Raw genomic sequence first — 60,948 nt, 5'->3', positions numbered from 1 at the left:
AAAGGACAGAGGGAGAAGGCGGGGAAGGAGGCAAAAAAGAGACGACGGGGAGGAGGGGGCAAAGCAGGCGGGGAGGAGGTGGAGAAGGCAAGGAGGAGGAGGTTGAGAAGGCAGAGGGAGGAGGGACAGCGGAGAGAGATGGAGGGGCAACAGGAAGGGGCGGGGGGACAACAAGAGGCGCAATGTGAGAAGGCGAGAGAGGTGGATGGAGGGACGAAATGAGTAGCGGGGAAGCTAGGATGAGCAACGATGGAGGAGGCAATGATGGCAAAGGAGGCGCAGGGGAGGGGAGGTAGCGATGGCGGGGGAGGAGATGATAGGGGAGAAGGCGAAGGAGAGGGATGAGATGGTGGGGAGGAGGCGAAGAAGAGCTGCGGGAAGGAAGAGGTGGCCGAGGGAGCAGCCAGGCGGACAGCAGGGGCACAACTCACGCATGAGCTTCTCCAAGAGCTTGCTAGCAAAAAACCAAAAGAGGAAAGTAGATTATGGCCTTTGCAAAAGCAAGATGTGGTTGAGACTTTATGGGATTACACGGTCATCTCAACAAAAAAATTAATGTTGGAAATTGAACATGCTTTTTTTCGCAGTTAGATAGTTGAAGCAATGGCACTATTATGTCATATAACAACACAAACAACTCCTCTCGCGCACAAACATTTCTAGTCCATTAGAAATTGACTTACCGGTCCAGAAGAACAACTGAAAAATGATGGCGGACATCTATCAGCAATGTGATCCACTAGAAAAAGAAAGAGAATGGTAGCTATTGATGGCTCTCTAGCATAGATGACAGTGCTAAAATTATCACGGCTGTCAGGTCCAAGTTATTTGTTTCCTCCACGAGTCCCTGGTGGGATGCAAGAGTGTGATGACCTTGTTATTGTAAGACAACACAGGCAACCCATTTTGGGAGAGACAAGAAACTCATCCTCTAGGTTAAGAATATACTGTGGCAGTAGAAAACGAGCTTTGAGATCGGTAACAAACGTTGCTGCCCAAACGAAATTTGTCTTATAAATTAGAGGGTTAGCATGCTTACTAGCCCAATGTTGTCACCCAAACCTCAATTCTTGGCTTTTGATTCCATACCCTCATAACAAGATCCAGAGGGAATATAGGACTACAATTAATCCCATATCTGTGCTTAGAAAGAATTTTTTGCAAAAATAAACCTTGTTCTCTTTTATTACGAGTTCAAAAATGAACAAATCTGAATCCATCCTTTTACCAGATTGCTAATCATTTGAAGATGGTATTGAGGGCGGCACATGCCTTGATGGCAAATTTGCTGTCCAACAAATGGACCCACCAAATTTCAGGGGAATGATTCATTCAGGCAAACTGTTGGCCTATAGTTTGTGGCCAAGGAATACAATGGGATGGAAAAAACGGTTCTCTTCACAGTAGAATATAAAAAGGCCACCTTGTAGCCTCAATTTGAGTGACAAAATCTCTTGGAAAACACATTCTCACCTCCGCGGTTAAGCCACCTTGCATTTTAGAAAAGCTAACTGACTTTCATCAGCAATGGCAATAAAACTGGTTGTATATCAGGTCCTCCAGGGCATGTCTGCATGCAGATTGCATGAATCGGCCTGATGCCCATTTTAGAAGCATAAATTTCACCTTGCATCGAGCAACTTTCTATCTGTTGTTTTTATCAGATTTAGGACACCTAAAGAAATCACCTATAGTGCATCGCTTAGTAATGCGTGGTCGTTTTAAGCCCAAACTTTTATACAGCTCTTCTTGAATATCCTCAGGCAATTCAGAGAGCACAGCCTCATCAATCTCCCCCTGTTTATAATTCCACCCTGCATCGTTTATAGTGTCTGATTTTGCTTGTTGTGATCCAGTTAATGCCTTGCGTAGCCATATCTCTTCTAGTTTCAGAAAACCAGATGGTTGATGGCTTGTTGCTGCACCATATAGCAGAGAATCCTTCATTCTTTGGGGAGAAAGTTCATTTCCACTCTGTGCTCCATCTTTGCTGCAACAGGGAGTGCAAAATTCTCCCATTGTCTCTTTTACTTCAAGTTCGCCCTGAGGTTTTTTGGTGATGGCTTCCTTAGAAACATGTGCATTGGCTACATGCTCAACTGGGGAGCAAATAATGGGTGATAGGTGACCTTGCATGCTATTTTCAGTTTCAACCACCCCCAAAGGATCAGTGTACAAAATGCCAGATGTGTCCTCTGGGATCCGGAGGTTACATTCCACCGTCTTAATATGCCAAAAATTACCAAAAGTTGGAGTACATGTGAGTTCATTGCTATCAAAAACATCAATTTTCTTTTCACCATTATTCTCACAGCTGCTATCACAGGGGGCTCGTTCACTGTCTCTGCCGTTGCTGTCGTCAACATCTTCACAAGACAAAAATACAAATTACCTTCCATGAAATGTCGCAGATTATAAGCTTCACACTCCACTCCCATTTATAATGCAGACAATGGAAGAAGGTCTTACCTTGCGAGGAACTATTCTCTATGCACCTGTCTGTAACATCATTCTCAATCAGTTTTCCTTCCCTTTCCATGGATTTCCTTTCTGGGGACAGTGTCTCCCGGTCCCAGAGTTCAAGCATGGCTGGCATTTGCTTTTGAAAATTCTCTTTCTTTTCAGACAGGGTTGATGTGTCGCCGCAAATTGATACATCCATTTTTTTGCCAAAGATATGACCTTTTTTACATGGAACTACAATGGTTTCATCATCTGAAGTCGGAGCTATATGTCCGGAGAAAGGCTCATCCAAAGCTGAATTTTCAGGAAGACATGTCAAAGGAGAGCTTGGGCTGACTGTTTCTTTTATGAGGACGCCAATAGGCGATGCTGGTGATGAGAAAAAACTATTTATTGGATTCACACCCTGCCAGGAAACAAAGACAAACAATGAAAAAAGAAAGAGTGCTGGACAGGCAGCAGTCACCATCCAAGCATAGGTCGATTTATGGCTGAGGGTCGTGATGTTATAAAACCAGTTCCGTGCAATTTTCTTTTGAAAGGGAAAAAATGAGAACAGGTAAGTACAGGACGAGAGGTGTCAGCATCATAAATTGAGTCACTCTGAAGAAAAATACTGCTGCTATCAAATTGTCCCTCGTGTGTGCTGCAAAAATGTTTGAAGTCACAACTTTTACCCCTTAAACAACATTCACTTCTTTCCATACAGAATACTAAATTATTTGTGCAGCATACCAGATTATTCTGTAGTTTATTTTGTTTGCCTCTACCAGATCAAGAGCTCTGCATTAGAAGCACCGATGCAGGCCATGGGTTAAACTATGGACGACCTATAGCGCATCAATGTTATATCAGCAACAGCCTTTGTCCAAAAGACAAAAAAGGCTCAATGCAAGTATTAAAAGACTCATTAGGCCCACTTGAAGGACTACAGGTGCCACAGTGGTCATATCCACGACAGATAGTGAAAGCATTTTTCCTACATCATCAGTCCGAACATTCAACCAAGACACTGTTACTATATTGAATGAGCCATTCCCTTAACTGGTGGCATCACAATGCCTACTCCCATGAAGAAATTTTTGCTCATCGGCTCAACTTACGCAGAACATTTTACATAAAAAAGTGTTATCTTTTCACTGCTTCCAGATGCAAAATCTCAAGCCTACTCCGTACAGTGGTGATGGACAATTTATACAAAAAAGAGAATTTCATCTGGGTTCTGACAACTAAGCACACTAGCCCAGATGGAAGATGACTTCAGCTGATGAGATCTGGACTGAATACCGGCTGTTTGCCATCCTTTGAATATTCACCAACACATTTTACACCACATTCAAAAGCTTAAGAGGCTCAACGTTCAATTTCTTCACAATCTGTACTGAGTCTTACTTTTGAATTGTCAAGAGTCGAAGCAAAATTGCAGACAATCAAACTAGCCTTCTACATTATAAGGATGGTGCACTTTTGGCCTATAGCTGTTTTTATGGGTAAGCTGACAATAGACACGTTTCCTGTCCTTTCATGCTAGGGACACGCTTCACTAAGCAGAAACACAATCCCCCCCCCTCCCCTCCCATCCAAAACATAACATGAAGAAAAAGAACAGTAAAATTGCAAAATTGCAGACAATCAAACTAGCCTTCTACATTATAAGGATGGTGCACTTTTGGCCTCTAGCTGTTTTTATGGGTAAGCTGACAATAGACACGTTTCCTGTCCTTTCATGCTAGGGACACGCTTCACTAAGCAGAAACACAATCCCCCCCCCCCCCCTCCCATCCAAAACATAACATGAAGAAAAAGAACAGTAAGAGTCTACATCATGCCTGCATAGTACGCAATAAAAGATGTTCTAAGTAGTGCTGCACTGTGAATTCATGAGGAAGCAATGAGGGTAAAGCTCTATTCCAAGTGTGGTTACATATATAGGCAACTGCCTCCATGTAGGTAGATCCACAATCATCTCCATGCCAAGAGAGATGTTCAGCCAATCTTGTTGAGGAAGCAGAAACTGAAGAAGAAGAAGAACCAAAGAATGTCAAAGCTCTCACTGCTTACAACACCCAAGTCAATTCTGACAAGGGTGAGGATCCATATGTTTTCTAAGTTATGTGTGTGTGAGGTCAATAATGGTTCTCTGCTATGGATAGTGTCAGAAATGACCCAACAGAGGGTACACACAGCGGAAGACTCATAGTGATGCCTAGGAGCTCACATAGTGTGGTGTCGGTGTGGAATCACAAACTTCTTTACTTAATGTGCATAAAATAGGTGTGCAGACTCATCAATAGACAATGAACCGGCCAGATAGAGAAACCACCAAAATATATATTCCCATCCAAAACTATGGACACAATACAAGAGAGATAGATCCAGAGTCCCACCAATGGTGTGGTCCTCTGATCTTACCACAAGGTCCTTCTCCTATCTGCTGGCTATCTCTAGACTCGAGCCCGCGTGCTCCACCTCGAGCTTATGTGGACTCTCTGTCCTTTGACCTCAGCTCCTTGCTGCCCTAGAAGACAGCCAAAGTCTCAGCCTCACACTTGAGCTAAGTCTGCAGCAACACTGGTACTCCTTCAGCTTCTGGATGTAGGCCCCAAGGGTTGTGCTCTGCTGCTCCTTTCTGCTCTGCTGGAAGCTGCACTGCTGGATGTTAAATGAGGCCTGTGGCCTCTGCTTTTATAGGCCCCCAAGGGCCCCTTGAAGTAACCGACCAGCCAGCCCTAAATGGGCCGACTGGCTGGTCTGTTTGGGCCAACCAGTCTGCCCCAAAACCAGCCCTTTAAGGGCTCCAAAACTAGGGCCCTTTGACCCACACTTCTAGGGCTTTTGGCCCTCCAATCTAGGCAAGGGCCAGCCTATATAAGGCATGCCACTGCCCACTGTCAGCCCCGTTTGCTGCTCCACCAGGCCTGCTGGTTCTGCCCTCTGCCAGGTTCTCTCCAGCCACGTGTGCAGCGCCGTACACTGCTGATGTCATCATGCCCTGCCAGGTCAGATCTAGGGCTTGCTGTCCCCGCCATCTGCACTGTAATTCGCGCCATCTGTTGCAGCCGCCTTCTCTTGTGAGGTGCTGCCCATGTGGCAACCCCCTCTCTCTCTCTTCTCTGGGCATCTTCTGCCCTAGGTCTCCCTCCCCTACGCTCTCCTCATTTGGGGGCTTACAGATGGGGAGGTGACCATTCCCCCTCTCACCGACACATCTCGTCCCAATGCCAACACGTCGATGACAATGCTCCAGTAACTCCTTGGTCGTAGTCCTCTGGAACCTTTCGGTGTCGAAATCTTTTCCTGGCTTTTCATCCAGTGGCTCCTGCTCCACCAAGTCTAGTTCTGCTTCCGCATACCATCCTGGTACACAGGTCCATCTTTGGTAGTACCTCCTCGCACCACCTCCTTCAGTCACGTTCCCGCCTTTGAACTCGAGCAACCCAGCCATCAGGATCTTCCAGTTGTCCCCCTCATAATGAGTGAACAACCTGGAGTCTTCCATGCACCATGCTCTGAGGGTCTGTTTCAACCTGTCCTTCCTTTGGCAAGGTCTGCAACCAATGAATATTTCCAGATAACCTGGACCATGAACTCTCGCTGAGTTCTACAGCAAGTACTCTTCTGGCTTTAGTACTCTTTGTCCATCACCTTCTAGCAATCTGCATTCGAGATTTGAAGAAGCACCAATACTTCCCCTTCTGCCTTCGAAGAAGGCCAATTCCTTCCAATCTCGTATCACCTAAGACAAATGAAGAGCAGATTCTCTCCACAGCATGCTATAAAGGCTCAAATGCAAAATATTAAATACATACCAGACTGTTGTACTGCTTGTGTGTTTGCTCGGAAAGCAAACCCTGTACCTCAATGAGGCACCCACTAAGAGCATGTGTAATCCTGTACGGTCCCCTTCTGAATTCCAGCATCCATCTGACCACGAGACCCCAAGGCCCTCCATGGAATCCACCCTCGTGTCAGTGTCGACAGCCACACACCTGGAAGGTACCAAGCGCTCCATGCTGTCCTTCACCTTCACAAAGGCATCTGACTCCTCGTCGACCCACATCTCTATGTCAGACATCCTCACTGTGATTTCTGGATCAACATATCTGACCTCGTAACACTCACTGATGTCACCAAGAACAACTCTTTGATTACTACATTTGCTTTGGCCTCTCCCTTTGAATCTGAGTCAGAGTCCTTTTTGTTTTTCTGATCCGCCTTTTTCTTTCTGCAGTCCTTTGCAAAATGTCCTAGCGCCTTTTGCTTCTTCCTTTTAGAAGTCCCCTCGTCGTCAGAGTCGTCTTTCTTGGACTTGCCACTGTTAGGCTTGCCCTTTCCTTTGCCAGCGGAATCCTTCGCCAGCATCACCTTGTCGTCTTTGTCCTCATTGTAGCTTCTCCCGAGCTTCCTCCTGTAGCAGTAATGGACCCAACTCCTTAAACGTCAGAGGTTTGGTCCTCTGTCCTGCTGTCACAGTCGTAACAAAGCTCTTGAAACTCCAAGGTAGTCTCCTCAGTACCATCAAGGCCAAATTGCATGAGTCTGTCTTCTGACCAACTGCTGCCAGTTGATGTCTCACCACCTTGACCTTCGTCAAATGGCTATGTACCGTATCTCCTTCTTCCATATCAAGATTGTAGAGTTGATGCTGAAGAAGCAAAATCCGGGAGGTGTTGTCCGTCTCGTACAGATCCTTCACGGTGGCCACGTCTCTACTGACATCTCGACCAGCTGGACATGTGGAAGAACGGAGTCCGCCGTAGTCCCTATGATTATTGCCAGGGCATGGGTATCTCTGTCTTCCCAAGCTTCGAGCTCCTCTCTGTCTACTACCATGAATATCTTTCCTTGCCTATCCACTATGTCCTCCGGCTTCGCCTCCACTCCCGTGGTCAGCTTCCACAACTTCCGAGCTACTAAATGACCCCGGATCTTCACTTTCTAGATCGGGTAATTAGTCTCGTCCAGTTTCCCAGACTCTCCAAAGTTAGGGATAGTGAAAGAGAGAAAACTGGGGGAGGAGGAAGGGAAAGCAGGGGCTGAAGAGGCTGTAGAGGTCGACATCTCTGCTGTTTATATCACACAGCAAAGTCAACCAAACTCAATTTCAGTAAACCAGAACTCTGAACGCACCTGACTGAACCTGAGTCACCCTCCTTCTCGCAAGGGCACAATCCTCCAGTCGTGGAAGTCGATTCCCAAGAGCTTTTGAATCAGGGTCGTCCTTCAGCAAGGTCCCTGCCTTCAGGCTCCCACACCTGAGCCTCCTACTGGGGCTCTGATACCATGTTAGAAATGACCCAACAGAGGGTACACACAGCGGAAGACTTATAGTAATGCCCAGGAGCTCACACAGTGTGGTGTGGGTGTGGAATCACAAACTTCTTTACTTAATGTGCATAAAATAGGTGTGCAAACTCATCAATAGACAATGAACCGGCCAGATAGAGAAACCACCAAAATATATATTTCCGTCCAAAACTATGGACACAATACAAGAGAGATAGATCCAGAGTCCCACCAATGGTGTGGTCCTCTGATCTTACCACAAGGTCCTTCTCCTATCTGCTGACTATCTCTAGACTCGAGCCCGCGTGCTCCACCTAGAGCTTATGTGGACTCTCCGTCCTTTGACCTCAGCTCCTTGCTGCCCTAGAAGACAGCCAAAGTCGCAGCCTTACACTTGAGCTAAGTCTGCAGCAACACTGGTACTCCTTCAGCTTCTGGATGTAGGCCCCAAGGGTTGTGCTCTGCTGCTCCTTTCTGCTCTACTGGAAGCTGCACTGCTGGATGTTAAATGAGGCCTGTGGCCTCTGCTTTTATAGGCCCCCAAGGGCCCCTTGAAGTAACCGACCAGCCAGCCCTAAATGGGCCGACTGGCTGGTCTGTTTGGGCCGACCAGTCTGCCCCCAAACCAGCCCTTTAAGGGCTCCAAAACTAGGGCCCTTTTGCCCTCCAATCTAGGCAAGGGCCCAGCCTATATAAGGCATGCCACTGCCCACTGTCAGCCCCGTTTGCTGCTCCACCAGGCCTGCTGGTTCTGCCCTCTGCCAGATTCTCTCCAGCCACGTGTGCAGCGCCGTACACAACTGATGTCATTGTGCCCTGCCAGGTCAGATCTAGGGCTTGCTGTCCCCGCCATCTACACTGTAATTCGCGCCATCTATTGCAGCCTTCTTCTCTTGTGAGGTGCTGCCCATGTGGCAACCCCCTCTCTCTCTCTTCTCTGGGCATCTTCTGCCCTAGGTCTCCCTCCCCCACGCTCTCCTCATTTGGGGGCTTACAGATGGGGAGGTGACCATTCCAACACCCCCTCTCACCGACACATCTCGTCCCAATGCCAACACGTCGATGACGATGCTCCAGTAACTCCCTGGTCGTAGTCCTCTGGAACCTTTTGGTGTCGAAATCTTTTCCTGGCTTTTCATCCACCAATGGCCTCCCCATGCTCTCCTCATTTGGGGGCTTACAGATGGGAAGGTGGCCATTCCAACAAATAGTCCATCCTTAAATGATTGTTAGTCTTTTGAGATTTTTCCTTGTTGGACTCATTGGGCTTTACATACATAGTCATTGTCTATCTCCCAGTTGTAAACCAAGAATCCTAAGAGTGAGTCACAGGTTGGGACCATGTGTGTTGCCACATGATGGTGGGCAAGCCATGGAGCATCCCATGTACTATTGTTGAGAGATGAGGTCATCAATTTGTCGGGGGGAATGAAGGGACAAATTGATGTGTGTGTGTGTGCCTATGGGCTTGGAGTCCTATGCAAGAAGTGTGTGAGTGTAGGTGTGCTAGAAGGTTCTAGTGACTCATCAATTAGGTGTATCAGGTTAGTGTGATGAGTGAGTGATCATAGGAGGTGATTGATTGATCTTTTAGAAGCCATGAAGCTTGTCCTTCTCTAGTTGTAGGTTTAGTTTCTTTTCTATTGGCTACCTTCCATATTCCCTTTTTCATGAGAATAAACTTCAGTTTTGTTTGCCAAGTGTGGAACCCCTCTCCTTCAAACTTATCTATTTTCAGTTTGGAAGCCACTTTGGGAAGGTCTTACCAAATTAATAGCAGTGTCTAATCCCTTTACAAAAGATCAATGTTTCTGAACAAAAAATTCACCTTCACCATATAGATGCAAATTGCAAGATAAGAATTCTGAAAATCCTAATTGTTTGGCATATTCATAACCAATTGGCTTCTCCCACAACCATTTAACTGGAGTCTTCTTCACTTTGTACTTTGTCTTTGTAGTCTTCATGTCATTTGAAGACCTTTGAGAACTTGAAGTTGGCATGTTGTCAAGAGATTAACACCAACTGAACTTGGAAGAACATTCTCTGAACTTAAAGGGCACACTTTGAACTGAAACTTGGAAGAACAATCTCTGAGCTGAATGTTTACTCCTCAAGCATTTAGTGTAGCATAAAAAACACACTAGAAATACTTGCAGAGTACATGGAAACTTTGGAGGCTTGATACCTCACTCCAAGCATCCCCAAGATAGGGGCTTTTGCTGTGCAATCATAGATCTATATGCAAGGAAGACTCATAACAAACCATAGCTGAAATGGTGCATTATAACTCCCGGGGCAGCAGCTTCTTCTTCACTTGAGGAATCTCTGTCTTCTCAGAAGTCGACTGGTTTTTTGCTGAATACTCCCTCATCTCTGGAACAAATCACTTCAAATCTCTACAATAGGTAGCTCTAGTAGTGAAGAAGGCTTGGCTTAGAGGAATTGTGAGGTAAGTGACTGTAGTGAGCAGCATTGCAAAAGTGGCGTAGAATAGACAGAGAGGCGGTGCGCAAATATGGCGACGAGATTCATCAATCCCTCTGGTCAGATAGGTCACCCATATGAGAGGAAGGTCTGGCTGAAATGGTTTCTCAAACCATTGCGTGGATGGAGAGAACTAAGCTTCCCAAGTTCAAGGTAGAAGAAGGAAGCATTTGGGAAGAAGATGGAATCTTTTGAGAATCTACTTGGAATCTCATTCTAGGCACTTAGATTCTAACCTGGCTCTGATACCACGTGTGAATTCATGAGGAAGCAATGAGGCACACAATGTAAAGCTTTATTCCAAGAGTGGTTACATATATAGGCAACTGCCTCCATGTAGGTAGATCCCAGACCCACAATCATCTCCATGATTATATCAATCAATCACCTCCTATGATCACTCATCACACCAACCTGACACACCAAACTGATGAGTCACTAGAACCTTCTAGCACACGTTGCTACACTCACACACTTCTTGCATAGGACTCCAAGCCCATAGGCACACACACACACATCAATTTGCCCCTTCATGCACTACACCGAGTTCCAACAGTAATAGTTCAAACAGCCATGCAAAAGGCTCTTCAGAACACTGCACTAACGAGTACATCAAATCAGAGCTAAGCAACAGTTATGTTGGATTGATCAGTAGCCTTGCTTTCCAACGTTTAAATTCAAAACACACCTATCCAAACATCACATGGTTGTTAAGACACTCGTGTCTTATGATAAGACACTTAAGACACGTGTCTTACCTTAAGACACCTTTAGACACTCTTGTGTTTATTTATTTTTTTGGGTGGGTGGGGAGTAACAACACACATTGAGTTTGACTTGGCCATGCTATCATTGATGGTGACTTTGGATCTAGCAGTGGCAGTGACCTCATAGATTCAGATTAGGATGAATCTTCAAAGATTTGAGTCTTGAGAGTCGAAAGCTTCCTTTCAATTATATGTATCGAGGTGCAGTTTTCATTCATGTCACATGTGACAAGATTCAATTGTCAGTTTAAACCTTTAAGTACTCAAAACTTGCGAGCTCTTTAGTCGTGAGTCTTAACTTTAACTTTTAAGTCTTGAGTGACGAGTCTTGACTCTTAACTACATTGTACAAGTGCATTGTTTCTTCTTGCATTATTTAAGTGTAGCTTATTGTACTTCTAGAATCTAGCAGCTAGCTATGCTAGCAAGTTGTACATTTGTATACTTATACATATATTAATTAAATATTTATTATTATAACCACAATGGCGTGTCTTACGTGTCTTATCTTTAAGACACTTTAGACACTCGAGTCTGAAGCGTGTCTTAACGTGTCTTACAACCATGAAACATCAGTTCACAAAGTGCAATAAATTTAAGCACAAGCTATGTGAAGAAATTCCTTTTAAAAAGCTCTACATATCTTTAGACTTACAGGAGGTGTCGTCCAGATGTTGGAGGCTCCAATAAACAATGATGTTATTGCCCAACCACCTAAGGCAGAACCATATCGTTTTCCTGGTGAGATATGATATATTGTACAAAAATCATTTAATCCACGTTCAAAAAGTTTCAGTGCATCTTGAGCAATCTTTTCCTTTCCGTATCGTAATGTACAAGATTTGGATGGGAACTTTCTGCCTTGGCTTACTTTGTATCCCTACAAATACAATCCAAATAGTTGTCAATAAGCTTGTCAAGGTGATCTGCTCAAGCAAAAAGCTATTTTATTATCTGTCATCAAAAAGTCCAAAAGATTTTCTAAAATTACTGAATTGGTTCCAGCATGCAAAGTCAAAAGGTGGGCTGTTCGGTGATTTTGCTCCAAGTCTGCATCTAGTCGTCCCTGTAACTCTTCTGCTAACTCTTTGAGCCAGTGCGCAACCTGAAAAATATTGAGATACCTTTTTCGGCCAAGTTCATTTTTGTGCTTAATAAATATATATGCAAGAAACGTTTTCCATCTATCTGGATGAATCTGTTCCAAGTTATCATCATATATAATATAGCAACTAAATTCACACAAAGAATGTGAACCTGGGGCAAGACAACAAGCACACCAGATCAAGCATACTAGAGAACTGTACTTACAGCATCCAGGTTCCTTAAGGCTCGAGGACCTGGAAATGTTTTTCCACAGCTGTGACTCTTAGGCAGTGTGCGAGCCTTCACTTCATCGCCACTAAGGCCCCTTGCTATATTCCATATCCATGTGCTGCATCACTAGAAAATTAGATGGTGTGAGAAAGAATTTTAATTAAGACCCAGACATGTTTATCAAGCAAATCCTTCTCATCACACAGCTTTCTGTTACTAACTATGGACGCTACAACTTCTGATATTTTTCTACTCTGTTTATAGATTGAATAAGGGATTCTTCTATGCAGAGCAAGTGCTGTCTAATAAAGCACATTGTAACAACACAAATAAACAGAAATTATCCCCGAGACATCAGGGCTTCTTGACAGCAAAAATACTCATTTATTCTTCTGCAAAACAGGTCTGACATTGTCAGCCTTCTATAGCAGCTTACTCAGGTAAAGATTCGTACCCATGGTTTCACCTAGATGTAGACTTTGGTTTACAACCAGTATAATCACATATGTGTGTGTGTGTGTGTCCCACAAACGTAGCCTCCGTATTCCCACCAACTGATCAGCAATTTTCAACCAAAAATACTTACAAATTAAATTTGTATGTCATTGCGATGAAGTTTACCTTTTCTTTTGTGAGAAACCCCATGCTTGAATCGTTTGAAGTCAAGCATCTTGGCTTTCACTATAAAAGGGTTGCAAATGGGGGAAAAAATGAAACAAAGCTTACAAGTTGGAATATCAGAACACACTGATATTGATAATTGGTGGGAATCTTCTCAAGTAACATGTTATACAAACCATCCTCCCACCCTCTCGAAATTGCCTGCAGCCCAAGTAATGGAATACCGAATGCCAATGGAGAGAAGATTAGTAGGACTTCACCCCACAAGAAGCCCATAGGACATTAAGACCTGAAGCGATAGATGTGAAGCCTGGCTAGTGCATTTGATTGCATATTGAGCTACTGTAATTACAGATGAGCTCACAACTTCTTGATCAGTGGTAGGAGTTCAAATACCATCGTGTATTGGAAATAGTGCATTGATCATTGAAGCGAGTATGTAGGAAGCCGGAAGCTACAGTGAATAGGGGACTTGATTTTTAACACTTATGAAGAGGAGGCCCCACCCTTAATATGACAGGGAAGCTCAGAAAGGGTTCCATACTTCGGATCTCTACATCCATGACAACGACACGTTAGACTTTGGAAACCCAGAAAAGCTCATTTTTCCCCGCAGCATTATTCCAGGAGGGATAACATTGCAACTGCTTTAGAGGAAAGGGAACTGCACATTAAAGGAAGAAGAATACGATGAAAACCAGCATGCAGAAGAAAATGGCACAAAGTGAAACCAGGCAATCGACATGAGACGTGTGCAAGAAAGGGGACAAAAGAGACGAACAGAGATATTAAATTTGGCACTTCTCAATATGCTAAAATATTATGTCAGCAAACAGAGATCTGCATGGGAAATATATTTGCCTTCGTTGTAATTTCCTTACAATCACTGAACTATAAAAAAGAGCCTTAGGAGATTTATGAAGCAGGGTGTTGCCCATGCCGATATTTAAAAACACAGATAAAGTGTCTCCTGCAGACAAATTTAATCTGATTCAACAAAAGTGTACCAAACAAGTTCCTAAGGAGATCCTTCTAAAACGGGGTAAGTAGTGCAAGAGTGTGAACCGCCATCGGTAAGATTCTTGTAAAGGAAGAGGATTGGTACTAGTTTGATAAAGCACCCAACTCTTTAAAAAAAGAGGAAATGTCAGACGATAGTTTACATAAAACTCACTCCCAAATATCATGGTCCTTTTCACGGTTACAGTGAAACTGAAGTTGCCTGATTGTTGGCAGATTCAAATTTCACAATGCTTTTCATGTAACTTCACTTAAACGGTTCATGGGAGCTGTTCCTCCTTATCGAGTAGTGGAAGGGTTACTGCTTGTTAAGAGAATGGAAGAGATTTTGGTTCCAAAACAGATTTTGTTCCACCAAGATAAGACCAATTGGCACAGGAATACTCATTGCTAATATTTATTGAAGTTCCATGGATATACAGTTGATGATGCCAAGTGGATCTCTGAAGCCTTTTTCCTACATTATCTTGATGTGTTGGCTGCCTACCTTGACGCATTTACAGTTGACGACAGCTGACTCATAAACAATGTGGTATTGTGGCACTATTGAACAAGAACCCTCCTTCCATGATCATTTAATATCTAAGTCTTCCTTACTTTCATATATTTAGGTGTTGGTCAAGAAGGCCGACTTCTACCAAGTTTGTAACTGAAGGTGCATTTGAGAAATGGGGTTAACCCGGGACCCACAGTCCACTTGCTATGACCCAGTGACTCTAAATTGAGATGACCAACAGATACCAGTGGTTAATCACACCTCTATTTACAAGTCTCTCCGAGTGCCTGAACATAGGTGTCAAAAATAGCTCTGATAGCACACCTCAGTGTAAGTATGCTTGGAGATGTGAGCCAATACTTGAGAATTTTCCAACAAGAACACAACAGTAAGGTGACAAAAGAGAGTCGGGGCTGTAGGCTAATGCCGTAAGCAAGTGAGCTCCTCAATGATTTCTTCACCTATCGGAATTGTTTAACTGTGCACAACTACCAGAACACTTAGGTCATGCTTTTATAGCATGATTGAGGGGTTAGGGTCTAGCCAATCCCAATTCCCTATGTCATGAGGTCCCTATGCAAATGTTATGTATGTTCTAACAATGTGAGATGTGTACAATTCAATCCTAATTGGCTGGGACATTAACAGATGAAGTCCTTCAGAATCTATCAGTGCATTAAACAAACTTCTGCAGGTGATATCTAGCTGGATATTAAGCTTTGGATCAGCCCTGGTGCTCAAAAGAAGACATGGTCAATTTCCCAAAAACTGCTCTTTTGGCTTACCGCTTCCCTACAGTTGTGCAGGCTCCAGATCCTTACAAATTAAGTATCAACGGATTCAGAAAAATCTGTGAGCTTCTTCCATCCAATAGAGTAGTTAACAAGCAGAAAACTCAGCATAGAGAAGTTTTCAAGAAATCTCTTCAAAAAGTCCAATAGATTCCTCAATTTCAGCTAGTGCAATGCTAAGATGATCAAAAATCGGAAGTACAACAGCTCTAGATGCAAGACTGAACCAAAACTGGGTGAAAACTGAGGGGAACGAGTACAAAACTAATTAGAAATCCATATTAGCAGTCTTTCTGAAGAGGATAGGAAAGTATCGGGGGCGAAGAGGGGCAGAAGTGCCGGCACAGTTAAGAGGTGAACACCAGAGCTGAAGGGGATGGGACCAGCTGCTCCAGAAATGCCACGACCTTTCTCTTTATATCATCTGGGGTAATCTGAGGCCCCTCCCTGAAGTCACCTACTCCAGGGGCAAGAGATTGAAACACCACTCCCAAGAATCTAGCAGGGGTGAATGTGGCCCACCCTAGGCTGCCATAGTGGACAGCCAGTGCACACATGGGTGACAGAAACAGAGCCACATGGTGTGGGACTGCATGGAAAAGGTAGAAGGGCTGCCAAGTGTGACCTAGTCTTCCAGTGGTTGTTCCCTTCTACTATGTTTTCCGCAACAAACTTTCACTTGTATCTCCACTCAGGAGGTGAAAAGGCAATTCAAAGTCTGATTTTCCAGCCTCTTCATCAAGTTTCCAGGCCAGGATACTCTCAGTGTGATTGAAGGTGGCATTCCCTCTCTTTCCTCTGGGCTTATCTTCTCTTTCTTCAAACCCCAAGCCTCTGCAAGCAGCATTATGAAGCTACTTGTAGACTGAAGGAGAAATCAACACTCTCTCTCTCTCCTTTTCAGATCTCTATATGGAGTTTTTGAGTTGAGGTTCTCTTCTGTGAATAAAAGGCAGGCTCACCTTATTGAGCCAAGTGTCTTGTGTTTTCTTTGTTCGTTGCACAAATGTTTGCTTGTACATTGAGAAGGTGGTGTATTGCTAATACAAAAGCCTTAAGTTGTGTTTTCAAGTTCCTTTTGCATTGAGTGCAAATTCATAAAATCTGTTAAGTGGGTGTTCCCTTTACACCAATGAGAGGCCCTACCCAGAGGGATGACCTTGCATAGAGGAGACAAATTCTATACCAGCAGAAAGGGTGAGCTAGGGGAAATTGAAAGATCCATGATCCATCAAAGAGGGGAACAACTTGCGCAAAATTTCCCCTGAAGGACCCATTAACAGCACTAATTAGGTGATCAGCTTGAAAAGGGGAGCATGCAGTGAGCAAAAACGGAAGGGGTTGGGAGCTAGAGAATCATGTGTTTGTGTGTGTAGGTGTGCGCACGTGTGCGTGCCTGTGTACGCATGTGCACAACTTCATATGTAGATATGTTGTCGGAATTGACCTTAGCCCACAAGGGATCCTTATGCCTCAACAAACACCTTACCCCAGTCGGAGATGATGTCAAGGAGAGGAGTCACTTTAGCATAGAAATTGATTGTCTAAAGCACTCTTCTTCTAGTCAGACCTTCTAGAGAGGAGAACAAATTCTTGCTGGGAAAATTGTCGTGGTGGTCTCTGAGCATTCCTGTGAGTTATTTTGATCAAACCTGTAGCCTTTCCTTTTCATCTCTATTGTTTCACCTTTAAATTTTACTTTGTTCAGCGATGCTGTGTAGACTTTGTGAAGGACACCCCACACTCCCACGGTTGACTTGATAACACTATTTTACCTTTCCAGTCTTGGACCTTTGGACTTTTAGCAAAATTTGATACGTATTTCTTTCTTTTCCTTGTCTCTGTTGCTTCTTAAAAACAGATAGAATCCACTTGGTCATCTCTGTCTCTCTCTTCTTTTGGGTCCAACTAGTAGAACATATGGACATCTCAACATGTTCAAAAATTCAATGCAGACATATCACCAAGCCCAACAATTCTAAGCACATGCATTGCTTAATCAAGTTTAATGTAGAACCTTCTATTCTGCAAGTTCCAATTAGACAAACATTTCCAATTAGAAAAACATCTCCGGGATTTACACAAAAGCTTTTATTGAGCTTATCTTAAGGATACTAACTAAAGTGAAACAACCATGCAAAACTTCAATACCCTGTATTTGCGCCATAAAGATCCTGTAGCTTTGATTCTGAATATTGCAACAAATCTCCAACGTAGGAGGCCTGTAAGTCAGCTCGCAAGGAATCTCCAAGCTTCCCTCCTAATTGTTTCCTGAAGCAAAATCCTAGACCACCTTAGCCTTCCACTTCATGCATCGAATCATTCTTTGATTAACTTTCCACATTCAGAAAAGAATGCAAAATATTTTTCATTTCAATCATGATGCTTAACATCCTCTGATGGACATCAGAGTCCAGTTGTTATTTCATACAGGGTGCTTGTTCCTCATATCCAGAAGAATGCGACAATGTAGTAAATTACAAAAGTCTCACATTTTTTTAATGGGCAAAGCTGCCAGAATATCAGATACAGATGAAGAAGGCACAAGTGTTTGCTGTGCAGGTTTATGCATTCCACTAGCAAGCTTGGCAAGCACCTGCAAGTGCAAACATACAAGAAGAGCAAATTACTCAAGGTACAAGCACGCTCTACAGTTTTTTAAATTAATGATGAGGAGTTGGTAAAGCAGAAGCGAAAAAAGCATCAACTCCACTGAATAAGACATGAGGAATTTTCCTTTTTGTCGGTTTCCTGCTGCTTCACATGTGATACCCTCACCTTTCGGTCATAGTACTAAGTAACCCCCATCTTTCAGAATCCTACCTGCAGCCCCAGCTGCAGCTAAGTATCCTCCCTTTCTTGTGCTTTGTTCATTCAAGCTATTCCACTCAAGCCATGCTCTAAAGGCTGAGCACCTAATGGACCACTAGCTACTCCCACATTACAGATATTTCCATCACGTCACCAGTACCCAAGCTGACCATGCTTATTTGTTTTTGAGCTGTCCATCCCACACCATACGGCACCTCTCATACACACCACTTAGCACGAAATTCACTTTCACCATGAGCGAGCTCCCACATAACCACTCGTCTTTCTACCTTGCTTTGGTGATCTTGATGATAAACCCATGCTAGAAGATAAAGCTGCTGTCATTACCCATCCTCTTCACGATATTGCTCACCAAACCTTTCCCAACACCACTAGACCACCGCACACCACGCATTGGATTGGATGATGAGTGTAAGGCATTACACGGCCAACTCAAATTCAAGCCCAAGAACCACCTTCCGGCTGGAGGTGGAGACTGCATAAGAATATCACCGTCTGGTCCGTTGGAAGTAGAGGGATTTCATCCACCAGAATAAGGAGGAATTACAAAACATTCTATTTAGTAGTGACTCCAAGGACTTTCACTAGAGGCTCCATGACGAGGTGGATTGGGTTTGTGCGAGGGCCTTGCTGGTGGTTTACGGTCTGGAAATTCTGCAATTGGGGAAAGGAAGGATTCAGATTTCCAAGCTTTTACTCGGAATGCTGCTTGAGGTTACAAGGATAACTGTAGGCATTGGTATCTCCTCTGCCTGCGGCTGCGGGTCAGCAAGCTCCAACCCTCCGTTTGCACCCTGAATTAACTTCATATGCACCCATCCTAAACCTAGTGGATCACGTGGCTCTTGGGGTTCTAGGATGGGTGGGGTGGATCTAACCTCGAAAAGACCTCCCCAACACTTCTTTACCCACACAAATGTGTGGTTATGTGCTAAATACAAATTGAAATGAACCCAAGGAAGAGCATGTTTCTTAGTCTTATTATTGTTGGAGAGGAAGTGTGCCAACTCTCCCCCACGGGCCACACAAATGTGTGGTTATGTGCTAAATGCAAAGTATTGTGTACAGAATGCAAAGTCATATGTGCTGAATGCAAAGTATGTGCCAAATTCAAATTGCTGTGCTAAATTCAATTTTCTAAAAACAAAACAGCTACTTGCACAAATCCATTCTTTTGTATAGAAATGCACCAAAATATTGCACCCATCCTCCAATCATATATTTTGAGTAAGTTTTATAATTTATTGCATTAAATCCTGCATGATGTATACTCCCCTTTTTCATGTCCTCTTCTTGTTTTGGCCATCAAGGCTACTCCCCTCTACACAACTCATCTTAAAATTGTCACAAATAATGGTATATTTCATAAAACTTACTTGTTAGGAATTATTTCATGTCATGTCACACATATATACATATACCTTCATAAGACTAGAATATATCCAATCTTACAAATTATTATTATTATACAGCACGCGAAAGAATAGAGGAAAGAAGGGAGTTTGAAAGCGACTTTAAACAGAATTAAGAGTAATCGACTTCCCCAAGCGTAAACAGGGGAACATGCAATTAGAATTCTTCGATTTTGAAGGAAAAAGAACCTTGTTGTGTGCAATGCCTGCTGAGCATGTGAAACTAGTCTCTGCCAAGACTGCCATACGCAGCTCTGCTATCACGACAGCTCCACAAGCAAGCATGCGATCTTTTTGGTCTGCTTCACACCTATGGAACCATTGTCTGACTGCAGTGCTCCGATCATCATCACCCTATGATAGGAATCGAGGCATACATTAGAAACATCAAAGAGCTCTCCTATATACCCTCCACCACGTGCCTGGAGGAGGCAACAACGGGCAGGCGGGTTGGGGGGCAGCAATTCTTTTTTACGTAATAATTATTATCAATTTTCCAATAAAATATTTATATACCTAGATGAATCCAGGAACATTCCCAAACTCGACCTTTAAAATATTTGCATGTTTCTTCTTAGTTATTCCAAGACCATAAATGTGCCAAAGTTGTGTTTCTTCTTAGTTATTATACTTTGAAGGAATATTGAAGACTATTGTCAGCACCAATGATGTTGGATGAATCCTCTATAATGGCACTTAAACTCTTCTCCCATGAATTGAAAAGACATAATGGAGGGAACACCTAGTTCTGCATGTCATCTGAAACCAGCCATCAGAAATCGAAAGGGCAATAAACCTTAACTCACTTCATTCACAGCCACATTGCAACATTTCCAACCACTTCCATTAGTTAAACATTACTTAGAACAACTTTGAAAACATTGAAAGGGAGGCTAGAGTGCCCCTGCTCAAAAACCAAACACTGAGGACACCGATTGACCCCAAACACTTTGGCGCCCCCTATAGTATTTATTTAATTCCTCAGGCAATGGCAATTATGCAAGTACATCAAGGACTCACCCTTGCACTCTGCTACACTGCCCAAGCCAATACTTGGCATCAGAATGCATCCAATCCGAGGTCTCACAAGAACCCAACGGTCAAGGCAAAGCTAAGGCATTCCGCACTAACTGTGTTCCACTGAAAGTGACAATGCATCAACACCGGCCCCAGCAAATGCTCAAACAGCCTCAAGGCATAAGAACTGCAATACACTGTCCCTCTAGCACCTTTCCACGCACACCCTCTGTGGCTGGGTGTCTAGTCACAACTTGTATGGCCTAGAGAGAGCCTCAAAGCAAACAGAAGCAATAACAACCTAAAAAATGAAAAATGGAATCCAAAAAGAAGTCAGAATATCCATACCCGCTGTCCATGGAAGAGAGCAAGCTCTATCCATGCATCTATCCTTTGTCCAGGCCCCCAGGGTGTAGAAATGACTTCTAGCCAAGGGAAAAGAGAGAATATGAGAGAGATTCTAGGAGCTGAGAAGAGGAAAGAAGAGCGAGGCTCACGGCTGCAGAGGCCAGAAACCGGTGAGAAAAGGCTAGAACCTCAGTAACAGGAACTTCATATGTGTGCCAACAGCCTGTGCAGCTTCCATATGCTGCCTCGGGATGCGTGCCAGTTGCAAGAATCACCACGCAACAGGGAAAATGAGCATAGGACTGCATGCCAACAGTTCTGGGGCAGAGGAGCAGCTTGGGATGCGTGCCAACAGCAAAGTCAGGTCCAAACGCAGTAGAAAACAGCTGCGTACTGCATTTAATGCATCCGTACAGCCCCCAATCTCAGCCGTAGTCATAAATGCTTCTATACAGCCATGAATACATCCATACAATCATAAATGCTTCCATATGGCAGCAAAAAGATGCCTTGGGATGCGTGCCAAGGGGGGGGAGAGAGAGAGAGAGAGTTTATTAAAGTCTTCGGAAGACCGATGGGTCTATGAGACTGTGAAAAACCTGATACAATGAGCTGTGGTAGTGGAGCTACTAAACGAGCATCTACACCAATGCAGAATGCAAAAAATGCAAAATGGCAGTACTAATTCCTAAGTACAACATAGTCATATCTCGACTATGTATATCAATCTCAGCATCATCGTTGACATCGTCATAACCATCATCATCATCATCAGCAGCAGCAGCAGGACATCAAGATGAATGAGGCTGTGGAAGTGGACGCATGAGGTCAGCAATAGAGCGTTGTCGCCCTCCCAAGGGTGCAGTCCTGGTACGTCTACTGGTCGTAGCTCTGCGTCTAACCAAGGCCACTGTGACCCCCGTTGGTCAGGCTCCGACCCTAAACAAGGAGGGGATGTCCCCAAGTGTGATCTGTGAGTCAACCCTCTGTCTGAGCTGTTGGGTCACAAGCTCCGGGTCACAGTCATGTTGAGGTCTCCCCTCGTGGGGGTCTATGTGATCTGGCTAAAAGAACTCCGTGATAGAGCTCTGAGAGGTATCAGTTGAGGAAGAACTCTGCTCCTGTCTCCGTGCTCGGAGTATCCTATTGCGGTGTCTGAGCACCTCATGAATGAAACCAACCAAACATCGCTAGTCTGGGTAGGAGAGGAAACGGGCCAAAACCCCATAACTATCTCTGAAGAGGCAGTAGAAACGCCCTTGGATCTCATAGTAAACAGGACACCTGAAGATGAAATGCTCCTTTGTCTCAACCTCTTGCATGTCACACAGTGTGCATATGCGAGTGTGCATATGCGCCTCTCCTTGGATAACCACTCTGCTCTGCCGCTCTTGATACGAAGTCTGTGTGAAGAGACCCAAAACTGCCCAATAGAGATCCTCAGCGGGTGGGGTAGGTGAATCTGTGTGTATCTTGGTGGATCAATGAAACCCTCCGCTGTGATATGTAAGAAGTGATCTCTGTAGAAGCCCAGCTTCACTGGAAGATCACTCGAGCCCAACCAAGTCCGGAATGTGTGTAGCTGTAGTAGATCCTCACGGATAACCTGGTTGACCTCGTGTGATAGAAGGGGAGAGAAAGGAGCATCCATGCTGTACTGGAAAGGAGGTAGTCTGTCCATGTGGAGCCCTAGTCCTGCAAACCATCTCTCTGTGCGTGCATACCAGCACCTTTGGTCCCCCCTGCTGCAAGTGCCATAGAAGAGGACAGTGTTAGCCATGGTATCCTGCTACGCCCGGATGTGTAATCCCCATACTCCCTAACTCGGTACAGATATGTAATGACCTGAAATGTAGCATCTAGCTGTAATGGGGGTGACCCAAACTCCGCCCAAATGATCTGGTGAGGAACGGATGGCTTACCACGGATCATCCGTGATAACATGAGAACTTGTAGCCGCTCCACCCTGGCCCACTCTGTATCCGACAAGTGGCTCCCAGCACGGACTGCCATACATCCTTGCTGGGCGGACCAAGGAGTCAAAAAGCAACCCTTTGGTCCGTAAATCCTGAAAGTGAGAGCGGAAGCACTGCCTCTCTAGTCTAGACAATGAAGCATATCCTCTGCTCAGGCGTGCATGCATCGCGGGTCTCATAGTGAAGATGGGTCCAGAAAAGATGACCCCAAGATAATAAGTGTATGATGAAACTACCTCAACAGGGGACCCATCAAATGCGAAATGCTCATCGCGCATGACGGTCGAGATATATTGAAGATCATAACCTTGGTTTTACCCAAGTTGACCTTCAAATCATGCGACTCACAAAAAGACTGTAGTGTGTCAAGGTGTCTCTGGAGCCCCTCTGCTGAGGAAGACAAGAGAGCCACGTCATCTGCGTAAAGTAATATCCGAATCAATGTGCCCGCAAGAGAGCAACCTATCCCACCCTATGCCTGCATCACTGTCTCGAGCTCGTCGATGTAGAGGCCAAACAAGGTAGGTGATAATGGACACCCTTGTTTGACCCCGATAGTGCTCATGATCTCGTCTGTCCATCCAGATCTTGTCCGGACTCTGCCTGAAACTCACTCATAAAGTGCCATGACAGCCCAAATGATCTCCTGGTCGTAACCCAAATCCTGTAGGCGTTATATGAGGCGGGCTCTCAGAACGGTGTCAAATGCCTTGCGGAAATCCACAAAGCAACAATAAACCCTCTACTTCCATGCCCTCCCTCCTTGATGATACATTTGAGCGCGAGAATATGGTCCATAGTCCCATGATCCCACCTGAAACTGGCTTGTCCTGCTGCTCTGAGTCCTCGACACTCCGCAAATCTGTTGACCTTAGAATCGATGCATAAATCTCGGACATGACATGTCCAATCATAATGGTCCTGTAGTTCTCCGGGTTCATGGAATCCCCTACCTTGTGGATGGGTGACATGACATGTCCAATCATAATGGTTGTAGTTGTCCAGGTTCATGGGATTCCCTGCCTTGTGGATGGGTGAGATAGTGTTGATGGTCCAGGTGCGTGGAAACCCCAAGCAAACAGCTTCATTAAATAGCTTGGCTAAGATTGGGGCTAGGAGGTTAATCCCATATGCAATGAACTCAATGCATAGTCCCTCATGATCCTTCGCTCGGCCATTATGAAGTTTCATTACGGCATCCTTTACCCCCCCCCCAGTGAAGAGGGTGCAGGATGTGGGGTGTGGCATATGTGATAGGTTAGGGGCTGGCTGATTTGGGATATCATAGAGCGTGCATGCATAATCAGACCACACCTGAGTGTCAGTGAGTGGTGGGGGGGACCGTCCCTCTAGAAATCTCCGCCAGAAGTCCTTAGAGTTATTACTGAACAGAATGTTCAATAGCTCCTTCTCGTTCCGGTGCACGAAGTCAAGTTTCTTTCTGCGTACCAGACGACAGTACTCACGTAGCGTCTTTGGTTCGCTCGAAAGGCTGTTTTTTGTTTCAAATTTGAGCTGACGGCATAAAGCCTTACACTCATCATCATATTGGCTATTACAGGGTACGGTCCCAGGTGGTGGTGGGCGGGTGGAGCGGGTGGTGTGGAGGAAGGCGTGAAGAGCAGCCTCGTGTAGTGAGCGAGTGACTAGGGCAGCACGGTCCTCTAATAGGGGTATAAAGTCAATGTATGCGAGAAGTATGTATAGACGGCCAGAGTAAGTAGGTGAGTGATCGCAATCAAAGCGTATATCATGGTAGGTGGAGTAAGAACTCAACGGGGTAGAAAGAATAGAGTGACGAGCGCATGTCCTCGCGTTGAAGTCCCCAACTAGGAGGACTTCCCCATGGCTAGAGAAGTCAACAATGGACTGATAAAGAGCAGCAAATGGGGATGTCTCATCCTCCCCTTGAATATCTCTGGCAAAGCACGAGGTCTCAGGGGGAAAGAAGAAAACTGCAATAAACAGATCCCGGCTATCCATGTGTCGAATCCGGATCCAGAGAAACTTGGAGTGTGGATCTCTCTGCTCCACTGAGATGGCCCCCAAAAGTGTGGATCTGTAAAGGACTATGACTCCTCCTGACCCTCAGACCCAAACTGTATTCCTCGTCGCATCTCTGTAGGCAAACTCCCATGTATACCCGTTGACTACTGGTAGTGGGCGCTCTGGACTCTGATGTGTCTCTGTGTAAAAGACTATGTCGTGACCTGTATAGGATTCCGAGAAGTTCCCTGGTTCTGACCATAAGGTACCATTACAATTCCAGATGATACAGGATAGGGTCTCGGATGTCTGGGTCTCATAGACCTGTGAGAGAATGGAGAGTGAGAGCTGGAGAGCTGAAAGCTGAAAGCTGAGTTGCAATAGAAGAGTGTGAAGAGTACAACTCAATGAGTGAGAGATAAGGTTTTGTCCTAGTGACAAAACCTTAGTAGTCACTAACCATAGTTAGTGAACTAACTGCGGTTAGGGGAAAAAACCTCTTAAAGAGGGAAAAGTGCCCCTAACTAGCTTATTAAATTACATTGGTCACTGCTGAATTATATCTATAATTCTAACACCCCCCTGCAGTGCCAATGTCATGTACAAGGCTGATCAATCACCAAACGGATATAAGTTCAGGGCACTGCGAAATGCCTCAAACTTTTCACGTGGTAGTGCTTTGGTGAAAATATCTGCAACGTTGTCATGTGTGGACACAAAGATCATACTGATCTCTCCTGCATGCAACTTCTCTCTGACGTAGTGATAGTGAACCTCAATGTGCTTCGTGCGAGCATGAAACACTGGATTCTTTGCCACTGCAATGGCACTCTGACTATCAGTGAGAATTGGAGAAGGACCCTCCAAAGACAGATGAAGATCAGCAAATAGACGTCGCAGCCAGACACATTCAACTGTTGCTGTGAAAGCTGCCCTGTACTCAGGTTCACAGGATGAGGTAGCCACTGTAGATTGTTTCTTGCTCAGCCAGGAAATGCAAGATTTACCCAAAAAGAAACAATTGCCACTAGTGGACTGCCTAGTGTCATAATCACCAGCCCAATCTGAATCACTGTAGGCATGCATCTGCAAGTCACCCCCCTTGGGAAATAGCAAGCCAAAAGACTTCGTGCCCTACAAATAACGGAAGATGCGCTTAACTGCCTGCCAATGCATAGTTTTTGGGCTGTGCATGTACCTGCTCACCTGAGATACTGCAAACTGAATATCAGGTCTAGTGTTGCAGAGATATATGAGGCATCCAACAGCCTGACTGTAAAGTGTGGCATCAACTAATTCTCCTGCATCATGCATTGTGAGTTTCAGCCCCGGCTCCATGGGAGTGGCTATGGGCTTACAATCATGCATGTTAAATCTGTCCAAGAGTTTCTGCACATATTTGGACTGAGACATAACAGTGCCACGTCTCTCATGAGAGAACTGGATCCCCAAATAAAAGTGAAGCAGCCCCAAATCTGACATGTCAAAGTTGGTCTGTAAATCAGCTTTGAAATCTGTAATTTTGTCTTCATTGGACCCTGTGAGCAGTAAGTCATCGACATAAAGAAGGATGACTAAAATTTCCCCCCCATCCATCTTGATGTAGAGGGTGCTCTTAGTAGGACTATTGTGCAGCCCCTTGCTGGTCAAAAAGGCATGGATCTTGGCATACCATGCACGAGGGGCCTGTTTCAACCCATATAAAGCTTGGTTGAGCTTGCATACTTGAAGTGCATTTGCTGTAATTTCAAAGCCCGGAGGTTGTTTGACATACACCTCTTCCAGCCAGTCCCCATTTAAGAAGGCTGTTTTTATGTCCAACTGATGAACATTCCACTCAAAATGTGCAGCCATTGCAATAACTGATCGGATGGTGGTCATCCGGGATGTAGAAGCAAATGTCTCCTCATAATCTATGCCCTTTTTCTGAGCATAGCCTTTAGCAACCAGCCTTGCCTTATATCTGTCAATGGAGCCATCTGGCTTCCGTTTGACCTTGAAAACCCATCGTGTGCCAATGGCATGTTTACCCGATGGCAAGTCTACAACATCCCAAGTCTGATTTTTTGCAATGGACTGCAACTCATCGTGCATGGCATTCATCCAATGCACATTGTCCTTTGCCTCTTCGAATGTGGCAGGCTCCTCCTCATCAAGAAGAGTACCTGCATATGCTGATTCCACTGAATTAGCACCTTCAATGTGCCTTGCTGCACTGCGAGTCCTGCCAGGTAACGGAGCATCAATTTTAATCTCCCTCAGAGTCTCTAACAGCCAGTTTGGGACTGTTTTTGGTGCATGTATGTCTGCAATTTCTTGCTGTACCACCTGTTCCACTGCCTATGGAGGGGGCAAGACATCCTGTGGCGGAACTAAAGCATCTGGAGGTGGCTGTAATTCTGATTTGCATCAGAAAAATCAGCAGGGGAACCCAAGGCAATGGGTAGCAACCCCTCAAAGACATCCTCTGAAGAAGAAAGCATTTGAAATTCAGCCTGAGTGTGAGCTGAATTTTCAGCAAATATCACATCTCTACTGACTATGATCTTGCGTGTAGCAGGATTGTAGAGACGGTACTCCTTGCTTTCTGCACTGTACCCAACAAATATGCACTTAATGGCTTTATCTGACAATTTGTGCCTAAATTCAACTGGCACATGAGCATAAGCAAGGCATCCAAAGACTCGAAAGTGATCCGCTGAAGGCTTTCTTCCATTCTAGACCTCATAAGGAGTTTTTGTTTTTAAAGCCTTAGTGGGAGCCCGATTCAAAATGTAATTGGCACACATCAAGCCCTCAAGCCAGAATTTGTGAGGCATGTGTTTGCTTTTCAGCATACATCTGTCCATCTCCATGAGAGTTCTATTTTTCCTCTCAGCTTTGCCATTTTGCTGAGGGGTCAGCCTAACTGTGAGCTGATGCATAATACCCTTGCCTTTCAGAAAAGCATCAAATTCTGCAGACAAGTATTCCCCACCTCTATCTGTGCGCAATGTCTGTATCTTGAGTCCAGTTTCATTTTCAACCATGGCTGAAAAGTGTTTAAACACCGTGAACACTTCTGATTTGCGTTTCAGCCCAAAAACCCAAGTGAAATTGGAGTAATCATCAATAAATGTAACGAAGTAGAGATGACCACCCAACGATGGAGTCCTCATGGGACCACAGACATCACTGTGTATAAGCTGTAATTTGCGGACAGCTTTAACTGAACCATCCTTTTTGAAGGGGAATCTATGCATCTTGCCTAAAATGCACCCTTCACAGGCATGTGGAGGAGGTATCTCAAGAGGTGGCAATGCATCAACCATGGAATACCTCTGAAGTGTCATCAAGCTGTTGTAATGCATGTGGCCATATCGGGCATGCCATAATTCTGCATTCTGCATGGCCGCTGTAGGGGTAGAAACTGCAAGAGCATGGGCTGCTCTTTTCTCAAAAAGATCAAGCTGAAAAAGCCCACGCAGCAGAGTATCAGATAACCTTAAGGCATAGTCATCTTCCCTGTCTCGGACAGCACATTTGTCATCCTCAAAGATGACCTGAAATCCAGCTCTGTTAAGAGTGGACACTAAAAGAAGATTTTTGGTTATACCAGGCACATATAAGACATCTGAAAGTCTGAAAATTGAGCCATCAATGGCAGTGAGCTCAACATCTCCTGTGACACGTACTGAATATGATGAGTTGTTGGCACAAGTGACTTTCTTACCAACGGGAGGTGGATGCAAGGAAGTAAAAAGACACTTCCTAGAAGTGATGTGCTTGGATGCACCGCTGTCAAAATACCAAGTGTTCAGTGTTTCATTGACACTGAAAGCAGATGCATCCGTAGAAGAGTCATAACTGCAAGTCAAAAATGCATATGTATCATCACTGCAAGTGGCTGTACTATCCCGAGCATCTGGAGCAGCCAGCCTAGCATCTGAAATGCAAGATAAAAGGGCATAATCCTGTCCAACAAAGTTGGCTGCAGCATCCCCACTGTCAGATGCATGAGGAGCTGAATCTGAAACAGGCATACCGGAGCTGTTTTTCTTCTCTTTTGCAAGCCTTTTCCTGCATTCTGCAATGTGATGACCTGGCTTTTTGCAGTAGTGACAAAAACCCTTCTTCTTAGGCTTACTTGCATCATTTTTAGCCTTTTGTGAAGCCTGTCCTGACCAACTGGAAGGCTGATTTACTGATGTCGTTGCATGTCCCTTTGTTTTTTATTTAAATTTTGAGAGCATGGCTTGTTCACCTACACGTGAAGCCAAGTTTTTCCTGGTTTGCTCTTCCTGAAGCAAAAGTCCTATCAACTCATGAAAAGTGAGAGGATTTGCACCCCCCCTCAATGATAAGTTCAGCGAGGTATGAAAGCTGAGATAAGACTCAGGAAGAGAATTCAGAGTGGTTGTAATCATCTCTGAATCAGGAATAATTTCATCTATGTTTAACAATTGCTCTCTGAGATCCTGTAGCTTTGTGAGGGGACTGACATGGAGTCACCCTCTTCCATACGTGTATTACTTTAACTCTCTTTTCAAAAAAAGATACCCTTGCATCATTTCGGGCTGCATACATGCTTTCTAAAATATCCCATGCTACCTTGGAGGTCTTACACGACCGGATATGCGGAATGATAAATCTTTTCACTGAAAGAGAGATGCATGACAAAGCTAAGGCATCCCGTGAATCCCATCTCTTCTGCTCTGGAGTAGTGACTGTAGCTGCACCAACAACTTGTCCTGCAGCTGCACCCTGTGCACGACCTCTTCCACCTCCTTGCTGGGGAGGGGTAGCAGGTGCAATATCTGCTGGTCGGATCTCACCCCCATTCACATAATCCCATAAATTGCGAGAAATCAGAATATTGCGTACCATGAAACTCCAGAGGGAGTAGTTGGTACCATCCAACTTGTCTTCCTGTGAAAGACCACCGAACTGGAAGTCATTCTGATTTTGATGGGCCATATCTGAGAAAGAGATTTAAGCAGATACAAAACTGAATTCCCTTACTGGGAATGAAATGCACAACTCCCAAAAAACACAGCCAAGCACTGGCTGTAAATGCAACTCAGATTTCTGCACTTGCACTGTCAGAAATCTGTCCAAGCATCAAAAACTCTCCAGAATCTGCCAAAAGTGCTGCAAAACACTTCAAGAAAGGCAGTATGAACTGAAAACTCCAGAAATTTCTCTTCCAACACAAAAGCCCCAAAATAGGCCTGAAATTGCAACCGGAAAGGGGCAAATTGATCAAAAGCCCCAAATGTTGCAAGAATTGCGCTCTATCTGCAAAAGCCCCAAATTTCACTGCGAGATTGCAGTGTAATTACAAAATCCTCAAATTTCTTCAAGAAATTGTACTGCAGAACTGAAAGCCCCAAATTTTGAGCTTGAAATTGCAACCAGAAAGGGGCAGAAGTACAGAAAGCCCCAAATTTTGCAATTTCAGCAGAAAGCCCCAAATTTTAGACCAAATCTGCAATGTTTGCTCCAAGTGTAGCTCCGAAACTACAAAATGATTGCAATGTCTGCAACAAACAAAATGCCCCAAATGTACTCCCAAAAAACTGAGCCAAACAATGGCTGTCTGCAAAACGTGCCTGCCAAAGATCACCTGCGAGTTTGTCCTGTACGAAATCAGAGGACTACCTGATGTACGAAAGCAGGACTAGTACGGAAGTACTGTACGGAACTACGGATAACAGTACGGAGAACATACGTGCTGGTACGGACGATGACAGCGAGCTGTACGACTGGTGGTGGCGAGCTGTACGACTGGTGGTGGCGAGCTGTACGTATAGGTACGGAACTGTACGGCGAACCGTACAGTATGACGACGAACTGTACGGACGCTATGTACGACGACCACGGCACTTGTACGGACGCAATGTACGATGACCTGTGCGTTGCATATCTGTACGGCGTGTACAGTACGGCAGGTAAGGTATGGTTTTCGAGTCTGCAGGTACGGAAGGTACGGATGCAGCTGGAGCAGTACGGCAGGTACGGTACGACAGGGTACGGACGTGCAGAGACCAAGTATAAATTCCGTACAGTCGTACGGACTGTACGAGCGAGATGTAGCAGCAGGAGTGCAGGCTATAGGCTGGAGCTAAACGGGGAAGAAGTAGGGAGCTGGATCAAATGCTCTGATACCAAATGTGAGAGAATGGAGAGTGAGAGAGAGCAAGAAAGAGAGAGCTGGAGAGCTGAAAGCTGAAAGCTGAGTTGCAATAGAAGAGTGTGAAGAGTACAACTCAATGAGTGAGAGATAAGGTTTTGTCCTAGTGACAAAACCTTAGTAGTCACTAACCATAGTTAGTGAACTAACTACAGTTAGGGGGAAAAACCTCTTAAAGAGGGAAAAGTGCCCCTAACTAGCTTATTAAATTACATTGGTCACTGCTGAATTATATCTATAATTCTAACAAGACCCCGCCTCCTTATGCGGGAGGAGAGGTGGGTGCCCGTAAGGAGTCGTCCATCTCGTACTACTGCCCACTTTCCCTCCTTGTGGGCCTGATCCTGCTACTACAACAGAAAATGCCTCTCCTCAACCTGTAGTGGAGTGAGGTCCTCATCCATGGAGATCCTCGGCTAGTCTCGTAAGGCTGACCTATGACGTAAAGCCGAACTCGTGCTTGGGCGTCATGGAGCCGTATGATAAGGAGCTGCTCTCGGTTGGGGTCCCTCCCAACCCACCATGCTCTCTCAATCCTGTGCTCAGTCGCCCGTAGGGTAGTGGTCACGAAGGCCTGCGCATCTGCCATCGGTGTAGCCTCAGTGCGGGGAATCCCACGTACTCTGATGTTGAGAGCCTTGCTAGCTCTTTGCTACTAGTCCAGGAGGGTAGCCGAAACAGTTACCCTTGCAGGTTCCCATTTGGCTACGTCGACCCATCTGGACGTCTCCTCGATGGCACCTGGACGTCTCCTCGATTGCATGCTCACAATCTGTGCCTCCACAACTGGGGTGCTTCCTGGGACTGTACGTATAGCAGTGACCTCCTGTCGGAGCTGTGAGATCTCATGTTTGAGCCCCTGAATAAGATCAGCTTGGACTCGGATAGCCTGAGACTACTCTTGTATGAGACGTGCCTGCTCCTGGGTGAAGCGTGTCTGCTCCTGTGCGAAGCGTGACAGCTCCCTCTCTTGCTCTCGGATGCTTTGGACCTCCATCAGCAAGTACTCCCAAGTCTCTGATGGGTCAGCTCGTCCGTGCTCTAACGGAAACTGAAAGGACTATGGCCTGAAAGTGTGAGAATGAGACTGGCGGCTGGGTGATGACTGGGTGAGATGGATGCGGTATGGAGATGATAGTGGCCTAGAGGAGGTGATCCCAGCAGGGTGTGGGAGCGTGGGCTAATTGAGAGGCAAAGGGGAGAAAAAGGCCAAGTAGTGCAGAACAGTGCATGACCCCTCCAAAGTAGGTGTCATAATCGAAGAGAGAACTGTAGCGGGAGAAGAAGGGAGAGATGGTGTCAGTGGCAATCCCTCTATCCTAGGGGAGGGTGGAGCAATCGATGTCATGGGTAGGGGTATATCAGAGCCAGTAGCTTTAACTGTAGAGGCTGTGGGCGTAAGTGGAGCTGAAAGTGTAGCTAAAACTGGAACTAGAGCTGACGCTGAGGCTGAGGCTGGTGCTGAGGCTGACGATGAGGATGTAGCTGAGACCGAGACTGAGATTGAAGCTAAAACTGAAGCTGAAGTTGTGACTGAAGCTGAGGCAGAGGTGGGTCCCGCCTTTGCTTTGCTATCCACTCCGAGTCCACTGCGGTTGTAGCGTGTGTTCACATCTTCGAGTTTCAGTTGTGTTTGTTTCTTGGCTTTGTTGTCATCTTTCTTGGCGGCTTTATCCGTATCCTTGCCACCTTTCCCCATTTCGTTCGGCAGACCCATGTTTGGTGTAGGTCTTAGTCTTATTGCAGGAGCGGGAGTGGGAGCATGTACCTCCCCCCCCATGACACGAGGAACCCCCAGGGGACTGAAACAAGGCGGGGAGCCGGAGAGCTCAATGGAGGGAGTAGGAGGTGGGACTATAGGTCCGGGTGGAGGAGGAGTGATTGTGGAGGGGAATGGAGGAGGGGGGAGGAGCGGTGATATGATAGGCTAGGGCGGGGGAGGGGGGGGCTGAGGGGTGGCGAGACAAGAGGTGGGCTGAGGGTAGGCGGGGAGGGCTAAGGGGGTGGCGAGGTTAGCTAAGGGTAGTAGGGTGTAGTGGCGAGGCCATGCGAGGGAAGCTAGGAGAGAGGGTAGCGAGGCTAGGAGCAGAGGCGAGGGAGAGAAGGCAACGGGTGGAGAGCTACAAGCGGGGAGGCAGCGGGCAGAGGAGTTGCAGGCGGGGAGGGGTTGCAGGAGGGCGGAGCTGCAGGCGGGAGGGGAGCAACAAGAGCGGAGAGGCGGAGGAGGCAACAGGCAGAGGAATAGGCGGGGAGGGAGGGAGCTGCAGGCGGCAAGGCTAGGCGGGTAGGGAGGCTAGGTGAGGGAGGGAGCTGCAGGCGGGGAGGGAGTCAGCGGGCGGAGAGGGGAGCTATAGGGAGGAGAGAGAGAGAGAGAGAGAGAGAGAGAGAGAGAGAGAGAGAGAGAAGGAGAAATCGTGGAAAATCCAATACAAATGAAGGAATGAGCCAAACGTTGGGTGTAGGCAAGTTTGGAGAAAGAAAGAAAGAAAGAAAGTCTATTAACGTCCACTGGAGACCAAAAGGTCTATGGGACAGCAAGAAACCCTCTAGTACATCTGCTTTAGGCACATGGTATCTCCCAAGGAGTGCAAAAAGCCACCCCCATTATTTAGAATACCTCCATGATAGTCTGGAAGAGTAAATAGCCATACATCAGTTTAACACTGAGAGTCTTTTGGTTTTGATTTGAACTCTCTGATGAGTGCTATGCCTTCACGGTAAACTGCCCATTTTCCATCCTTTCTGGCAGCCCTGACTTTAGTCTTAAGTTGAGCTTGTGTAAGCTCCTCTGCTATCCATGCTTTGGTGCCCTTCAACTTGTAAGATTGTCGAAGAAGCTTAATCCACGTATCTTTTGACTTCAGTGTAAGGATAGCATTACCTTTATAGTGCAGAATAGAAGCTGGCCTGGAGGAGTCATCATCCTGCTCATCATCATCCACCCATTCAATGTTGGGCAAGCTTGCTTTGATCTTTGTCAAGATTTCACTATATGTGTCCTCCTCTTTGTACCAATCTTCTAGGAGTCCCCCTATTCTAATCTTCAACGCATTACCACATCTAGCTTCGTGTTCTTTAATCTCTGCTTGAATATTTGACTTACATGCTTTGGTGTCCACTTTCACAATCACTCCCTTCTTAGCAAATTGTACTTCAGTGCGAACAAGAACTTTGACTGTAGAGACTAGCTGCGGGGTAGGGGGGGAAATCCTTACAAGATTTTACAGCCTCATCAATTACTGCCTGCTTACCAGGCCCTTCCAGAATGTGAAGTTGAGCCTTTACTTCTGCCAATTCCAATCGTAGCTCTCTCACTGCCTGCTGCAGATAAAAGATCTGATCCTGTTGCCCAAGGATGGGTTGTTTTGAGCCTTCTTGTTGGTAATTCCGTGCATATGGAGAGGGTGTCATGGCTGCAACTGTATAGTACCGAGTCTTGATGGATGTTGAAGATGTTGAGGGAGTTGAGGAGGACTTGGAGGAGAGGGTAGGCCAGTAGTCCATAGTTGGCTGTCTGTTTGAACCCCCTAGCTTAACCTAACCCCCGGGTTGGGTTGGGGGTTTAGCCTAACTCGGGGTTAGGGTTAGTTAGCTGCTTCTAACGGGTACGGAGAGAGAGGTACGAATGGAGAGGTACTGACGGGCGGTACGGTACTCGTTGCTTGTTGACGGGCTATATGGACGGCGGAGAGGTCAAAACGACAAAACTGTACGGTATTGGCTGCCTACTGATGGGCTGTATGGACGGGGGTACGGACGTCGGAGGTACGGACGTCGTGCAGACATCGGAGGTACGGGTGGGGAAAGAGAGAGAGAGAGAGAGAGAGAGAGAGAGAGAGAGAGATGCTAACGGGAGAGGAGAGGCTGAGTGGGGAGAGGCTAGCGGGAGGGGGAGGCTAAGCGGGAGAGGCAAGCGGGAGGGGGAGGCTGAGGAGGAGAGGCTAGTGGGAGGGGGAGGCTGAGCGGGAGAGGCTAGCGGGAGGGGGAGGCTGAGCGGGAGAGGCTAGCGGGAGGGAGAGGCTGAGCGGGGAGAGGCTAGCGGGAGGGGGAGGCTGAGCGGCTGAGAGAAGCATGGGAATTTGCCACATGGCACGTTTGCCCCCCCCTTTCATTAAAGTCCTAGCCCACTACAACCAATGGCACAATTAAAACTCTAACCCTCCTTACAAATGACACATTGGTTTCCCTTGGGCCCAACATTTAGACCCCTCTTTTCTAGCATTAGCCTAGCACTTGGTTGCACCTAGGCATTGGATGCATTCCTAGGGACTTCTGAGAAGTATCTTCCCCTAGGCTAGTCCCCCAAGCCAAGGATAGTCACAGTTACAAAATTCATGTCCCTATGACATACATGAAGCGAAGGATGAAGAGTAGTGTCAAGGTGAAGGATGAACTACAGCTGGACGAAGTGAGACGGGAAGTACTCCGAGTCAAGTAGATCGAGTTCCCATAGGTCTCAAGGTCGCAAGAACCGACAAATCGGCACGCCAAAAGCTGGGTGGGCTGGAAGTTAAGGAGAACATCCTACCCAGCCATTTGGGCAAGATCTTTGCACAGGAGTGAAGAGACTCTACAAATCGAGTCTGATGGATGGGGATTTTTTTTTTGGGAGAAAAAAAGGTTTATATTATAAACAGTTCATATGATATATATTAATGGTTCACAACAAAACCGCATTTCTGCGTATCTCAAAACAACTAAGAAGAAAGCGCGAAGCTGCTTTAGTCTCTTTAGTCTGTCTCAAAGTCAGTCTCATAATAAATAGAACCCTTGAAGTGGCACTCTTGATTGAAATTCTGACGATGCTCCAGCTCGTGGTTCTTGATTCCAGCAAAGAACTGCGCAAGGTCGTTGTCATACATCTTCAAAGCCTACTAACCATTCAGCAAAGAGAAATTCTGCGTCAGTAATCTTATCATTAAATTGAAAATCATTCCTGGCAATCCACACAAACCATAATGCATATGCTCGCACTAATGCCCAGCGTGAGTGTTTGACTTTAGATGCATCTCCCAGCAAAATTGCCTTCCAGTTGACTGGCTCTCCTAGTTGCATTTGGACTCTCTTCCAGACTTTCCTAGTTGATGGGCTACAAAAAGGTGGAATATGTCTTCCCGTGCGTCCTGGCATCACCGGCATTTGGCGTCCCCTTTTCCAATCCTGAGGCCTCTTGCATTTGTCCAGACAGCTTTCATCATCACCAACCAAAGCAGCATCGACATCTTCTTTGGGATTGTCTTGGCCCAAATATAGTGAAATCTCTGCTTCCAGTACAGCGTAGAGTCAAAGGTGTTCCACCAGGAATTTAAAACCGGAATCAGCTCATCAATAGAGTCAAACGGAGTGGGAACAGGGAGTAGATGTGGGGCGAGGATCCAGCTAAATGCTAATGCATAATTCAGGACTGAGCCACCCTTCCATTGAGTGTCTCCTTCCCAAATAGCTATTTTGTTGGTGACAAAGATAGCGTCTTGGTTCGTCAGCCTGAATTCTCTTCGAATTTCAAGCAGGGTCTTCCATCTAATCTGATCCCTATGCCACAGCTGACCCCAAGATTGAATGCCCTTTTTGGACAAGACAGAGGCTTTGGTAAAGTCGGTGTTGCTGAGTAGGGCTTTTCTATGTATCACTGACGCCCAAATAGAGTCGAGCTTCATGAAAGAACCTTTGCCGGAGAACAGCAGTTGCGTTTTGATAGATTCAAGTGCTCTCCATAGCGACCACCATAGATCGCTGCCTTTAGTGGAGCACGGTTCCAAACAGAAGACTGCAGATAGAACTAGGTAGTTCTTCCATCGTTTTGCCTTGACAGGACAAACATGTTTGAAGTTACGAGCGAGAAGCTTGGCCCAATCCATTTCTGGGTTCAGAAGGACCTTGAGAATCCAGGTCACTACTAATTTCGCCGCCTCCTGCTTTATGTTGATCACTCCCAATCCCCCTTCACTCTTTGGACGAGTGCAGAAATCCCATCTTACCTTGGATATTCGCTTGTAGCCTCCCCACAGAAAAAACTTGCAGTTAGCGATGAGTTTATCAAGACCCGCCGCTTGACTAGGGTGCCAACAGGACAAGTACAAGATGGTTATGGGGTAGAGGCAATGATTGAGTTCCATCCTTCTTCCTGCCAAGTTGGATTGAAATCGTCTCCACTTTTCCAGTTTTGAGCTGAGCCTCATTCCCATCTCTCCTTCATTGACACATCAAAACCCATGGGTATGCCTAACAGTCTGAAAACAATACCTTTTTGGATCAACTGACAGCCCAGATGCTCCAACTCATCTTGAGTTTTCCCGCTGCCTGTGCAATACCCTGTTTTACTATGGTTGATGAGAGAACCAGAGGCTAAGCAATAGATGTTCAGGCATTCCATGACTTCGCTCACGTCACGAGTAGTGTTCCTAGGCATTAGGTTGGTGTCATCTACAAACTACTGCATCACCATCTGTTTACCATTGGGCAACTCAATTCCTTTTAAGGATCCCTCAGCAGTCTTTTCTGTCAGTAGCCAGCCCAACGAGTCAGCTGCAATAGCGTATAGTAGGGGGGCAATGGGACATCCTTGCCTAATTGATCTTCTTAGCTGAAAAGTTGAGGACATCTAGCCATTAATGCAGACCTTGGCCGTTGTGTTGGACAGCAGTAGCTTGATCGCGGCAACGAAATTTGGTCCCGGACCCATGTCTGTCAAGGATTGCAGAAGGAAGGTCTAGTCAAGCCTATCATATGCTTTATTAAAGTCTATTTTGATGAAGCAGAAGTCTTGCTTAGATTCCCTGGCGTGCTAACATCCTTCCCAGACATTGACAATAGCCTCCAGGAGGTGTCTTACTTTTATGTTCCTGTAGGATCCATCTGTCCATCTTGTTTTGAATCCTTATTGCTAAAGCCTTGGCAAAGATTTTGTAGCTGCAATTAAGCATCGTCAGAGGTCTCCACTTCTTTATAAGATCTTTTCTTCCGTCTTTTGGGATACGTTTAACTATCCTGCTGTTTAAGTGTTCAGGGAGAGAGGAAGTGGAAATACTTTCCTGCCAAACTTCAAGTAGTCTGGGGCCTATCCAATCCCAAAAGACCTTGTAGAATTCTATAGGTAGGCTATCCTCTCCAGGAGTTTTGCCGTCTTTCATGGACAGCATTGCTTCCTTGAGTTCTCCCAAGGTTAGAGGCGCTTCCAAGCTTTGATGGTCGAGACCAGTGACAACCTTCTGTCTTGAGCCCTAGCATCTAGCTCTTGCTTACGTAAATCTATCATCTGCCTGCGTTGTTTGTGACAAAATATTCTTAAAGTGATCAGCAATGTACTCTTTGTTCTCGGTGTCCGATTGAGCCCAAACGTTTTCTCTGATTTCTAGGAGTGGGATCTCCTCTGCCATTCTCTTCTTGCATATAATCTTGAAAGTCTCCTTGGTTGGCCTATCCAGTTGGCTAGTCCACCACCTCTTGATGTATAATTTGGCTGACGAGTATCTTAAGCTTTCAAGTCTAGCTAGATCACTCTTCGCGAGACGGAGTTTGACACTATTGGATCAGCCGAATTCACGTGGTTCAACAGGTAGATTGGGGACACAAGAAGAGAGGCTCGCTTAGATAGAGTGGATCTCTCCTAAGGGCTCCTCCAAGACACTTCTAATCTGAAATGCACAGTTCTCTCCACTTTTGCATTTTCTGATCACAAACCACTCCTCCTTCAGTGTGATTTTGGGTCACAAAAAAGTGCTCCGTCTTGGTTTAAGGCAGATCCCACTCTTCTAGCTAGGGACTGTACAAAATAAAGTGAAGGAGCTGTGAATGCTCCCAGACTCATTGATGAGTCTGCAGCTGACTTTTGGATCAGGAATATCAGAGATAAAGTCCGGCGTCAGAGGATTCTCAATGTCTAGAAGAGGATGGGGAATATTTAGTCTAGGAATTAATTGCGTTGAGGAGAGTGGGTGTAGTGTATGGTGTGGAAGGTCATGGCAGTACGTTGCCATTGTAAGAAAGCTGCAGTGCTATCGTCAAATGTAAAAGGTTTTGGGCAAAACAAAGTACAACTCCAAAACGAGGTTATCTACCTCTTATTCACCCTATGGGGGGAAAGCCATCCTAACTAACTAGAGGTAAAAAGTGTCCCAAGGGGTGTTCACACCACACTAATCAATATTTAACAAATAAGAGGTCCTAGGGAAGAATTTTGGGACAAGGAGCTTCATTCAACGAAGAAGCCAAAGACATGTTATCCATTGTGCTGTGGCCTTCTCTAGTTTGCCTCATACATAAGAAAAAGGATAGGAAGCATAAAAGCTGATTTGTATTGAGATGAACTGTATTCGCAGTACTCTCTATGAAAGGAAAAGAAGGGATCTAGTCTACAGCAGGCCAATACTTCTAAGTATAGATAGTTCCGGCTATTCTAACTTGGACTGCTCTGCCAGTTGGTTCGACAGATTTGGATGTTTACTTATGATGGCTGACTAAATGACCAATTGGCTTGGTGAGACTGTCTCACTGGGTGGAGTAGCTCGGCAGGTGAATCCTTATTGGCCGAGGCTAGTTGGCATGAGCACATCAATCTTGTTGGCCCACTTCTAGTTAGCCTTGGTAAAAATGCATGGTACTGATTCTTTATTGATACCAACCATTTTTGGCTTTCTTATCTGCTACCACCCTTGCTATTTTAATATCGTAGGCTTGGGTTGAGTCAATTAAACCTAACCAAATGTTGTATTTCACGGGGTTGAAAATGCAGATTCAGAATTTCCTCTCTTTTCCAGAAGCAATAATCCGCACATTAGTTAAGATCATGTCAGACAAGATACATGGGTCTACACAGGATAACCTGGTCAAGTATCACGGGTCTTCTTATTTAGATACTCACCATCATTATATCTTTAGACTGGTAGAAAGGTGGAGTGTACCTGTTATCTGTAGGGGCCTACCACTTGGCTTTCCTGGCTCTTGTAGTCCCCAATGGTTATCTTCAACCATCTGTCATTCCATGTGGCTCGAAAAATATATATATATACATATATATATACACACCTTTGTAAGACTAGAATGAGTCCAATCATACAAATTTAGATTTTTTTGTTGTTCTAAAGATCAAAAATCTAGAATAGCATGCCATGTGGAGAGTGAAGCATCATGGCATGTCATGTAGATGGCAGAGAGGACTCTTTTTCTAAGGCAGGAACCAGGCAAGAGAGCAAGGAAGCTAATGCAAGCAATCAACAATGAATAGGCAGGACTTTTTGCATTTGATCCGTGTGCCTTCGCAAAGAGAGGTTGAACAGAGAAGCATACAAATGGACACATGCATGGGGAGGTGGACAACTTATGTGCATACATCTTCACACACCCATCAAGGTGGATGAGCATAATTCATAGTCAAGTATATGAGCTCTTTGCACCATTAGAACTGTTCTGCTGGATGAGGTGCTCTCTTCGGTGATGAGTACGACTTACAAAATGGTTCGTGGCTTTGGGAGAGTGCTCAAGGAGCAGCTACATGGCAGGGCAAGGGCCTTGTACACAGCTCCACAAACACATGGTTGGCTAGGCTATCCCCAAAGGACGCGCAAGCTTTTGTGATCTCTTCCCCAGCATACAAAACCCTACTAGGTAGCTCTCCAACATGCCTCTTGCTTACACAAACTAACCAATAGAAAAGATGTCTACAATCATCAGCACAGGTGACGAACATCTCAGGTGGAGTTGCTCTCACATAAAATGAAACAACCCCTCAAGGTTAGTCACTACTAACCTGGAGGATCTGGATCGACTCCATCTGATAGATGTAACTGCAAAACATATATAGAACAGAAACCAAACAGAGGGTCTCACATAAATATGGCTGAGTGTCACAACCAAACCAAAGATCCCTCAAGATCATCCCCCAGCTAGAGGCCAGGCAACCCCGAGCCGCCATTCTCCCAACCAAGACTGCATCTCCAATACCACACATTTGCGCGCACAGACATCACTAGGAAATATAGGCCTGGACAGGCTCCAACCTAGCTGGGCCTTCTTACAAGGCCCTACTCCCATAAATTGCACACCTAGCTGGGCATGTTTAAAACATTTCTGCTTGATACCAGTGGCTAGGAGATCAATCCAGGAACATGATCCTCTAAAAACATAATATAGTGCGGTTTCAATCTCATGATAGTCACTCTTAAGGTAGAAAACCATTACCTCCATCACGCATAGCAGCTATGACATCCCCACTGGCGTCATCAGCGCCCAACAGTGGGTGTAGACCATAGTATAGACATATGCTCTCACACATACAAATCCACACACCCACACATACTTGGGCATCCATTTAGGTCTTCGTACTGAGTTTCTGTTGGCATTCCGGAGATAAAGGGCAGACTCAGCCATGAAAAAGGCTAGCACTAAAGGAGAAGGCTAATCAAAATGTAGTCCAAACTCTCTTCATTCAAGCTACAACTGCTTGTGAAGACTAAACAATTTCATTTTAGTCTCTCCCAAACGAGCATCTAAGCAAAAAAATGCTTAGACAATCTAGCTGATAGGGCAACACACCCCTTAAGATAGAAAGAATTATCGCAATATTGGCAGGCCGCAACATGGACAAAAACTTCACAAGATGAAATTTGCATGCCCGCTAATATGACAGAAGCATATATCTAAATGCATCCAGGAACATGCCCCAACTCATCCTCAAACAACATAATATAGTGCAGTTTCAATCTCATGATAGTAACTCAGTGGCTAGGAAAATCCATTGCATATGTTTCAAACGTGGCTGGGCATCCTTGAGAGGCCCCACCTCCCAAAAATTCCTCCAAACAAAAACCATGTAAAAATTATAATATGCAAACCTCCTTATCAACGTCTCTTTTCCTATGCACCGACCTAGGATGTATCTCGATACAAAAAGGCTTCACCTTAACCAGAAAGAATAATTGTCAAGCTTGCAAATCCATATGCAAGCATACCTCTGAATGTCCAAGTATGTGGGTTCTGAGAACCTCTTCTGAGACTGACTCAAATCCATAAGGAGGCTCTTGAAGCAATAATGCAGCTGAAGCTTCTGTAATATCCAAATAAACTTCATCGATTGAAGCCCTTTCACATGTCCCCTTTCTAGAAAGAACTGCTACAACCTACAAATAGTAAGTTTTTGAAAAGTCGATTAAGAATCAAAAGGGTACGAATACTTTTCAATCTCTGAACCCAACAATAAAGTTCACCCAAAAATAAGGACCATTAAAAGACAAACCCACCTCTGAACCGGCATCACGATACTGTGTCAGGTCAGCTTTCCCGTGACCTACAGGAACCTGTATCAAATGTATATCTGGACAAACCTTCTTGGCCTCATCTCCCCGCATGCTTCTGAGCAACAATAAATTATGTGAGTGCAAGCCAGGCAGACCTCAAACCGAAATTGCTTAAGCGTTTTATCACAATGAACTCATAATCCCACAAAGTTCACAGGACAAATATACTGCATCAATAATCCTGCAAATGCACAAATATATCTCCTGAACTGCAACAGTGTTCAGATCACCTAAGGGTGAAGAGCAATATCCTGCACTTGGGGTTTACAGGTTGTCGGTTGGCTGCAGTTCCAGAGCAGCAAGCAGATCTGAGGTTCGTGGAGAAAAAGTGCCGCGAGGAAGTTGGAGAACAGTTCTGGGGTCACAGGTCCATATCTAGTCAGCACCCTGCTGCTAGATAGTGGGCACACTAGGCACACATTTTGTATATGGTCTTGGTCCATCTTTGGGACCATATATATTGCTGTTTCTACTCTCTCTGGAGCGCAGTTCACTTACTTGTGCACATCTCTCTCTCTCTCTCTCTACAGTAGTACACATTATGGAAAGAAGTTGGATTTGAATTTAGCACTGTGTGGTTTCCTGGGCTTCTCCTTGTTTATCTTACACTGCGGGGACAGTGTTGGCTGTTTCATCTCTGGTTTCTAACAATGGGTACCTCAGGACTCTCTTCCCTCACATTTCGAGTCCTAGATGATGGCAAACTCCTCAGAAAGGAGACCAGCAGGGAGGATTACAGAGGCTGTTCCGTTCAGAAAATCCGGATAGTAAATCGGTGTGGAAGTGGTACATAGGTCCGGACCCCCCCACCGAACAGGACACAGATTGGAGTATAGAAGAGAAAGCCTTTATAGAGATTGGAGTGGGACCCAGGTGAGTGAGGTTGGAGAGATCTCAGTGTTTTAAATGAGCCAGATATCTTTTTTGGCATGGGGAGGAGGATTCAGATGCAGAGGATTGATAGCACACCTGCAGCGGCAGCTCACTGTGGAAAGGCAAAAGACTTGCTCGGAGATTTCTATCAGATATTTGGCATTGCCTATGGGACAGCTTCAGACCCAGGAAGATCTCTTCTTTTCTTTGTTTGATAGCTTGCAGAGCCCTGGCAGTGGGCACATGGTGGGGATATGGACGCATGTGGACGCAGACAGGTGGAGAGGAGTCACAAAGGCACTATATCTGGGATTGTCCTCTTGCACATGAGGTCTGGAGGCCAGCCTTGAGGTTGATCTTTGGTGCCACCCAGGCCCAGGGATAGATGGTGGTGGTCCAGGACGCACAGACACAGGACCACCTTGTAGGTACAAGGATTTTCACAGGAGCATTGCTATATGCCTCACAGGACAGGAGACCGCACCTATGGTGACAGAGTGGACTCCGAGTGCATTGCCATCATCATTTCGTGGTATATATGGACAGCCAGATGCAGACAGGCAATTGATCAGCGGCAAAAAAATGTGCATACACTCCGAGGTAGATAAGACAGATTGCAGGGGGGCTCCGACCACATGAGGAGGAGAGAGGCCTTTCTCAGGCCTTTCTCAGTACCTGGAAACTGGAAGCTTTCTTACATTTTGGAGAGAGAGTTATAATTGACCTGAGTGGCACTTTACTCAGCTTGTTGTATGAGAGCTAACCCCATAGAGCAGCCAGCCAGAAGAAATCTCTCCTCTTCTCTCGTCTCTGTACCCTTTCTAGAAGAGTTGTGTTTTACCTTGGTAGCTTCGTATTGCTAGGGTATATATATTTAGGGCATTTTCTTTTTCTCGAGAGGAAAAAACGCTATACACAAACAATTTTTTGAAAGTCAACTTCATGGGCACCCCAAACTCCTATTGAATTTCTTATTAGAAAGGTTGCCACATATATAAAATCCACAACACAATGGATAAAGTTGAATGAAAGCAAAACAACCTTTAAAAAATTATAGTCTCATGCAATGGATCGAGATGCAAGACAAATGCTTCGAATCAACAGTAGCCTCTCCGCCTATGTTGCAAAGGGTAACACAAACTACTTCCGATCAAAATAAATGGATTAAATCCTGCTTTACAACCACATCTCCATTATTTACACACACTAAAAACATGAGACATCATTTGTTTGCCTTCTACCTTGCAATCTATATTGATAACTCTTACATTACAGTACTTATGTAAGAATGATGACATCATGTCAGATACAAATCGGTCAGATACGCTTCGCATGCACAATCACCACCAATCTGAACTAAGCAGATGAAGTTAAATAGTTAACATTCAAGGACGAACCGTTTGACGCCAAATTGACGAGCTTCATACCCCACAGCAATAAGACCTCCTCCCTTCCATGGGTTATATTGCACAACTCCAGTTGGCTTTCCACGTAGCTCAGGCGTTCTCCTTTGCTCCACTGCCACACAGAAATGTTCATATCGTGACTAACGATCCCCCCTTTCGACGCCTTGAGCATCGACACGACCAAAAGGCTCTCAAAACATGTTGCACGAATTCTCTGGAACGCAGCTGCTGCAGTATATACGTAACCGAAGAAGGGCAGAGAAGGATGTAGAAATACCTTGAACGTAGAAGCAGTCGAGATCGACATGGGCGATAACGCGGATCTCATTGGGCTCGGGTCGAGCTACGGGCATGTTGCAAAAGCGAGATGACAGTCGAATTTCCAAAAGTTGGAGCTGGAATTGACACTGAAATCAACTGCTAAGTGTCGCGTATCACAAGATTCCATGGATTTTGCGGATCCTATTCCACGGGCAGTTGTCTAACGTACACGCGCCTTCGGATAGCAGGAATGTTTCTTCCATGGATTTCGATGTCTAAGGATGTTTACACACTCGCCTCGCCCATGCCGATTTCGAGGTCTCTAGCGTCGCCCAATGCCTGCCCATCCTGCCTTGAATGCATCTGGGCCTTGGGCTAGACTTGCATGAGCAATCTTGCCCATCCATGATCCGTGGACGTGCTTACGTTTGTAAACACCCCTTAGGTTGGGTTCACACCACCCCCTTGACCAATGGACTTCGCCATCGCCTCGCAATGTTCACATCATTCTGGACACAAAGCTATCATTTAGAATTTGGTCTCCCAAGATTGCAGGGGGGCTAGATGATGATGCTCGAGCCCAGACAACGAACCTCCTTACCGCTTGACATCTCCTCTCTCAAACCATAGTGCAACAATGCATCCAACCTCCCGCTATCATCCTTGGCCGCCATCTCTCACCCTAAGGCTTGCACATGCTGCCCAAAATGTGCAATCGGTGCCATTGCCATGGAGCTCAGCATTTTGTTCACACGGACTAAGTTCCCAACTAGCTTATCACATTTGACTAGCTGGCCATTTTTCCTTGGCTTGTGCAGAGTAGGCTTGTCAGGTCTCTACCCCCCTTGATTGATCGAAGAGCCAGATGGCACCTTATGATTGCCTAGATGGAAAATGTTGCTCCAATGTGCAAAACTTCTCCCTCCAAAATTGGGGTGCCATTTTCCACACCAAAGTGGCGTTGGAGTTGCATGTGACCTTGGCAAAATGCAATTCTGTGTGCACAACCTCTAAAAGTCCCGAGTTTGATGGATAGGGAGTGGTCCCACCGAGAGACTCCCAAGTGGTGAGTCGTGAGCCCGGTGAATTCAATGGCTTTTCAACTTGGAACTCTAAGTGGGGAGTGACCCCCTATGTGAAACTTCAAAGGGAGGTGCAAATGTAAGCACAATTGGAGTGTAGAGTACTCAATGTGTGGTGGAGAAAGAAGGCATCCTACGATCCACATCAGGTGCTCACCATGAGCTATTAGTTGGCTACTTACCTAAATATTTATGGGCAAATTATCAGCTCGTTATCATGTGGAGGTTGAAAAGAAGGATCATACGATCCACATTACGTGCTCATTATGAGCTATTGCTCAGCCACTTGAGATAGAGTGCCTAAATTTTTATGGGCCAATTATTACTTTGTTATTGAACGGTGGAGATTTCTTCTCCACCTACACCCATGCTCTTATGTGATGGGAAAATCCATGGAAGCACTTTCCACTCAAGAATTGGCAAGAACTTGGTCTTCAAACCCCATATTCAAAGCACTTTCTGACTAAACAAGCATGACCGCAATGTCTTTTCCTAATGCAAAAGTTCAGAAGAGGGGAGCTTGAAGGCACATGCAAAGGAGTAATTTGTTATCGATGGCACTTAAAGTAACATAAATGATGGGACATCATGGGAAATTTTCTCATTTTGAAAGGTTTATAGGAATCTTTACTTATAATACTCAATCCTATTTAATAAAAGTGGCAATGTTTCAGCATCTTGAGGCTCGAGGGTAAAGTACCTATGGCCAAGGGCACTTACATCGCTCCCCCCTCATGTTTAGAAATTCAAGCACCAATAAGTAGACAAAGCCTACAAAAAATACCTACATGCTCATATTTGATCTCTTGGTAAAATTCAAATTTAGGATTTTCCAACAAAATTTTGAAAGTCCCCCCTCTTGGCTTCGATAGTGGGACTTGTGCACCAAATAAAAATCAATGAATATAAACAAGCTCCTCTACCCTATGGGCCCAATATTACCAAGGCTATAACGCCTTACATGGCAATCTCCCTAAAATGATAGTTCCATCCATTTAGGCATTGGCTATGAGGAACACATTTTGAAAGTGCACCTCCTTCCTAAGGCATGCCTAGCACAGGCAAAACATTAGAAATCAAAGTACTTTGGGGAGAAGAGGAGAGGGTGGAAAAGAAGGCCCTAAAAACTTGTTTAAATCCCCACTTTAATGAAAGTGAAGGCATAAGTGGGAGGGAGGGAGCATTGTCCCCTCTCTTACTTTATTTTATGTTTCCTAATTTCTACATCGATGTCTATCTAGCTTAGTGGTAAAACTATGATGATGAACAATGTCTCCAAGGCTTCAAATACCCTTGCATGTACACAAAGAGAGCTTATTGCCCAATTCAAGACCTTTTACCTACTTGGGTCCACCAAATTAGTAAAACAAGGCTTACTTTTGGAATTTTGACACCAAGAAATCAAATTAATAAAAGCTTCTAACGTAGCAATGAATCAAGGCATGCCTAGGTTCTAAGAGTTAAAGACATAAATACACAACTTGTAGCATAGGAGAGACTATGAAGTCTGAAGAAATAGTGCAAGTCATCCTCAGTGGACTTGGGGAAGGATATTGATTCAAACCATAGTAGTTCAAAAGTAAGTACCATTGCTGGAAGAACTACGATCTTCTTATTGGGTGAAAAATTAGGCAATTCAAGCCAAAAAAGGACAATAGAGTGAACAACCTTTTGTAGCCTCCAATTGCCTAATTGTTGTAATTGAGAGAAATCCTTTAAATTCAAATATTGGTAGTCACACTTCAAAAATCATCTTCAAAGCTTTTTAGCCTAGTGGTGAAGTACAGATTCATCCAACACTTCAACAAATTTTGTTTTGAATCCTTGTTTTGTCTTTCATTATGGACTCCATGCTCCAAGGTTTTGTCTTTCATTACAAACTCAATGCTCCGTGCTCAAGGATTTTGCCTTGCATTACAAAATCTACCCTCCATGCTTCCAAATCAACAAAATTTTCCATCTGGCTCAAACATTGTTTTGGAGGATTGTTCATGGCCGAAGCAAAGATCATGAACAAAGTCTATACAAGTGTCTCTATTTCTATTTGCATTCATAGCTGTCATTGGAATTGGGTACTCCATTATCTTCGAGTTTCAAGTTATCATGGAAACGGCCTCAATACTATGCACAACATCGTGTGGACATTGATTTATTAGCATCTTTCAACATAGAATTGATGACATGATAGACCTTATCTTTGGCTTTAGGGAAAAGTCAACTCCTCTTATGAATTCTCAGATTTCATATTTCCAACGGTCTTGGATTCATCAACTACCCTAGATATTGGATAGGTTTTTATCTCAAATTTCTCCTCCTAGACTTCCTTTTTGTAGTTTCTTGAACAATCTTGAGATTCATTTTTCGTTCTTGCTCCCAATCTTCGTTCTTAGATGCCTTTTTGTTTTACAATTCTTGTTACAAATGCACAACCAGTTTTCCATTTTTTATTCTGAATAAGCTCTAGTCTTTGTTTCTACATCCTAAATCTAGGACATTTTTCATTCTAGAACACTTGGCTAAACCAGTTTTTTCACAAAGTTTCAATCCACATAGCTTCTACACATTTCATGTTCAACATAGTTTGCTTTTATTTTTTTGGAGCAAAAAAAGTATGTTTTGTATTATGTCTCAAAATAACCTTCAATTCCAATTACAACTTGCTCGATAAGTATAGATGAACCAAACAAAAAACTAAGAAAAAAAGAAAGCAAATGGAGATCAAACATCAGTTATAGATTGAGGGTTTGTTGATTTAGCTTTGAAGTCTTTGATCAATGCCTTGCCATCTCAAAATTGCCATTTCAAAATTGACAGCCTATTTGCCTTCTTTTTTGGCTGCCTTTACCTTTTGCAAGCTTTGAGGTTTTATTCTTTAGTCGAGCTTTTGTGAGTTCCTCTGAAACTTGCACTCGTAATTCTTTTAGCTTATTGGATTGTCGGATAATTTGAGTTTTTTTACTTTGTATTGCAAGTAAGAATTGCATGCGCTCCCTTCTTGACCTTATCGAAATCTGAAGCTACAATGCTAGGTAGAGCTTTGCTAATTCTTTTGTGGGTCTCTTCATAAGAGTCTCCCTAAATTCCAGTTGTCTAGTAAACCTCCAATCCTGAGCATCTTTGAGTTGCATAGTCTTTGAGATTGCTCTTTTACTTCCTTTTGTAGTCATGTTGATATCTTGCATCTAAGGAGCTCTTCACTTCTCCAGGACCTGTGAGCTTCTCTTGGATCTCTCCCTTGATCTTCTCATACATCTCTTCCATTGAATGAAGATATATAATTGAATTTAGATAAAAAGTTGAGTAGGGGCACATATTTGTACAACTCTATTCTATTGAGAAGCTCGACTTAAAAAATGCATAACTTAAGATTGGAGAAGAATTTGGACCCGAAACCAAATCAAGAATACTTGTAATTCTACAAACAAAATTCATATACCATTCTTATTTCCAAAAAATATCATATTACAAAACCACAGGCCCAAAGTTGCTTGTTAATATTATGCATGTATAACATCATCCTTATTCTTCTACTGTTCCCAAAAGCCTACATTTCTCTTTTCAAAGAGTAGATTCACGCAATATATATTCCACTCTTTGTTGGAGACACCATAGGAATAAAATCTGGAACACGAGGCACCATGCTGCTTGTGGAGTCAGATGGCAATGCACCAAGAAGTGCTCCTTCCCTGGTCTTCTGCTCCTTTCTTCTTCAAAGGGCATGTTGATCGGAAGCAGAGACTTTATGCTTAGAGAGGAGGGTGGTTCAATAAGGTTGAAATACCTAGGAGTAGATTTTAGGAGTTCCTTGATATGCTTGTTTGTGTGCGGCTATGTGCAAGCATACTCAACACTAAAAAAAATAGATTCAATGTCGCTTGGTGTAGCTGAGAAGGGAGCAACCGTACACTTCCATAATGACTGCACCCTTACAAAATTCATCCAATGACCAAAATGGTATCACCCATGACTCATAGGGGTACTATTGCCCGCTCTGCAACATTTTTAAGAAACACTTGCAAAATGGCAATCCGACTCGGCAACCTAGCTTGAATTTCAATATAGAAAACATCTGCCAAAGACATTTGCACTACTAAAGCAGGCCTAATAATTCATTTCAATAGCCGCATATCACACATAGAGTTTGAATCCTAACTGCAGGTCTTCCACACTCACATTCTTTGAAACAATTTGGAAATGGGGCTGGCCGATGTCCTTCAGAAAGTAACCAAGCATGCCATGAAAAGTTTGCATGTTCTTTTGTCTCAACACCCTACACATAATCACCCTACCCATTGGTCTCTTTTTGTCCCAACCCAAGAACTTATGGATTATCTTATTCACAGATTGGACACTATTCATGGTATGTAGTTGTAGATGCAACAAAGACCCTCCTCTTTCAAGTGAACAAAGCCCTGCAATACAACATGATTCAAGAGACTTGTCTGCGGCCCCAAGGAGATTGGAACCCACATCCGTGCCTCCTACTGCGACAGTCACATTGACCTTTAAAACCTTTGAACTACCTACCTTGCTCATTGGTGGCCTCCCTCTACCCCTTTTGACATTATCGCACCTATGTATAGCTCCCAACTGTCATGCATGCACCCTCTGAACAATGTTTCCCGTGTAGAAGAACAACACGAACTTACGTTTCCCCTTCAATAGCCCGTCGCTTTGCTACACCATTGATCACCTCCTTCTCAGCTTCATGCCAACCCGTAGCTTCTCCAATGCCATCGCTCACCTGCGATCCATTTGAGTTTCAGAGTGTTCTCACTCTCATCCCTGCCAACCTGCTATTGCTAAATGGCTACATCACGACATGGGGAGGGAAGCTGAATGATGGCAGGTCATTTTAATGGCCTACATGACCGTGACACGCGTCACTCATGTAGAGGGTTCTCAACCCTTCTACATAATGTGCCTACTAACCTTAGCTTATACATGCATTAATCACCATTTGCCCCCACTAACCTTAATAGCCTATACACCTTTCACACTCCTCCCCCCTCAACTAATGCTAACACACCTTTCACACTCCTCCCCCCACAACTAATGCTAATACACGAATAAAACTCATCACCATGAGTCCCTATTCATCATGTGAGGAGTTGGCTTTTCTAGTTTAATCTCAACCACTTTTACTCTCTCCTCCAATCCTAGAGCTTGTGCTTTAGCTCACTATTCTCCTTTTTTAGAAGGAAAACTTGATGTTGAAGAAGAAGAATGACCTTATCCTGCCTAGCGCTAAGCAGAGCTGAAGCTACATTTGTAGCATATGAAGGTTGTTTTGGTGAGAGTTGTAAACAAGGCGGTTCTTGGCAGACTATCATTTTCCAATGGGTGGCACAGTTCGTATTTGGTCTCAAGAACAGTGCTCAACAATGCTCTTATGCAACTAGATTCCAAATCAATTCATATGTTGTTTCACCCATCATCAGTGTTCCTTTTCTTCAGCTTCAAGATTTTTCCTCAGTCCTTAGTATTCAACAAACAAAACCTACGCTTCAAAAATCTATTCCACCAATCATAGTATTCAATCCAAAATTTTTGTTGTCTTCTAATTTTGGAATTATCTATAGTGTACTCCAAGTCCTACTTTTAGCTACCCTTAGATCTTTGTAGAGCTCATTCAAAGAGCATGCCATAATAGCAGTAAAGGATTAAAATTGCCACTATTTTAGATAGGTGCATTCAATTGCAGCATCATTCATCTCTCATGAGATTTCATCACACTCTACAAACACGTGAGATGTTGGAAAAGTTTTTCATCTATTCATGTTGGATTGAAATGATGTGAATCCAAGTGAAGACCTACATGCATGGGTCTCTCACGATCACACCTTCCCAGACTTTTGGATGATGGAATAACTCAATCCAAATGATGAATAATTCACACCCATAATATGAGAAATGGCAAATGAAATAAAGCAAGACATATAAAACACAACTTCTTTAATAATCAAAAAATAAGACAATGAAAAGAAAAAAGCGTTAAATGGATATGAGAGAGATTCCTTTGCTTTATTCTAGTCAAGGAGAACTCCTTAGGTAGGTACAATAAGTTTATTCTCTTAGAGCATATGATGCTCTCTATCCTCTTGACCTTTGACTTGATTGCATTCCATAATATGTATAATTTGTGCACAAACATGCATAAGTAGCATGTAAATAATGTACATAAAGAAGTCACACTTGTATGGGGGTTGTTCACATCTAAATGCCCTAGGCCATGCCAATCAAAATAAAACGTTTCATATCATTCATATGAAAATGAACTCCATGACTTGGTACTTTTTATGCGATTGATAGCAACAAGATCCTCAATTCTAAAACAAGTCCTATCACCATGAAAAAACACTAGGAACAGCTTGGACACTTGACTTAGAGATCTACACTATTGAACTACTCTATCACATTGTCAAGTTGAGCCCGTGCTAACAATAATTCGCCTAGATCACAATCCTAACTTTTGTCTAATATTTCTTATTGACTAGTCCATTGAGTATGTGCATTTGCTAACCAAGGAGCTCTAGGATTACCATTAGAGCTCCTCTAGATTTCCATTAGGAACCATTGGGAACAACTCAAACACCTAGCTTAGCAATGTGTACTAGTCGTCAAACGATGCTCTCGCCTCATCAAGCTAAGCCCATTCTGACTGTAAGTGTCCCAGATTGAATTCCTAGCTTTTTTCAAGGATCTCTTGTCGCTTTGCCCATTTAATATTCGCTTCTATTGACCAAGGACCATTGGCATTTGTTGACCAAGGAGGATAGGCAATAACTTTTTCTATCTCTGCAATGGCCTCTTTGTAGGCCTACTTGTAATGGTTGAAGTTAGCAACTCATGGTTGGAGGCTCTCAGTAGAGGCACTCGGTTGCCTTGCTTTTTGGGGAAATTTTTTTTGGGGGCATCTTTAGATAGAAGAGTAGGGCCCTTTTTTTTGTAGATCATCAGAGGCCTAGTCAAGGCACACAGTAGGTTCATGCTTAGAATTCTAAGCTTTTCAAAGCTACACCATTAGAGCAAGATTATGGTGCTACAAGGATTTTAGCAAGTATTTATGCTAGCATCACATAAAGTTTTGGTAAATTGAAAGCATTTTTGCACTCCTTGCCCTTGGGTGATTTATCCATGATTAGTTTTCTCATGCAAGCTTCTACATGACCCACATTTTCTTGAGGCACTATTCTTTCTAGCTGGTGCCAAAATGTTGCCACCATTTGTCATTTCTAAGTTCCAAGGTTTTGGTCACAATAAATTGATCACACTTGTAACATAGGGCTAACATTGGGCCTTGGGTTGAATTCTAGTTAGTTATGTTGGCTCAAGCATGGAAAGTGGTTCTCCATGAGATCAAGTGAAGATGAAATATTATCTATTGAACTTGGTAGAAAAATTCACTAAAACTAAGAGTTTTAAGGTTAATTAAGAGTTATGAGGTTCAAGGAAAGGTTGCAAGGTTTAGAAAATTGGATAGGGTTGAGAAGGAGAAGAGCTAGAATCAAGGGGTCTAAGGGTAGAGAAGTCTAATCCAAAGGAAATAAGGGTTGCAAGGTTATGTCACTAGTGGGAAGGATTGTGAAAGTGGTTAGAATATATATGAGAAATGGAGTGAAGATGGGGAGAGAGAGTAGGAGAGTGTAAGGAATAGAGGGGAAGATGATGGAAGATGGGAGATTGCAAGGCTAGAGCATGCTATCTCATATTGATAGTGTTGAGGGTGTATGGACACTAAGAGGGAGAGTGCACAAGAACAAAAGATTCAAGTGAACACACTACTAAGAGAGTGCACAAGAAAACAAGAGTAGAGTTTTCATTACAGGATATTCATGCACTCCTTGCTATGACATGTAAGTAAATTTCTCTCTATATTCTAATCGTATTTGTGAACATTTCCTCTTTCAATGCTGAGCATGTGGTGAGAAATTTTCCTTGCTCTTGCCATGACGTGTTGTAAGGAATTTCTCTCTCTATGCTAAGCACATATGGTAAAGCATACCTCTTTGAATGCTGACTTTTCATTATGGGATATTTATACACTCCTTGCTCTTGCCATGACGTGTTGGAAGGAGTTTCTCTTTCTATGTTGAGAATGTAAGGAATTCCTCTTTGAATGTTGAACATGTGGTGAGAGATTTTTCTCTCTAGATCATGATTTCACTAGTATGTCTATATATTTTGTAGGGAACGTTTTGGCTATGCATATCCTATTAGTGCAACTGTGAGGCTAATATTGTTCATGTTTTAATGCAATAAGAACTTGGAGATATATTCATCTCCCTCACATTAGGTTGGTATTCTCTAGAATTGGCTATAACTAAAGAGGGGAAAGTGACAAGAAGTTGTATGACTCTATTTGCATTATGTGCATATTTTGCATATTTCTTCTCTATCAGCTTTGTTGCCATAATGCAACAATTTTTTTAAGAATATCCAAAATATCTTTTGTAAAACTCCCTTTCCTTATCTAGAGCAATTTAACAGGGGGCATTGTGAATTGTGTAAATTACACCATTTGTTGGGGAGTACAATAACCCTAACACTAAGGGTTACGTAAACATGTATATATTCTCATTTTCATTTACTTCAAAGTAGTGTACAGTTAGTCATCTCTTGTGCACTCCTCACTCTCACTCCCTCGATCTTCTTCAACACCTTTCATTCTTCACTATAACCTATGAAATACCTTTTTTGTATTTCACATCCAGCTTGTTCCTAATTTCATGTGGTATATGTGCGTGCGTAAGAGAGCTAAAAGCTCCCAAATTACTTACTAAAGGCTTAATTTTTATGAATGCTTCTTTTTGGTGTCAAATAATTCAAGGTTGCTATTGGACTATGGTTCATCAACTAAACCTTTGTTTTACATGCTGATGTCTAATAAGGATGATGAATTCTCTTCTCACCAAAATATAGTATCTAGCTAACTCTTTAATAGATATATTCTCTCTTTCAATGAGTCCATTCTATTAAGGGTAAAGTTGCAAAGTGTGTACCTACAAAGTGATGATCTTTTGGTTTAGAGAAGGCATTAAACTCATTAGATTTATGTTTAGCTCTTTCTTATCACATTGAAGGATCAAAATTCCATCATACTTTTGTCTTCGTAAGTGGATCCAAGTCTTTTGGGGATCATCATCCACGAAGATAATGAACTATAAATCATTGCCATAAGGGATGCAAGCATAAGACCAAATGTCCTAGTGAAGATTTGGAATATGTTAAAGCTCCTAGACCACAATGTAGGAAATGGCTAACAGTGTTGCCTACCATAAATTTTACCGATACGACATGATTCAATTACATCTTTTTGAGCTAGACCTATGGAAGGCCTTGTACCATGTATGCTTTGTTCAAACCTCTTGTGCCAAATGTGCTCAAATAAGGATCTAGATTTGTATGTGTAGCTAAAAGTATTGTTGTTTGAGCCAAAATGATCGAAGTAAGATTAAAATTTCAACTTGATCACCTTTTACTATGATTTTGTCATGATTATAAGATTTTTTGTTGAAAATGAGCTCTAAGACTCTCTCCATTGTTTGACCAATTAATAAGACGAGCCATTGTTGGAACGAACAAAGCATTATTGATTCTAATTGTTAAACCATTGTAGTTATGCAATGGGATTGTTCCAGTTACTTTAAATTTATGAGTGGTGTTATCACCTATAACAACCTTTTACTTAGCATTTTTATTTGGATACATTTTTGAAACTAATCTGTTTCATGTGTGAGATGGTTGCTAGCATTGAATCAAACCACCAGGTACATTCATTACTATCTAGATCAATACAAGATTTGTTAGCTTGTGCTAAAAATAAGAGCTTGATGTTGTATTTTATTCATTTAAGAATGATTCGGATCCTAAATATAATGTGTTTCTTGCCAACTTTGATTGCCAAAATTGGTTGTCTTGACCATTAACAATGTCTCTTTCCTTTTTTCTACATCCATGTGACATAGTATGCCATAATAATGGTACATACTTGTTATTGTATATCTTTAATGATCAAATTCATGGCATCTTTTACAGCACATTTGATCAAGTTAAGTGCTAAACTTTCTCTTTCATCCCATGATGATAGTTTTTCCTAATCTTTTGTTTGATTAGGTGTGAGTGCTATTGCTCCTAGAAAATCTTGTCTCTTTTCATCACAAATAATAATCTAGCATGATTTCTTAAGTTGAGTGTTGTACTAGCTTGAACTTCTATAATTCTTGTGGTCCAATATGCTAATATCATCCAAAAATATGATGTCATCATGAGTTTTTCCATATTTGAGAATGAAATGACTGAGGGCTTATGCATGTCAAAATTTGTTAGATTTCGTGTATGAAGTCCAGTGGTGGTAAAGGTAGAATTGAAAATTGATTAAAAATGACCTAGATATGGCCAAAACTTTCAAAAATGATATGTGAATTCATGCTAGATAGGCCTAAACAACAATACCAAAATTGGTCTAAAAAGATGCCAATAGCTTTTACTTTCACTACTTGAACCTAGATTCAATCTTGGGCTAGTTTTGATGCAACATGAGATAGGGCATAAAGGTTATGTCACTTGTAGTTAAAAAAATTGTGTGGCTATCATGAGCACTTGTGGTAATCAATAGTCCATGCACCAAACCAAAGTAACCAAACGAGATTATGGTGGCCAAGTGTGAAATTCATGATAGCTAGGCCTAAATAACAATACCAAAAATGGTCTATCTTGGTCTAGTTTTGATGCAACATGGGATAGGGAAAATTCAGTGTAACTAAAGCCTATGTAGCTTGTAGTTAAAACAATTGTGTGGTTGTCGTGAGCAATTATGGTAATCAATAGTCCACACACATAAATAAAAGTAACCAAAGGAGATTATGGTGACCAAATGTGAAAATTGGACTAGGTTGGGCTCCAATTAACCTAAATAAGTCTAGGACAAGTTCAAAAGTTAACAAAATACTACAATGGTAAAGCTATTGTTAAGGGGGTATGTTCGACTGCTATGGCAAGTGAGGGTGATGTGGCATTATTGATGATGAGTTGATAATGCACCAGATGACTTGGCAAGGCCATGTTGAGATGCTAACGATAATTCTCTAATGCAAGCCTTTTAGTTGTTGTATGATGTCCATCTAGACTTTGTTCCTCTTGCTCTAAGATGCAATGGCACTGCACAATTTGTGCACTAGAATCTGATGTCGCTAAAGTATCTTATGCTCAAACATGCCTTTAATGGCCTTGGTGACAATTGCGCTTTAAGGAGCCCACAAGGATAGGATAAAGGGTCGTTAGTGCCTTAGGCACTGTGACAAGGGATCCCAATAAACTCTTTTATGCTCAAATAGGTCTTCAATGGCCATGGTGGTGCTTGCATTTGTATGAGCCCTTAAGGATGGGCTAGAGAGCCTTTTGCATTGTAAGAAGTGCATGCATCATGAAGTTGGCAATGGGATGAACTTGATGGACCATTTGGAGGATGAATCAAAACTTGGGCTAAAGCCTAGGGCAACCGGCTTACAAACTAGATGAGATTCTAGCCCAATCCATGAAACCCAAATGTAACTCACTTGGTAGAAGCTATGACCACTAAATATACTATGGAGTTCACGAGAGTAGAAGCCATGGAGTCGGACTTCATCAAATATGCCAAAATTATTTAAAGCAACCAACTTTAAAAGCTTTGCGAGATGAACGTCCAACTCAAGATGTGGTGAAGCATATTTGTCCACCATTGAAATAGTTGTAGGAGGAATTTGTACCCAAATGGCAAGCACCACCTTTACAACTACTTGGTGAAGATGTTTTGACACTAGGATCTACATTTAGATTGAGATATCTACCCCAAGTGGATGTTAGATGAATATTGACAGTTTTTTTTTCCACTCTAAGAGATGCTAGCACCCCAATGCAAAGTTCAATGGTATCCAACTGACTTATGGAAGCTAGTTGGCACCACTTCCAACAAGCAATTATAGAGACCTAAGCCAAGGATTTCAAATCCGAGAAAGAATTCTAGCCTACCTTGTTTGATATGGTGTTACGAAAATAGGAGTTCAAACATGATCACAAATTCATGATTTACCAAAATCATAGAAATCAAGAACAAGGAAACAAGTGGGGGAGAGAAGAGAAAGAGAGAATGACAGTGCATGGGGTCCAATTTGCCTCCCCTAGATGCTGGGACTTGCTTCCCATCTAGAGTATTTATAATTGTAATTCCAAAAAGTAAAGAGCCAATAATAGTACATCCAAAAGCATCCCTTGTTCACAATTAGAGGGATTGCTCAACATAGCTCCACGAGCTTAAAATATCACAAGGCTTAATATGCCCTCATCCACAATTAATTAAAATAAATTAGCCCACGGCTTAAAATTAATTACTTTACAATATGGCCCATGGCTTTTGACCGCCATTAGATACTTCACCATCTTCGTTCCTCGTTATCCAACTCATCATCTGTACTCAAGCCACCAATTGTGTTAGTTGTTACAATCAATTGATGAATCATCACACCAACTAATCCCAACACAATTGTACGCTTGATATACAGACATCAAAATACATACCTTGCGACCAATTGCAATAACACCAGTAAAACTAGCGACATTAGTATTAACACGGAATTAGTACCCACAATACCAACCATCTAGCTTGGCAAAAACACAAGTAGTTAGGCATTCCCAACTAAACCCCACAAAGCATCCACTAGGACCCCCGTCGTGTCCGGTGCACTCTTATGGAATACTTTGCCATAGTCACACTTGACTAAAATAAAATAACTTCCATAGTAAGAGAATATCGAAAATAAAATTCCGTAACATCCCTCTTGCTTGGATTGCAACTGATCTCAATTGTGTATTTGACTTTCTTAGTCAACGAGTAGAGATGTGAAGAGTACTCTCTTGGATATTCATCAAGTATCATCATGGTCAAAAAATTTCTTCAAGAGATCTTAAGCTCTCATTAACCAAGAGATAATTATTTTGGCCAATTTAAAACTTATGAAAGATTATTTTTATTCTTATCTTATACTAAGAGAAAGTACTATACCACATCTATTCATTGCTTATGTTATTTTGTTACAGGGTTCAAGAATTATATTTGTCATATTCCTTAATATCTATACCGTCCCATACCAGTATGATATTAAGAAATAATAACAAATACAAAGCATAATTCTTTTTTTCTTTTGATGTGAGTAGCAATAAGTAGCATATACTACTTTGTGATCAGCAGAAGGGTATATGTACGTCATTGTCTAATCACACGTCAAAGTTTTTTATTTAACTTGGTAGCTAGTAATGATCTATTATGTATTTTCTTCAGCTGCTAGAAAATATACATAGAAGGTATTATCTGACATACCAACTATTTTTCATTATCTATAAAAGCAATTCCATAAAGAAATTATCAGAGCAAAAAGCTTGTCACCGAACAAGCCTTCCGTCTTGCTTAGCCAAAATGTCATATGCTTTTTCTTCACGTTAATTTTCTCTAATTCAGTTCACTTTAGCAGAACACTTTATTGAAGCATACCATATGTTACGTATCTTCTTTTTCCTTCCAAATCTTTGCTTGCTTGGTTGAGCCCCAATCAACTTTCTTTTTCTTCTCGTTTAATCGTCGGTCTGATAACTTTGTGGTTCAAAAAAGATTCCTTGTGGAGCCTCTCTTTCATATTGACCTCATCATATGCAACTGAAGTCGAAATATATTGATCCAACCACTCAAAAGAACCAGCACATATTCTTTAAACAAGCCAATGTGGACCGTTTTTGTCAATTGTAATTGTAGCATATATTTTCAAAGCATCTTTGATAACTTTTGCATACAAACTCAAAACATCCCGCAGTCAGACTAGAGAGCGTAGCCAGGCTTTAATACCAGTGTTACGAAAATTGAATTTCAAACATGATCACAAATTCATGATTTACCAAACCCATAGACACCAAACCAAGAACAAGGAAACAAGTGGGGGAAAGAAGAGAAAGAGAGAACGACATTGCATGGGGTCCAATTTGCTTAGTGTTACGAAAATTGGATTTCAAACATGATCACAAATTCATGATTTACCAAAACCATAGAAACCAAGAACAAGAAAACAAGTGGGGGAGAGAAGAGAAAGAGAGAACGACACTGAATGGGGTCCAATTTGCCCCCCTTAAATGGTGGCTCTTGCTTCCCATCTAGAGTATTTATAATTGTAATTCCAAAAAGCAAAGAGCCAATAATAGTACATCCAAAAGCATCCCTTGTCCACAATTAGAGAGATTGCTCAACATAGCTCCACGAGCTTAAAATATCATAAGGCTTAATATGCCCTCATCCACAATTAATTAAAATATTTTAGCCCATGGCTTAAAATTCATTACTTTACAATATGGCCCATGGCCTTTGACAGCCATTAGATACTTCGATCAATAAATCACCTTCACCATCTCCATTCCTTGTTATCCAACTCATCATCTATACCCAAGCCGCCAATTGTGTTAGTTGTTACAATCAATTGATGAATCATCACACTAACTAATCCCAACATAATTGTACGCTTAATATACAGACATCAAAATACACACCTTGCGACCAATAGCAATAACACCAGTAAAACTAGCGACATTAGTATTAACATGGAATCACCCACAATAGTAACCATCTAGCCTGGCAAAAACACAGGTAGTTAGGCGTCCCCAACTAAACCCCACAAAGAATCCACTAGGACCCGCGCCGCGTCCGGTGCACTCTTATGGAATACTTTGCCATAGTCACACTTGACTAAAATAAAATAATTTCCATAGCAAGAGAATATCGAAAATAAAATTCCGTAACATACGGATGGTTGCCTTACTAGGAGAAACATTATCCCATCTTTTTGGCTATTGAAATATCAAGGGGTCACTCTAATATTGTAAATTACCCACATGCATTATTGAGGGACTCCTTTTGTTGTTGAATCAAAATGACACGAGGTACAATAAAGAATTAATATGCCTCTACACTCATAAGGTGACGTGTGGCAATAAAAGCATTACCTTAGTTTGACGTGAAGTGGCTT

At 43.4% G+C, this 60,948-nt stretch overlaps 1 protein-coding gene across 4 annotated transcripts; it reads right to left on the bottom strand.

Annotated features, from left to right (window-relative positions):
* Positions 1-1,187: 1,187 nt before the first annotated feature.
* On the bottom strand, positions 1,188-45,140 carry LOC147903516 (DNA polymerase eta-like). Of its 4 annotated transcripts, none has more exons than XM_087399575.1 (12): positions 44,840-45,140; positions 44,553-44,677; positions 42,226-42,337; positions 41,938-42,105; positions 19,682-19,846; positions 17,741-17,844; positions 17,400-17,519; positions 12,315-12,438; positions 11,995-12,108; positions 11,659-11,883; positions 2,470-2,869; positions 1,188-2,366 (listed from the first exon to the last, which is right to left on the bottom strand). In XM_087399575.1, exons 1-12 carry the CDS (start codon positions 44,912-44,914, stop codon positions 1,645-1,647), a joined length of 2,454 nt encoding a protein of 817 aa, XP_087255701.1. In that variant the 5' UTR covers positions 44,915-45,140; the 3' UTR covers positions 1,188-1,644. The 4 variants fall into 4 exon arrangements, with proteins under 4 accessions (XP_087255701.1, XP_087255721.1, XP_087255731.1 ...); XM_087399595.1 differs by having other exon boundaries at positions 1,189-2,366; positions 44,583-44,673; positions 44,839-45,140; XM_087399605.1 differs by having other exon boundaries at positions 1,190-2,366; positions 44,553-44,724; positions 44,839-45,140.
* Between the last annotated feature and the right edge of the window lie 15,808 nt (positions 45,141-60,948).

The sequence above is a fragment of the Dipteris shenzhenensis genome, chromosome 3 (genome assembly GCF_047967505.1).
Source record: "Dipteris shenzhenensis isolate YYH24624 ecotype China chromosome 3, Dip_SZ_1.0, whole genome shotgun sequence".
Lineage (NCBI taxonomy): Eukaryota > Viridiplantae > Streptophyta > Polypodiopsida > Gleicheniales > Dipteridaceae > Dipteris > Dipteris shenzhenensis.
Note: the sequence above shows the minus strand (reverse complement) of the source record. Positions and strands in the feature narration are given on the sequence as shown.

Excerpts from the sequence above, each read along its gene's own strand:
- LOC147903516 (XM_087399575.1), bottom strand. The coding sequence starts at position 44,914 with ATGCCCGTAGCTCGACCCGAGCCCAATGAGATCCGCGTTATCGCCCAT. Across the intron at positions 12,439-17,399 it reads CTTTATGGCGCAAATACAGG|CACATGGATATGGAATATAG; the intron begins GTATTGAAGTTT and ends CTAGTGATGCAG. Across the intron at positions 2,870-11,658 it reads ACATCTGGACGACACCTCCT|GGTGTGAATCCAATAAATAG; the intron begins GTAAGTCTAAAG and ends GTTTCCTGGCAG.